Genomic DNA, 68,605 nt, shown 5'->3' with positions numbered 1-68,605 from the left:
GGTCTGGTCTCGCTGTCCAAGGTCCAGTCACGTGTTTGTCTCAGCTCGCTTTACTCGGGTGTGGTGGATCCATGGTGCTACACCTGCAACTTTAACAGTGGTGGGGGTAACCGATATCACAATGTGGGGCCCCTCCATGTGGGTTCTAAGGGTTCCCGTTTCAATCTTTGACCCAGACTTGGTCTCCCGGTTGGTATGAGTGAACCGGGAGCCCTAGCCCAATTGCATTCCTTTCCTGAACGGTCTGGTGGATGGTAGCTAAGCTTTTCCCTAGAGCCTGAAGTTGCCTTGCTAGGTTTCAGTCTCCAGGCTGCCCTGTGTCCCAGTTAAGGCGCTTTATGATGGGAGGTGTCCTGCCATACAGTATCTCAAAGGGTGAATAACCATTAGGGCCGGCGCACACCTTACTGGCAACAGGGCTAGGCTCAACATGTCTGTCCAGGGTAGCTGTGTCTCTTGGCATAACTTCGGCAGAACATTCTTAAGGGTTCGGTCCATGCGGTCTACTTTCCCTGAACTTTGAGGTCTGTAGGCCGTGTGCGGCTTCCACTGAATGCCTAGCGTCTTGGAGAGGATCTGCGTGGCCTCTGCTGTGAAGCCCGGCCCATTGTGGCTTCCAGTAGAGAGGGGTAAGCCGTACCGAGGGATGACTTCTCTCGAGAGGAGCTTCACCACTTCCCTGGCCTTTTCTGTCCCGGTGGGAATAGCCTCTACCCACCGGGAGAAGGTGCAGGTTAGCACCCGTAGATATTTATATCCTTGGCTCGGTTTGACCTCTGTGAAGTCCACTTCCACATCCTCAAAAGGGGGTGTCCCGGTATGTTGAACTCCTGGGATAGGTCTTGGTCTAGCCACCGGGTTATTTTTAGCACAGGTCTGGCCTCGTAGGCAGAGCGTCGCTGCTACCGCAGGGAGCTTGGCTATGTGACAGTACCGGCTTAGCAGCTGAGTGACTGCAGCCTTTCCTAGGTGCGTCAACCCATGATATCGGGACACAGGCGGGTAAGCCAGTTTCTCTGGGACAAAGATGGCTTGGTTGGGCGGTTGCCACCGTCCTTCCTTAGTCCTGGTAGCTTGCTCCTGTTCCGCCTATCGGTCTTCCCCTTGTTTCTAGGGATTTCTGGCCACTCAGGAGCCAAGAGGACCTGCCTCTCAGCAGTGGGGCCTTCTGGCTGTCTGGTCTCAGCTGCCTCTCTCGCAGCTTGGTCTGCCAACCTGTTGCCAGGGGCGACCGAGTCCGTACCCTTTTGGTGTCCCCTGCCATGGATGACCGCCACCTCCTCTGGGGCCCATACTGCCTCCAGCAGCTGAAGGATCTCTTCCGTGTTTGTAATTTCTTTTCCTCCTGCAGTCAACAGTCCCCTTTGCTTATAGATTGCCCCGTGTACGTGCCCCGTAGCGAAGGCATATTTGGAGTCTGTGTACACACTGACCCTTTCATCTTGGGCATGCCTGCGGGCTGGAATGGGCGCCCATAGTTCTGCCCTCTGGGCTGACCACCCTTGCAGCAGGGGCCCCGACATGACGGCCTCGCTCCCTGTGGTGACTGTGCAGCCAGCGCTTGCCATTCTGGATGCAGCCGCTGCCGTCTGTGTAGAGCTCTAGGTCGGGCGCCGGCACGGTAGACCTCTTCCAGGCCTCAGCACAGTCATGGTCCGGGGGCCCTGGCTCAGTGGGAAGGAAGGTGGCAGGGTTTAAGGTCCGCAGTCTCAATGGTGACTCGTGGATTTTCGCACAGCAGCCCTTGGTGCTGCGCCAGCCGACTGCTAGACAGCCATCGGTGTCCCGACGTGTTCATCAATGCCACCCCGGCGTGCGGGACCTGCACACGGATGTTTTGCCCGAGAGTGAGCTTGTCCGCCTCCTTGATCAGCAAGACAGTTGCTGCCAGTGCTCGCGGGCGAGGCGGCCATCCTGACGCCACTGAGTCCCGCTGTTTGGACAGGTAAGCTACCGGCCTCTGCCAGGGCCACCGTCTGCGTCAGTACGCCCAAAGCCACCGCTGCTTTTCCTGCACGAACAAGTTGGAGCCTTTGGTGAGGGCCGGTGACCCCAACGCGGGGGCTTTCTTGAGCAACTCTTTTAATTCTTGAAAAGCCCTCCCCTGGCTTTCAGTCCATTCTAGTTCCCCACTGTCGGCCCCGCGATGCCTCATATAAGGGTTTGGCTTTTAGGGAGAAGCCTGGTAGCCACACGCGGCAGAATCCTGCTGCCCGGGGAACTCCCGCCGCCGTCTCCGCCGCGGGCCGTGGGATGGTGCGGACGGCGTGCCGCGATCCTGCCCCAGTGTGCGGCGCCGCGGGTGACGTGGGAGCTCGGTACTTGACCTGCTGTCCGCAGCTCTGTGCCCTCTCCCAGGAAACCTCGCATCCTTTATCTGTGAGCAGCTGTGAGACAGCGGGGTCCCTGCTCGCAGTCCTTTTTAGTCACTCCCGTCAGGAGGTCGGCGACGTATCTCAGCAGTGTGCTGCGAGTCTCCTCTCGTGGGAAGGAGTTTAGGTCTGTGGCCAAGGCCTCCCCGAACAGCGGTGAGGTTTTGAACCCCTGCGGCAGCCGCGTCCAGGTGAGCTGAGTTTCCCTTCCTGTCTGCGGTCTTCCCATTCAAAAGCAAACAACGCTGGCTCGCTGGTGCCAGTCGCAGGCAAAAGAATGCATGTTTTAAGTCCAGGCAGGAGAACCAGGCGGCGTCTGGTGGGATGAGTCCCAGGAGGGTGTACGGCTTCGAGACCACCGGGTGGAGGGTCGTCGTGGCCTCACTGACCAGTCGCAGGTCCGGGACAGGGCGGTAAGCCCCTCCGTTTGGCTTTCTCACGGGCAGGAGCGGCGTGTTCCAAGGGGACTGGCACTCCACCAAGATCCCTTCGCCTCAGCCCCTGGATGTCCCGTATCCCTCCTCGTGCTTCTCTGGAGGAGGGCACCCGGCTTTGCCTCGGCCACTAAAGGGGCTTGCTGGTGCGCAAGACGGGGGCGGGGTCGTCTTCTGCCCGGACCAGCGGGGAGTCTCGCCTGAACTCGATGGGATCCTGCTCCTCGGCGTCTCCCTCACGTGGCCTCCACTCTGCTCCTCGCGGCCCCGCGACCGCCGTGCGAGGGCTGCACCTGCCGCGCCGAGCCCCAGGCTCGTGGGCCCCTCTCGGTGGAAGGTTATGTGCTCAGGTGCCGCTCGCGAGGCCCGTTGTCGAACGTCCAAGACGTCCCGGTGCCCGGTCCGCAGCCAGCTCCTGGTGCCAGCCAGGATCGTGGGCGTTCCTCGTGCTGGCGGGTGTCGGCAGGAGTGGCCGGCATCTTCCCACGTCGGCCGGCGGGTCTGAAAGATGGACTCTGGGAGGTCGGTGAGGGCCTGTGGCCTCCCCGAATATGACGGAGTGTGGTGCTCCATTCAGCAGTGGCGTGGAGAAGGGTTGGTAGCACAGGCGTGCTGGCCCGGCTGGGGTGCCGTCGTCCCGGACCTGAGTGGGTCCTTGGCCTTCACGCGGGGCGTCTGAAGGGTAGGGCGGGCGGACCGCAGCCCGCGCGAGGGGGTCTCTTCTGCCTGGGGCGAACTCCCTGGGGCTCCTCCGGGGTGGGCTCACGCACGGAGGGCTCAGACTTCTGGAGAAGGTGCTGAGGGCGGCAGCGTGTCGGGGCGCTGGGGGCGCCCGGAGGGGCGGCAGTGGGAGTGTATGGCGGTGGGTCTTCCGTCGAGTCGCCCTGGTCGATGGGCTTCGTCTTGGGGGCGCGTGCCTTTCGAGCTACTAGCACCCTGCTCTGTCCCTTATCAATGCAGAACTGCGCCCAAGGGGGTGGCGTTTGGGCATCTCCAGCCCAGAATCTATGTAAGGGACTTGGTCTGGATGTCCGGGGTTCCCGTGACACTCGCCGCACGGCCTGGACTTTTGGCAGGTCGAGAGTGCCTTCGCAGGCCATCTTACTCCGGAGGGGGGCCACGCTATCCCGCACGGGGTGTAGCCTGCCCGCGTCACGCTCACTCCATAATCCCCTTGACATCCCTTCGAAGGTTCGTATCATGCACTTAGAACTGCAGGTTTTGACTCTGGCGCGGACCGCCGTGGCTTGACTGGGCGTCCCAAGCTCTCGCCCTCCCTGTCACACACGGTGCCCTCCCTCCCTCCCGCCCGCCTGTTCCTCGGCCCCTTCCCTCCCGTCAGGAACTATCGCAGGGCAGACAGGGGTGGGGGCTCCTCTCAGGTGTCCACCTGGCCGTGTCCCGGGGGAGCGTAGGCGCGTCCTGGCTAAGGCATGCCCATGTAAATCCCGGGCTTGGTCCCTCCCTGTCACGGGGAGTGAATCGCAGTTATGCTGCACACCGCCGCCACAGAACCGCAGGGCAGGACCCGCTCACGCCCTGGTGCGCGACTCCACAGTGCCGGGGAGACCCTGGTGCGCTTCTCCACCGTGCCCGGCGAGACCCTGGTGCGCTTCTTCACCGTGCCCGGCGAGACCCTGGTGCGCTTCTTCACCGTGCCCGGCGAGACCCTGGTGCGCGTGTCCACAGTGCCGGGGAGACCCTGGTGCGCGTGTCCACAGTGCCCGGGGAGACCCTGGTGCGCTTCTCCACCGTGCCCGGCGAGACCCTGGTGCGCGTGTCCACCGTGCCCGGGGAGACCCTGGTGCGCGTGTCCACCGTGCCCGGGGAGACCCTGGTGTGCGTGTCCACCGTGCCGGGGAGACCGCAGCCCAGCTGGCGGCAGGAGGTCCGGCAAATGGCGGTTCGGCGCTGTTCCCCTCTGTCGGGGAGGTCCCGCCGTCCACCATGCCGTCCTGCATGGGTGGCTCCACGGGCCAGGCGGTCAGGTTTCCCCTTCCGGCAGGTGTGAGCAGCTCTTGGCCGAAGAGAAACCCAAGTGGCACACGGAGAGTTGGCGAGCCCAGAGAGACATATCTGCCACCAAACCCTGAGTGCCCCTTTTTCATTTTCTTTTAGTTTTATACCTTTTTGGGGGTTATAGTTAGCCAATAGAAGTTTTCACAAAAGTCATCTCATTTACATAGTAGTCAGCCAATCAGAAGTATGTCCTAAAAGTCACCTCATTTACATAGTAGTCAGCCAATCAGAAGTATGACCCAAAAGTTACTTCATTTACATAGTAGTCAGCCAATCAGAAGTATGTCCCAAAAGTTACTTCATTTACATAGTAGTCAGCCAATCAGAAGTATGACCCCAAATCACCTCATCAGCTGTATTAGTGGCTGCTCAATTTAGGAGCGGGATAAGTTAAACAGGCAGGTTTTGGTTGACCGCCCTGACAGTCTGACAATAGTGTATCTTTTATTGCAAAGCTACTCAGCAGTGAGCTGACAGGCAAGGCAATGGGCCTTCCGTGCTGCCTACCACCATTCACAAGCAAACAGCTCCCTCAATAGTCAGCCAAAAAAGATTTCTTGCTCTTTCTCCTTTACCTCTTCCTGGCTCACACACCTTAGTAAGGCAATTTGGTCACTGAATGCTGCTATCTCCAAAATCAGGGGATAATGAGTGGAGTGAAATGAGTGAAATGTAATCAGGGTGAAATGAGTGGGGAGACCTATATTTAGCTCTGGTTTGGAAATCCCTGGACAGCATACTTCCTTCTTTCCCCAGTAGCAACCTCAGGCTGGCCTGGCCGGTATACCCTCCTGTTGGCAGCTCAACCAAAAATGGGGAAAGGACAGTCTTTTCAATAAATGGTATTGGGAAAACTGAATATCCACATACAGAAGAATGAAATGGGACCTTTATCTCACACTATATACAAAAATCAACTCAAAATGGGTTAAGAACTTAGATGTAAGGCTTGAAACTGTAAAACTACTAGAAGAAAGCACAGGGAAATAGCTTCTTGACATTGATCTGGGTGATGATTTTTTTGGCTATAAGCCCAAAAGCACATGCAACAAAAGCAAAAACATACAAATGAGATAGCATCAAACTAAAAGACTTCTGTACAGCCAAGGAAACAATCAACAGAATGAAGAGATAACCCACAGACATACTGGAGAAAATATTTGCAAACCATATATCTGATAGTAGATGAAGAAAACCAACAGAAGGACAATAACAATTCATGATATTATATGGTATTTTATGGCTATAAAGCACCTTAGCATTTTTATTTCATTTGAAAAATCATATAAAACTGTGTTTGGAATTGGGAGATTTGTTGTTTTTTTTTTTTTTCCAATAAAGCGCTGTCAGAAGATTTTTTTTTTTTGAGACAGAGTCTCACTTTGTTGCCCAGGCTAGAGTGAGTGCCCTGACGTCAGCCTAGCTCAGAGCAACCTCACACTCCTGGGCTCAAGTGATCCTTCTGCCTCAGCCTGCCGAGTAGCTGGGACCACAGACATGCACCACCATGCCCGGCTAATTTTTTCTACACATATTAGTTTGCCAATTAATTTCTTTCTATTCATGGTAGAGACGGGGTCTCGCTCTTGCTCAGGCTGGTTTCGAACTCCTGACCTCGAGCAATCTGCCCGCCTCGGCCTCCCAGAGTGCTAGGATTACAGGCGTGAGCCACCACACCCGGCCTGGGAGATTTGTTTTGAGTCCCAACTCTGCCACTTTGAATTCAATACTTTATCAAGGCTAAGTCTCAGAGTACTTAATGGCTAAGAACCTTGGACTTTTCTCCAGCAGAGGAGAAGGAACCACCACACAGTCCTTGGCCCTCTAGGTACTCCAGCAACCTGGTACTAAAAGGAGACTCTCTTTCCTTCTCTGGGAACTCTTTGTTCAGAATTTAATGAAACTTTATTGTGTTGCTAGCTGCCTTGGGGAGAGGGCGTGTGGGTGACCTTACCTAGAAAGCTTTCTAGCGCTGGAAAAGGGGGTAGAGAAACAAATCTTGAATTTATTGGAAGAATATTGAAATCAATTAGGATAAGTAAAAAAATATTTTAGGATCTCAACTGAAATATAAGAACAAAGACTGGCTATGATTGGGCATGGACAGGATGTAAAGAGGTAAAATGGTATGTTATCAGTGTTTTTGTATTTTAGTGCTGGCTAAAGGACACAGATATTTTTCCAGCAATTAACAAATGTCCTTCTTTCTTTCAATAAATATTTGAGTTTAATATGTGCCTGACTCCACGGAACAGGCTGACAAGTATGAAACCAAAATGGAATAGAAATTTAAAAGCTCCAGGATCAGGCCTGTCATGGGAACGTGCCACAACTTATGTCTTGGAGAAACTCTTGCACACAGGCACCAGAACATGTTTAAAAAAATGTTTACAGAAGTATCGTGTATAAAATAAAATAGGACAAAATCCAGAAATAACCCCGATGACATCAACAGTACAATACATACTTAAGTTGTGGCATATTCATGTCATGGAAATGAACTACAGGACCACACATCAACATGGATGAATCCAAAAATAAAAATGAGCTAAAGTAAGTCATATAAAGTAAGTTCAGTATAATTCCACTTACATAAACACTATAAACAAGCAACTATAAAAAATTGTATCACTTAGGGATATCTACACAATTGGTAAAATCTAAAAGCTAGATGTCAACTGCTATCCTGAATTTTGTATGAATGTCACTAAAAGCTAGACGACAATCATACAAAATTCAGGATAGCAGTTGCCTCTGGGAGCAGGGGACAGGGATATGAATGGGGAGTGCATACAGGGGCTCCTAAGTTTTAGTAACATTCCGTTTCTCAGCCTGAGCAATGGGCACTGGACATTTATTACTGTTCTTCCAACTGTATATATATATATAACATATTCAGTTGTATATTTCCAATTGAAAATAAAAAAGGAAATTGGACCAAAAAGACATTAAGTGTGACTCAAGATTTTGGCAAGAGTGCTTGGTAGTATCATTTACACCCAGTACAAGGAAATGAAAAGGTGAATATAATTTGTGAAACGGAGATGATGTGTTCAGGTTTATACAAACTCTTTAACCACAGATTTCTATTTTTAGCCATGTTAGGTGTGAAATTGCTCTAAGATCACTGGTTATTTTAGGCTAGATTTGGAGGAGAAAGAGGGCAGTTGAACTCAGCAATTTATGTGTCTAGCATTGAAAATCTTCATGGTAAATAATTATTAATTGGTTATATATTACATTTCTTTTCAGTCCCACTCAACTCAAAGGGTTTGATATTATTCTGTTGATTTGGATTTCTAAGTCTTCTTCCTCTTGCTTTGTGACGATCCATTTCTATGCAAGATATAGAATCTAAAGCTGGGACACAGTCATAGAAGACCAGAGAACAGAGGTTTGTATGAGGCAAGTAAGGTGGGTAGGAATGACATTTTGGTGCACATCCCGGCTAAATTCCAGAACTAGCAAAGAGAAGGCCATTTCCAAAACCCAATTTAAGCAAATTCAACCATCTCATTTCCACAAAGTTGTCTACATTGCCTTTTTAATCTCTTTAAGGCATTAGGGGGGCTCTGAAATATAAAGGAAACTAAACAGACACTAATGTAAGACAAGCAGTGATCTATCCTAGCAGCAACACTGTCAAAGACAGAAAGCTGACGGTAGGACTGGAATCTAGACATAGAGTCATAACAGGAGTTATGTTTATCCAGTGCTGCTTTGTATAATAGGGCAGACACATGCCACATGTGGCAATTTAAATTTAAATTAATTAAAATTAAATTAAATTTAAAATTCCATTCCTCAGCTTCACTAATCACATTTTTAATGCCTCAATAGCCACATGTAGCAAGTGGCTACTGTGTTGAAGAGCACAGATATAGAACATTTCTATCATAGCTGAAAGTTGTATTCAACAGCACTGACCTAGCAATATCCAGGGTAAAGGATGTTCTGCTAGTAAGAAGGTGGGCATCAGGATTGTCACAATTTAAGCATAATATTCCTTAGGATATCCAATTTCCACTTCTCTGCTTCTCTGCTCACCAACTCTGAATCTCTACTTTCCCACCTTTCTGGTATTTGGAAAGAAAATGAACTGACTGGAAAACAATAAATTTCATTTAGCTTGGCAATTAAAATTCTCATCAAATTCATAAATTTGATTTCTGATTTATAAATGAGTATTGGAGGCATGAATTTGAAAGAGGCTGAGTTTGATTACCCTGGTGGATCCAAACACTGAGAAGGGTCTTGCTTAAGTGTGTGAGAGAAAGTGGTGAAGAGAGCTGGAAGAAACAGGACATATTATTACTACATTTCTTCTCTGACCTCCTTCTTCCTCTGTTAGGGACCGACCTTCCACAGCCCCACCGGACAGAAAAGCAGAGACATCGAGGATGTAATTACACAAGAGGAGGTTTATTTTCTGGCTAGCCAGGGTCCAAGCCCCAGAGCACCAACGCAGTGGTCACTCTTGCAGGCAAGGACCCCGACTGGGGTTGCAGCATGCCTTTTATCCCTATGGTGCATACGCTATGCAGTGGCTGATCACGCGTGGATCATGCATTGACCTTTAACATGATTGGTTGGCTGGCAGCCCCACTATACAGGGGTCCGAACAATGCAAAGTTGGCGCAATCAAGCAAGCAACGGTTTCCATGGCAAGCAAGCAACAGTTTCCAGAAGCCGGATGTTAGTTCCGGCTTCACTGGGGTGTGGGCCTTGCAGGTGTGCAATGTCTCGACCCCGGCTTCACTGGGGTGTGGGCCTTGCAGGTATGCAATGTCTCGACCCCTCACATTCCCCCCTTTCTTTAGAAGCTGGTCGAGCACTCTTGCTCGTCTCTTGGGTCTTCTAAAGGTTTCAAGTCTGTGCTACCTGACTAGAGCTTTTGATACTGCGGCTGCAACACTAAAAGCTGTACTGTATTAACCCTTTCTTTTACAAAGGTTATTATCTTGTTTAATATGCAGGGTCCGAATGTAAAGACTAAGAGCAGAATTACTAGTGGTCCTAATAGCGTTGAGATAAGGGTAGTTAGCCAAGGGGAGCTGTTAAACCAAGATTTAAACTAACCTGCCTGCAGCTCGTTTTCTCGCTTGTGGCGGGCAAGCTCTTCTCTAACTTTAGCCATAGATTCCCTGACGACTCCTGTGTGGTCTGCATAGAAACAGCACTCTTCTATTCTTGCAATGTCTTTATTAATGGCTGCTCTCAAGGTGTATATGGTCTCTACTGTATGGTATATTATTTTAGGGAACACTAACACCATAACACAGTATTTTTAGATTCATTAAAAACTGATAGGCTAAGGCAAGGGGTTAAACTGGTTTTGGAGCAAATCCACCATCCACTTGGCCCGGGAATGACCCATTTTTTTTTCTTGATTGATTTATTACTGTTGCCCCCGCATAGAGCTGTGCATGGCTGGGTGGCACTGTTCCCAGGCAGGTCCCCTTGCCAAGAACTGACTGAAAAGTGAGACCAGGGCCTTTACGGTCCCATTGACATGACCTAGGGGAGGCTTCTGTGGAGAGGTTGAAATTGACGGCCATTCTCACTGCTTTGTATGCAGCTGTCAACATCTTCCACAGAGGATCTCTAAGTTCTACTTCAGGCACCGTGCTTATGGGGCTCCCTAGGGTGAGTGAGTTTGTCCCTAACTTTATCACTGGTTTGGGGTGCACCGTGGCCGGCCGTGGGTGCAGCACCTGGTTGGGCCCTACTGCCTGTGGTGACACAATCCCACTTGGCCGAGGGCCGGGCGCCCCTGGGGGCTCACTCACGCTGATGGGGCTTATTTCTTCTAGGTTAAACATAAGGTCTGGCCACCATCCGTTTACGGGGCCTACTCCCGAAGTCACATTCTAGACTTTATGAGTCTCTTGATTGGCAATCTCTCATGTGAGGTTATGAGGTTGGTGGGGATTGCTATTTATCATGGCTGCCACACTCCTGCCCACAAGCAAAGTAACCCCAAAGCACCCACATAAAAGATATAAAACAAGCCTAGCATGCATCTCTGCGACGGAGTCCAACCTCTAGGTGCTACAGTCCCAAGTCCGACTCCAACTAGTATGACCAGTACTCCAAAGAGGACTGGAGTCACTAAGTTCATCTATGCCGGTGTCACTCGGGTCAGCCTGGTCTTTAGGGGGTTCTCTGGATCCACCGTTGCCTTCCACTGGCTCTGGCACTGCTCTTGGTCGCTCTTGCTAGCCGACCTCATGTGGGAGTGGTGTATTCAGGTTGATATTCCATCCACCTTGAGGGCAGTGGGAGTAACAAGGATAACTTGAAAGGGGCCCTTCCATTTAGGCTCGAGGGTTTTGCTGTTATGTCTTTTTACCCACACCCAGTCCCCCGACTGGTGTGGGTGATAAGAATGTTCAGCACTACCCGCCCCCAGCCCTGTGGCCTGGTATATGGCGCGGAGGGCCGGCCACACTCGGCTGTGAACGCTCTGCAGAGCTTGTACGGCTTGCAACACGTGTTTGGGGTGTTTTGGGAGAGCCTCGGGGCTCACCCTGGGGACCACGGGCGGAGGAGTGCCATACATGATTTCAAAGGGGGTTAAACCTAAATGATAGGGGGTGTTCCGGGCTCGGAACAGGGCGAAGGGAAGGAGGGTCACCCAGTCCCCGCCAGTCTCTAGGGCCAATTTAGTCAGAGTCTCCTTTATTGTTCTGTTCATTCTCTCCACCTGCCCTGAGCTCTGGGGGTTATAGGCACAATGCAGTTTCCAATTGGTCCCCAGAGCCTGGGCCAGTCCCTGACTAACTTGGCTGACAAAAGCAGGTCCATTATCTGATCCTATTCCTTCTGGCAGTCCATACCTAGGAACTATTTTTTTTTCTAATATTTTCTTGGCTACCATTAGAGCAGTCTCTCTCTTAGTGGGGAAAGCCTCTACCCACCCGGAGAACGCATCCACCATAACTAGCAGATACCGGTCCCATATTTTCCAGGCTTTACTTCTGTAAAATCTACTTCCCAGAATAGCCCTGGCTGCCTCCCCCTTTCCCTCGTACCTGCGTGGGTCCCTTTGGCCCTCCCCGGCTGCATGACTTGACAGGCTTGGCAGTCCCGGACGATGTCGCTCGCCACTCGTCCCTGCGACATGAACCTAAGCTGGGCGGTGTTTAATAGTTGTAGCATTTTTCTCTTTCCTAAATGTGTGGTCTGGTGTAGGTGCGTTAACAGGTGACATCCCAAAGTCTCTGGCACTATCAGGCGGCGTTCTTCGTCTTTTTGCACATTTAGCTGTTTTGTAGCCCAGGCTTCATCTGCGCTGGAGTAGTCTGGCAGAGGAGGTATCTGTCCCATGCCTGGGGGTGGTAGGCTTATATGCAGAATGTGGGGTGGCGCAGCGCCTTTTGCTGCTCTTTTAGCCTCGGCATCTGCCCTTCGATTGCCCCGTGCCTCCAGTGAGTCTCCACCCTGATGTCTAGGGGTGTGGACTGCCGCCACTGCCTTTGGCAGCAAGACAGCTTCTAGCAAGTGGAGTATTTCGGGCTTGTGCTTAATCTCCTTCCCTTCTGCTGTGATGAACCCCCTTTCTCTGTAGAGGGCTCCATGTATGTGCACAGTACCAAAAGCATAGCGGCTGTCAGTATATACTGTCAGCCTCTTCCCTCGGGCCCGAGTAAGAGCTTCTGTCAATGCGATCAATTCTGCCTTTTGGGCAGATGTTCCCTGTGGAGGCATGCCGCCCAGACAAGTTTGCCTTGATCATAGACTATGGCCGCCCCCGCATACCTGTGTCCATCGCGGACGAAACTGCTCCCGTCCGTGAACCAAGTTAGGTCGCTGCTCGGAAGGGGGCGGTCCTGCAGGTCCTGCCGAGCCATCTGGGTCTCAACCAAGATCTCGAGGCAGTCGTGTTCAGGCGCGGCAGAATCGGGGTTTGGTAGAAGCGTTGCGGGGTTTAGGACAGTGGGGGTTCGGAACTCAACTCGGGGTGCGTCCAGCAGGAGCCCTTGGTAATGGGTCAGCCTTGCATTTGTGATCTATCGCCCCGGCGGCTTCTTTAGAACTCCTTCTATAGCGTGTGGTGTGGTGATTAACAGTCTCTGCCCCAAAGTAAGCTTGTCAGCGTCCTTGACCAACAGGGCTGTGGCTGCGATTATTCGCAGGGACGCAGGCCACTCCCGCCGCCACCGGATCTAATTTTTTTTTTTGACAAGTATGCCACTGGCCTTTTCCAGGGCCCTAGGGCCTGTGTGAGTACGCCCTTAGCTATTCCCCTCTTCTCCTCTATGAACAGGTGAGACTCTTTTGTCAGGGAGTGCTAGGGCCGGGGCTTCCAGCATGGCTGCCCTCAGGGCTTGAAAAGCGTCTTCCATTTGTACAGTCCACTCTCATGCTCGCCCCGCCTTACACCCTTTATACAGAGGTCGAGCCTTTTAGTCCTTACACCCCGGTTTCTTCACCGGCAACAGGGGGGTGTTCCAGGCCGACTGGCATTTCCGGAGAATCCCACTGTCCAGGAGTCTCTGAATGTGGGGCGTAATTCCCACTCTGGCTTCCTGGGACATGGGGTACTGTCTGACTCAGGCTGGCTCAGCTCCGGGTTTTAACTCAACGTAAAGAGGCGGCCGGTGTTTTGCCCATCCTGTGCCCCCTGTCTTGGCCCACACCATGGGAAATTTACAGAGCCATTGTTCCATGCCTTTTTCTCTGCTTTTTATGGGCTGGTACAGTCTATATTCATTTGCCTGTGTCAGGGTCAGGATCTGAGTGATCCGGGGCTGTTGATAGCCTTAAGCTTGGTAAGGATGTCTCTTCCCAGTAGCAGCGTGGGGCACTCAGGGATGACCATAAAGGCGTGACTCACTTGTCCTGAACCCAAATTTAATCTCCGCCGTGTGGTCCACCGATATAGTTTAGCTCCTGTATTTATGAGGAAGCTGACTGGGTTCCCCTCTACTTGCAAAGTTACCCTAGGTTCGGGGAGGGGGATTGAACCCCGTCTTTCCTATTCATCTGTCACCTGTCCTGCAACCATGACTTTTTCAAGACCTCTAAGTCTTTGCCCCCCCTTTCTTTTTGGGGCATTCTTGGGCCCAGTGCCCATGCTCCTTGCAATTAGCACATTGATCCTTGCCTACCCTCTCTCGCCGGGGCCTTCTCCTCTCCTCTGACCCTGTCTGCCCCCCTCTCGTGGCAGCTAGCAGGATTTTTGCCATTTCTTTGTTTGCTTTACGCGCCTCTCCAGCTTGGAATTTCCTATCTTCTATCCCGATCCTCTCTAACCTCTCTTTTGGCGTTTCTCTATTGTTATAGACCTTTTTTTTGCCACTTCTAACAGGTCCTGCAGAGTCTTCTTGCCTAATCTATCTATTCTCTGCACCTTGCGCCTGATGTCTGGGGCTGCCTGATTAACAAACGCCATCATAACAGTGGCTTGCTGCCTTCCATAGTGGGATCTATGGGGGTGTACTGCCGGAAGACCTCCATGATCCTCTCTAAGTATGCTGCCGGGCTCTCCTCCGGCCCCTGACGAACATCTCCTACCTTAGCCAAATTGGTCGGCTTTCGCGCCGCCATAAGGAGACCGGCCATCAGAGTCTGGCGGTAGACCTGGAGACGCTCCCTACCTTTAGCCTCATTGTAGTCCCAGGGTGGCCATTCAAGGGGGAAGGTCTGATCAATAGTCTGCGGATTCATGGCAGGTCTGCCATCTTCACCCGGGGCCAGCTTCCGTGTCTCCCCCTGAATTCTTTCTCTTTCTTCTGTGGTGAAAAGCACCTTGAGCAGCTGCTGGCAATCATCCCAAGTGGGCTGATGTGTAAAAAGAACAGAATCTAAAAGGTTAATGAGATCTCTGGGGTTCTCAGAGAAGTTTGAGTTTTGAGCCTTCCAATTATAAAGATCACTGGTAGAGGAGGGCCAATAATGGAATGTCTGTGCTCTGTCCTTCCCCAGGGGTCCCACTGCTCTCAGAGGGAGCGCCTTTAAGGGCTCCGGGTCTGGGGCTCGGCCAGTTTGCTGTCTGGTTTCATAGGCCGGCCATGCTGCCGGTGGTCCCGTGTCCTCCTGGGCCGGGGGAGCTGCAGAGGCTGCCCCAGGATTATAGGGTGGAGGCGTGTTTCATTTGAGACCTGTCAGGTCTGGGTAGAGATTGGAGTCCAGCAACACTGGTGTCCCAATGGACCTCGGACTCCGTGCCGCCCCCCCCCTTTCTGACTTCTTTAACTGCCAGAACTTCCGCCTTTTCCCTCGGGGCAGGTAGGGGGGCCTTCAGCCAGGATGGCGGGTCTCAAACCCAGTCTTGCCAGACCACAATATAGGGGATCTGATCAGGGTGTCCGTGGTGGCCAAATACCACCCCTTTTACCTTTTTGATCAAGGAGGCATCAAATGAGCCCTCCCTGGGCCTCCCCACTCCAAACGTGGGCCACTCGGCCTCACAAAGGGTAACAAACTTTCCCTTCTTGACCTCTAGGGACAGGTTGTGTGCCCTTGCCCTGACATCCTTAAAATGGCTCACCAGGTTGGACAACGGCGTTGTTAGAGCCTGTCCCATGGCTAGTCAATAATAGGCAGATGTGCAAACCAATATTCTGCAGTTGGGGCACTGGGGACAAGGATCTGAATCTCTAGCCTTTTACACTCCCTACGGAGGTAACGGCCGTGCCCCTCCCGCACTAGCCACTCCTGGCACGGGCGGCAGGAGATACACTGTGTGCTGCCAGCCCATGCAGGGGAATACTCACCTGGAGGTTCTAGTCACCTCTGCGGATCTTTTCGTGGGTCCCCTGATTCCACGGCCCCAGCCCGAAAACCCATGCAACCCTGATGGGTTCTCGGGCCGAAACCACAGAACCCAGAGACTCCAACAAGCCAACGAGAGATGTCACACTCACTCACACACACACAGAAAGCCGGCGACAAACAAAGCAGACAACAGACAAGTGGACAGTGAGGTAAACAGACAACCTAACCTGGTCCGGACCTACTCCCCGGTCTCCTCCTGACCGAGCCCTTGGCTACAAGGTCAGCTCCAGCTCCTCCTGACCGAGCCCTAGGCTACAAGGTCAGCTCCGGAGTCCCAACGGGGCCAGAGGACGTCTCCGCCTGGCTCCGACCGGCGACCCACCAGCGCGTCCGCCTAGGTCCTGTGCCGGCGTCCTGATCCGGGGTCCTGCAAGGGGATTCCACGTCCCTTGCCCAACACCACACCCGGCTAGTCCGGGGTGGATTTTCACACTCCTCCCTCAGCCCTGAATTCTATCCGGTAGTCTGTAGGGAAGGCAAATCCCGGACGAGTCCCCAAATGTTAGGGACCGACCTTCCACAGCCCCACCGGACAGAAAAGCAGAGACATCGAGGATGTAATTACACAAGAGGAGGTTTATTTTCTGGCTAGCCAGGGTCCAAGCCCCAGAGCACCAACGCAGTGGTCACTCTTGCAGGCAAGGACCCCGACTGGGGTTGCAGCATGCCTTTTATCCCTATGGTGCATACGCTATGCAGTGGCTGATCACGCGTGGATCATGCATTGACCTTTAACATGATTGGTTGGCTGGCAGCCCCACTATACAGGGGTCTGAACAATGCAAAGTTGGCGCAATCAAGCAAGCAAGCAACGGTTTCCATGGCAAGCAAGCAACAGTTTCCAGAAGCCGGATGTTAGTTCCGGCTTCACTGGGGTGTGGGCCTTGCAGGTGTGCAATGTCTCGACCCCGGCTTCACTGGGGTGTGGGCCTTGCAGGTATGCAATGTCTCGACCCCTCACACCTCCTTTTCACCCTGCTCACCTAGGCCAGGTTAGAGTCCTTCCTTTGTACAGCACCCTGTCCCCTCTATCATAACCTTTGCCACATTACCTGTTTATAGAGTGACCTCTGCCATCAGCTGTAAACTGCTCAAGGGCAGAGGTGTCTCTTTATTCACCCTCAGTGACTAACACGATGCCTAGCACAGGGGAACTTTCTCCTCCAAATAAATTGTATGGTGCAAATTCCACTTTTAGGGCCTGGTTAGTAGTTCTTTAATGAAGGCATGAACAGGAAATTAAAGGCCAGATATATACTGAACTATCGCAATCTCATCGAAATAACCTTGGCGGGTTGTGAGCAGGGAGAAATGAGAGGCAGATTAGTACAATTCCTTATTCATCATTGCCCAATCCAGGTCTTCTCAAGTGGAGAAACTAATATTTATGAAACAACTAATACACAATAATGCTTCACAAAAAATCATAATCCTTCCATGAATACTATGAATTTTTATTATTTCCACTTTACAGATGAGGAAAATGAACATCAGAGAGGATAAGCACCTTAAACAAACACAAGGCAACTAAAAACATAAAAGATAGTTTTCAAGTCCAAAACTATCATATACATCTGTATTTGATACAAATGGGAATATTCACTGAACCCTGGGGAATTATGAGAGCTAGCATTTTTAAAAGAAGGTTCACTTAAGAGATATGATTTGGGGCCAGGTGTGGTGGCTCACGCCTATAATCCTAGCACTCTGGGAGGACGGGGCAGGAGGATTGCTTGAGCTCAGGAGTTCAAGACCAGCCTGAGCATGAGTGAGACCCCGTCTCTACTATAAATAGAAAGAAATTAGCCAAACAACTAAAAATAGAAAAGTAAAATTATCCAGGCATGGTGGCACGTGCCTGTAGTCCCAGCTATCTGGGAGGCTGGGAGGCCTGTAGTTCCAGCTACCTATCGCCTGAGCTCAGGAGTTTGAGGTTGCTGTGAGCACTCTAGTCCAGGCATGAGAGTGAGACTCTGTCTCAAAAAAAAAAAAAAAAAAGATATGATTTTATCATAAAAGCACTGAAACTTTGCTAATCTTTTATTTTTCCTATTTGACTTCTCAAAAAGGGTGGCACAGCCAAGAATCTTCTCTGGTAAGGTTTTATAATTGCATTTGCTTCTTCTCCATTCTGAGACTTTTCCATAAGAATATTCACTTTAATCTGACTTCTACTGAGTGGTTGGAAAAGTGGATATGCAATAATTCTTTCAAACTCTTTTATCTCTTTTTTTACTCTTTCATGCTTCTCATGTGTAGGTAGCTGACTCTGGCTTTTTCTCAAGATTCTTTCTTTGAGTCTTTGCTCTGTAAGTTCTCTCCCTCGAATCATGCGTTCCTGATGATCTTTAATTTGCATCTGTTCCCTCTCATTTGCCTGTTTTCTTCTCTGTGCATTGTCGATACTGTGCTCTTCTGACATAATTTTTGGTAATGTTGTTTCACTGAGAGGTTGTAGTACTTGTTTAAATGTTTTGTTCGTAAATTCTCTGGCCTGTCCTGTTCTATGTATATGCCTCTCTATATGTTTCTTCTCTCTCTCATGTACCAAATAGCACCGTTTTAGTCCTTCTATGCTTTGGGTTGTTTTCCCCTCCATTTTCTTCTTGATTTCATTAGCTGTCTCTTTTTCTTTCATCATTTCCACTATTCTTTTATTATAATAAGACTCTGCTTTGGCAAGCCAATAGTCAAGAGAAAGGGCTTGCTCCCTACAGAGTGTTTCATACTCCTCTTGATATCTCTGAGTTATCAACTGTCTTGCTGCTGTTGTATGCACGCCACCTAGATTCTGTCAAAGTGAGGTTCAGAACTTTATAATGAGATCACCTTTTTCCTTTGAACACATTTAAACAGAAGCCTCCCCTCCCTATAGACACCAAGAAAAGCTATGTGTTCTTTTATTTACTTTACTATAATAATTGTGATTTTACTTCCATCACTCCCAGGTGAACCTGTGGCCTCTGAAAGTATGAAGTACTCACCACCACAAATCAACAACTAGTTTTAAAAATATGTAATGTTGGGAGTTTTCAAAATGATATTTTATTTTGTAACTATGGCTATAACTGGTAAACTTTTGCCAGTATAGACATATTATCTGAAGATGTCACTTACACAGAAGGATTTTTTTTTTTTTTTTGAGACAGAGTCTCACTTTGTTGCCCAGGCTAGAGTGAGGGCCGTGGCATCAGCCTAGCTCACAACAACCTCAAACTCCTGGGCTCAAGTGGTCCTCCTGCCTCAGCCTCCCGAGTAGCTGGGACTACAGCCATGCGCCACCATGCCTGGCTAATTTTTTCTATATATATTAGTTGGCCAATTAATTTCTTTCTCCTTATAGTAGAAATGGGGTCTCGCTCTTGCTCAGGCTGGTTTCGAGCTCCTGACCTTGAGCAATCCGCCTGCCTCGGCCTCCCAGAGTGCTAGGATTACAGGCGTGAGCCACCACGCCCAGCCACACAGAAGGATTTTAATCTAAGATTCTTTCTCCCAGTAGTTCCAAACTGTATGATATGAAGATAATTATTTACCAAGATCTTTTTCTCCAGTGGGGACTGCTGACCTGCAGCAATCCGAGGATCTTTAGATGATTTAGCCCAGGCCAATCTGTAAAATAAAACAGGAAAGGTAAATTAGAATGTAGGAGGTATCAGAACACATCTCCTCACATACTGTCTGAGTAAAAGAACACAATTGTTTTTGGCTAAGACCAAGGATATTTCCCTCACAAAGAAAAAAGTCTGCTAATGGGCAGGACTACAGCAGGGCCATTTCGCTCATGGGAAACCACTGCATTACTATGGTGGAGAATAATGAATGTTCTTTTAATAAAAAGAGAATCTCTCCTTTCATATGAACTACAAGCATACTTCTCCTGTGGACTCAGCATGAACCATTCTGAATCTTGTATCCAGGGTTGTGAGTAGGAAGAGACAGGCTCTTTGGTGAGGTGTTGCCCGAGTACATTTATGTCAGATCTCTCAGTCCTTGAGTCTTCTCTGCCTTCTGAGATAATTCTCATCTTCCGTTTTATCAGTTCATCCTCTTTCTGCAGTTGCTTGATCCGAGCCCTCTCTGCCTCTATTAGGACATACAGCATCTCTGCCTTCTAATCTTTTCTTTTGAAATTCTGTTCTCATTTGATTGCCCAACTCTCTGCTCGCCTGCCTTCTACTGCCAACCATCCTTCACCCTAAATACATTATGAGATTATTTCCTGCTGAACCCTTCAGGATGGGAACTTTTAGTTACTCTGGGTTTATTTATAGGGCAGGCTGATGGCAACACAAATGAAGACTACCAACTTTTATGTGTCGTCTCTGGTCTAATCTGAGTTTACTGTGAGGTCATATTTAAGCCACTGAGCATGCCTGGCATTTCATCTCTGTGCCTTTTATAACATTTATGGTTAGAAACATGGGCATTGGAACCTGCCAGAACCAGATTTGAATCCTAATTCTGCCACTTTCTAGGTGTGTGACTCAGGGCAAGTAACTTAACTTCTCCTTATGTCAGTTTCCTCACCTATAAAATGGAGATATAAGACAAAAATCTGCCTTTCAGGGTTAAAAAGAACAAGTATGAAATTAAATGTAAAGAACTTGGTAAATTCTCAATAAAAATGGTAGCTATCTATCCTTCACAAGTCAAGACCCTGTCTATGAAGTCTTTCTGGTCTACTACATCAAAGTGATTTTGCCTTCAACACTTTACATTTTTTAATTCTACAACTCATTTGAAAATTAATCATGGTTTACATTGTGATATCTGTATTCATGTATCACTTTTAACATTTAATACTGAAACAGGCTCATAAATGGTAGGAACTGTAATTTACATCTAAATTGTAATGATGTCTCTATATTACAGAAAGGACCTGATATCAAATATTCTGTATTTGACCTCTTAGGTATACTCTTATTTGCCTTATATACCTATTTTGAGATTTTAAAATTATGATCATCTTACTTTTATTTCTCTGTACATAGCATCTAGCACAGTACTTAGAGTCTGTGATCCTAAGTTCTCTAAATTAATAATTTTTTGATTGATGATCCTTACCACTTAATATCTGAGCATCTTTTTCTTATATTTGCCATAGAATTGTATCATTTTATTAAAGCATTTACCAGTCTTCCTTAAAGTTTACAGATATGTTTGTTTCCTATGCATATCCTTGGCTCTCACATTTTGTTACCTACTAGTGTACTTTTATTGTATTCTAATTATTCATTTGTATTCCTTGAGGTTAGGGAACACAGATCTCAACTTTGCCCCAGTCTCAGCTTGCATATGTATTATATAAATACTTTATTGAACAGATTGTAGGCCGGGCGAGGTGGCTCACGCCTGTAATCCTACTACTCTGGGAGGACAAGGCGGGCGGATTGCTTGAGGTCAGGAGTTCAAAACCAGCCTGAGCAAGAGCGAGACCCTGGCCAGGGGAAGTGGCTTACGCCTGTAATCCTAGCACTCTGGGAGGCTGAGGCGGGTGGATTGCTCAAGGTCAGGAGTTCGAAACCAGCCTGAGCAAGAGTGAGACCCCATCTCTACAATAAATAGAAAGAAATTAATTGGCCAACTAATTTATATAGAAAAAATTAGCAAGGCATGGTGGCACATGCCTGTAGTCCCAGCTACTCGGGAGGCTGAGGCAGCAGGATTGCTTGAGCCCAGGAGTTTGAGGCTGTTGTGAGCTAGGCTGACGCCACGGCACTCACTCTAGCCTGGGCAACAAAGTGAGACTCTGTCTCAAAAAAAAAAAAAAAAAAAAAAAGAGCGAGACCCTGTCTCTACTATAAATAGAAAGAAATTAATTGGCCAACTAATATATATATACATATGTATATATATATATATATGTATATATATATATTAGCCAGACATGGTGGTGCATGCCTGTAGTCCCAGCTACTTGGGAGGCTGAGGCAAAAGGATTGCTTAAGCCCAGGAGTTTGAGGTTGCTGTGAGCTAGGCTGATGCCATGGCACTCACTCTAGCCTGGGCAACAAAGTGAAACTCTGTCTCAAAAAAACAAAAACAAAAAACACAGATTGTGAACTTGTGTTGGGGAAGATCCAAGCCTTATAATGCTTTGTTCCTTTACTGCATAGTTATTCAACTCATGATGGATGTTCGCTAAATGTGTGTCAAAACTAGGGAGGGTGGAGGGCTAATTTCAATTTCTGTTTTCAAAGGAGAAAGACAAAAATAAGAATAAAAACTGCCTACTGGGCCGGGCACAGTGGCTCATGCCTGTAACCCTAGCACTCTGGGAGGCCAAGGAAGCCGGATCGTTTGAGGTCAGGAGTTTGAAACCAGCCTGAGCAAGACCCTGTCTCTACTAAAAATAGAAAAAAATTAATTTGCCAACTAAAATATATATATACAAAAAATTAGCTGGGCATGGTGGCGCATGCCTGTAGTCCCAGCTACTCGGGATAGCTTGAGCCCAGGAGTTTGAGGGTGCTGTGAGCTAGGCTGACACCATGGCACTCACTCTAGCCTGGGGAACCAAGTGAGACTCTGTCTCAAACAAACAAACAAAAAACACAACTGCCTACTATTATCAGCAACGGATCTCCTTTTGTAAGACAGTCAAAATAGCACACAATTTCACAGTTATGCAAAATAATGGAGTTTGTCACTCTTCCACAGCTTGCTGAGAGTTTTTACCCCTTCACTATGGTGATCTCTCCATTGCTGTAGACAAAGGCAGATGGGAGCCTCTCCCAAGGAAAGACCACAGCTTGTGTCCTTCAGAGAAGAAAATAATGATGGCTCTCAGGGTTAAGGTGCTGGGAAGCTGGGAGAAAACTCAACTAGAAGCTCCCCCTTCAGAACAAGTTTCTACTTAGATTGTAGGTGACAGATGAATGAAAACAGCAAGATTTTCTAAAGATACTTATCTTCATGTTTTATAAAAGATTAGGGAAATGTCAACTGCTCAGTTAATGGATGACCACATGATTTAGAGTTGGACAGACAGGAGGTGGAAAAGAGGTAGTAGGCAGTATGCAACTGAAATTCAAACGACCTAAGTCTTATGAAGTCCTACCTAAGAAGTTCCCTTGACTACTGTGAGCATCCCACTTATGGCAGGAGCTGAAGGAGTGGGGAGCCCCAAGCTCCTCTGTTCCACTACCTCCAAAGTCCTGCGCCCTTTCCCAAGTGTCATCCCTGCTTCCTCTCCTGTGGGACAAAGCATTCCTCCGGACTTCCCACTTCCTGTCACTTAAGAAGCCCACTCAGAGGGCCGGACGCGGTGCTCAGACCTGTAATCCTAGCACTCTGGGAAGCCGAGACAGGAGGATCCCTTGCGCTCAGGTGTTCAAGACCAGCCTGAGCAAGAGCGAAACGCCGTCTCTACCAAAAAAACAGAAAAAATTAGCCAGGCGTGATGACGCGCGCCTGTAGCCCTAGCTACTCGGGAGGCTAAGGCAGGAAGATCGCTTGAGCCCAGGACGCCACAGCACTCTAGTCTGAGCAACTAAGACTGTCTCAAAAAAAAAAAAAACAGAAGAAGAAGAAGCGGCGGCAGCCCACTCACTCCTTCCAAGTGCCCCGAACTGTCCCAAAGCACAAAAGGCAGGTGGGGCGCTGCAGAGCTCACGCTCGACCAGCGGACCCTAACGGTCACTAGAACTCTAAACCCCAGATAGCTTTTGTTTTTAACCACCACACAGCCGTAAAAGAGAAAAACTGGCTCAGGAACGGCGGGAGTTGTAGTTCTCTAATCCAAAGAAATCAGTATTCGGTATAGTACAGTTTTCAGGAGGACCCCCGCTTCCCTGGGCCTTTGTAGGATGTGAGACAAAGAAAATAAATATCCAAAGATTGGGCGCTGGTAGGAAAATTAGCCAGAAGCGCAGCACTGGTTACGGGTTTTCTTACTAGACGTCACAGGGCCAAGGTAGAACCGCAATCTCCCTTTGGAGGCTTGGCTCCACCTCACAGGCTCTTGAGATGAGGCTCGCAATTAATTATGACGTCATAACCACGCGTGAGCCCGAATGCGTCGACACTCTAGCCCGCCACGCTCTCGCTGCGCCGCCGCCTGCGCAGAGCGGGCGCTCCGGCCCGCGGAGTTGGCTCTCCCTGCTCCCCGCCCCCGGGTTCCCAGTCGGTTAGTACGCTGGCCATTCCGGACGCTTCGGCTCCTTGGTCGCAGAGGCAGGCGGCGTGCGTGGGAGGAGGGCTCGGGTTATTTACGCCTAGGTCCTGGGGCAGAGTGTAGCCCCCTAATGGGGAGGCGGGGCTCCTCTCTCTTTTGGTGATGAACTTCTCATTCCCTTTCCAGCTCTCCGCTGCATGTCGGTCATGGACCTCGCCAGCACCTGCTCCAGCTTTCAGTCCGACTTGGATTTCTGTCCAGATTGCGGCGCGGTCCTGCCTCTGCCCGGGGCTCAGGATGCGGTCACCTGTACTCGCTGCGGCTTCGCCATCAGCGTTCGGGGTGAGGGGCTTGTACGCCGTGCGCTGGCGGCGGGCCCAGGGTCGGAGGCCGGGAGACCTCACATGGGTTGGACTGGGGGACGGGCCGTGGGACAGGCGGTCGGCACTCGTGTATCTGGTCTAGGGACGAAACCCGAAGGGAAGGAGGTAGAGCCTCCTGGCCTGATCGGGCGGGAGAGGGGGATTTCGGGCGTCGGCTACCCTACGCTTGTCTCCAAGCAGTTCTTACTTGCCTGCACAGACTTCGAGGGGAAGGTTGTGAAGACTTCAGCTGTGTTCCACAAACTGGGGACAGCCATGCCTGTGTCGGTGGAGGAAGGGCCTGAGTTCCAGGGACCTGTGGTACGTTAATGAGATCAAGGACTGGCTCCATAAGGTGAATGGAAAGAAATGGAGGAGTGATTGCGGAGATCTGCAGAGGTTTTTTTCCCCATTCCAAGAAGGAAGAGAAGTGTGAAGCATCAATATCTGAGGAAGCATGATAGGCTGATTGCTGTGAGAAGTAGGGGGACATGACAAGGCCTCCCTGACCCACCGGCTTCTCCCCAGGTTGACAGGCGCTGCTCTCGATGTGGTCATGAGGGAATGGCATACCACACCAGGCAGATGCGTTCAGCCGATGAAGGGCAGACCGTCTTCTACACCTGTACCAACTGCAAGTGGGTATCCTTTCCCCTCCCTCTGCCCTGTCTCAGTCGTTTTGCTAACTGAGCAAATCCAGTGACTTATTTTTCATACTAAACAGTTGTTTCCTTTCATTCTATTCTCATTTCAGTGCAGTTTTGGTAATAGGGAGAGTTTTGTGGTTGTTATTTTTAAAAATGACACCTTTTTTTTAGCCCTTATAGCCAGTGAAGTAAACCTTTTAAGATATATAAAAGGAAATTAAAAAACAGAGAAGGCAGGTATTGCTTAGTGGTCATCATTTTATGCTAGAAATTTGTGGTCAAGGCAGGTATTGCTTAGTGGTCATCATTTTATGCATCAAACTGCAGTCAAAGTAGCTTTACTATGGTGAGAATTAGTCATGCATGATTTAGAGACCATGGGCACACTGAATGGTTTTAAGACCACCTCTTTTGTGTGTGGTGTTGTGCACTTCCACTACAGTATATCAAAATGTGGCTTCCTTTTACTTATTCTGTTTGGGATTTGTTGGACTTTCTGAAAGTGATAATAGACCTTTTTTTCGATCAACCCTGGAAAATTCATCAGCCACTATCTCATTTAACATTGCCTTTCCTCCATGGTCTCATTTCCCATATTCTGGAGCTCTAATTAGTTATTAGACCTTTTCTTCTATCATCTAGTTCTCTCACCCTGTCTTCCATATTTTCCATTTCTTTTCTCTTTTGCTGCCTTTCGGGTAATTTATTCAGGTCTGTCTTCCAGATCACTAAATCTGTCTTCAGTTTCAATTATTATTATATATCATTATTTTGAGTTCTACCTAATTATTTTTTAAATTTCAATCATTTTTTTTATAATTCTCAGTTCTTCAATTTAAAGGAAAAGTATTCCTTTTATTCTTTAAATGAATATTAAAAATATTAAACATGGCTATTCTATGCCTGATAATTCTGATATCCACAGATCTTATATGTCTGATGTTGCTGTCATTTTTTTTTTAATTTTTTTTTTTTACCCGGAGCCACAACCAAGAAACCTTAAGTAAGTGGACTCCCTGCTGTCTTTATTTCTGCTGATTCTCTCATGGTGCTTTTTCTCTTTGTATTGTGATTTTTGACTGTAAGTGAGGGTTTTTTAAAACTCTGAACTATGGGAATTCTTTGAGGCCTGGAGTGCATGCTGTATTCCTGGCATTTGTGTTTTTTCTTTTTCCCCAGATGCCTTGAGGCACTATCAAGCTGGAATTACTTTAAAGTCTTCAGGTTTTCTTGGAGCAGACACATAGTATGAATTTCAGCTGCAAATCCTTATAAGAGCCAGGTTATGGTTAAAAATTCTTAGGGGAGGTTTTTCTCTCCCTTTATCTATTGAGACAAATTCCCCTTCTACAGAGTTGACTTTTTTGTTGTTATTCTCTTTTAACCCTTTAGGGGTCCCAAATTTATGCAGATCTCCAATCAGACATTATAGGTTTTTTCTCTGGTTTCTTATGCTGCTTATGGCTTTCAAAAAAACAATATTAAGGGCAATCATCCTAGCAGGGTCTTCAGTTTTAACTGTCTAGATTTCTGGTTTTACATCACTTTTAATCAGTGTGAAGGTTGCCTTTACTTTCTTGCCATCTCATCAATGGATTAAAAATATTCATACTCAAATATATATTTCTTTTTTATTTGAGACAGAGTCTCAGTCTGTCACCAGGGCTAGAGTGCCTTGGCATCAGCCTAGCTCATAGCAACCTCAAACTCCTGGGCTCAAGCAATCCTTCTGCCTCAGCCTCCTGAGTACCTGGGACTACAGGCATGCACCACCATGCCCGGCTAGTTTTTTTCTATATTTTTAGTTGTCCAGCTAATTTTTTTCTATTTTTTAGTAGAGACGGGGTCTCACTCTTCCTCAGGCTAGTTTCAAACTGCTGACCTCGAGAGATCCTCCCTCCTCGGCCTCCCAGAGTGCTAGGATTACAGGTGTGAACCACCACACCCAGCCTAGATATGTTTTTAATCCCAACATTTTTAGTTGTCTTAAATTTGAGTTGGAGAGTTGTTTAGGGGAGCTAGTCCTCCACAATCTCATAAATAAAAATCTCTCCTTGATTATTTGAGTATCTTATCTTGTACTGCTAGAAACTCTTCTTTTGGTTTACTATAACAAGTCCCTTCTTTCCTCATAGGTTCCAAGAGAAGGAAGATTCTTGATCTTTTTCCTGGGCAGCTCCACAGTCTGTCCCTCCTCTTCCTTGGAAGGTGAAGAATACTGAGTTCTTGGACAAGGGATGCCTTGTCCATCCCTTCTGGTTGCAATGTTTTGCTCCCAGAGGAGAATCAAATCATCATATGAGGATTACTATTGTCCCTGGAGTAAGATACCTCTAGTTGAGTTTCCTTATTAAAATTGTATTTTTCTATAAGACCCTGACATATGTGTTACATATAATCTGTCTTTTTCCAAAGGAATTTAAATGAGCTTACAAATATATTTGTATGAAAAAGAAAACTGGAGGGGGAAAAAAAAGAACAAAAAAATGGAGCCAGAAATAAGGCTAATATAAAAAGCATTTATAAGTATTCCCACACTATCTAAATCTGTTTGGTTTCTCACTTTAGGGAAATGAAAAGTAGGAATGCAGATAGTGAGAGATTCAACAGAAATTTTAACCAGATCTATTTGGCCTATAAATTTGGACAAAAAACCTGATACTAAGGGGTATCAGTGTATACTTACCATAGGGGTACTTATGACTCTTGAGATAAATATTATTATACAGATTATCCTTGAACAACACGGATTTGAACTGCTCAGGTCCCACTTGGATTTTCTTCTACCTCTGCCACCCATAAGATAACAAGACCAACCCTTCCTCTTCCTTCTCCTCTTGAGCCTACTCAACTTGAAAACAGAGAATAAAGACCTTTATGATGATCTACTTCCACTTAATGAAGAGTAAATATATTTTTTCTTTATGATTTTCTTAATAACATTGTTTTTTCTCTAGCTCACTTTATTGTAAGAATACAGTATATGATGCATAATATGCAAAATACATGTTAATTAGTTATGTTATTGATAAGGCTTCTGGTCAGCAGTAGGCTATTAATAGTTAAGTTTTGGTAGAGTCCAAACTATATATAGATTTTTGATTGTGCTGGGGTCAGTACCCCAACCCCTGCGTCACTCAAGGGTTCATTGTAATGATTGTAATAGTTTCTCATATAGAAAGGTAGAAATAAAAAAGTAAAAGTCACAAGGAATACCATTCTGCTGAGACAACCAAATTATACTATATATTTGTGCTTGTGTATGTATGTATGGCTATATGTTTGTGCATGTATAAATATTTTGATTGAGTTTTTTTTTTTGGAGACAGAGTCTCACTGTGTTGCCCAGGCTAGACTGAGTGCTGTGGTGTCAGCCTAGCTCACAGCTCAAACTCCTGGGCTCAAGCAATCCTACTGCCTCAGCCTCCTGAGTAGCTGGGACTACAGGCATGCGCCACCATGCCCAGCTAATTTTTTCTATATATATTAGTTGGCCAATTAATTTCTTTCTATTTATAGTAGAGACGGGGTCTCACTCTTGCTCAGGCTGGTTTTGAACACCTGACCTTGAGCAATCCGCCCGCCTCGGCCTCCCAGAGTGCTAGGATTACAGGCGTGAGCCACCGCACCCAGCCTTTGATTGAGTTTTGTTTGAGACAGGGTCTCGCTCTCACCTGGGCTGTAGTGCAGTGGTGTCATCATAGCTCACTGCAACCTCAACTCAAACTCCTGGGCTCAAGGGATCCTCCTGTCCCAGCCTCCCAAGTAGCTGGGATTATAGGCGAGTGCCACCACATGCATCTAATTTTTAAAAAATTTTTTAGAAGCAGGGTCTTGCTATATTGCCCAGGCCAGTCTCAAACTTCTGGCCTCAAGCAATCCTCCCACTTCAACCTTCCAAAATTCTGTGATTACAGGCATAAGCTATAGTCCTGGCCTATATTTGGTTTTTTAAATGAACTATGATGTACCTGCTGAATTGTATCTTGCTTTTTTCAGTTTGAACCAAAAACTTTCAAGGGAAACAAATACATAGTCCAGGCACAATATCAAATACTCAAATTTTGATTCTGGAAATTAGTATTCCTGCATTCCTTGGCTTAAATGGTGGCCAGGGGGTTAGAGTGAAAATGATCATCTTGTAATTGTGTGGTCCTTTGTATACTCGGGGCTCTCAAGCTTACATTATCTTCTTTGACCTTAACAGCAACTTGAAGAATGAGCAGAGCTGTCTTCCCCACTTTACATTTAAACTGTTCTAGCAGTTGACTTTCCTGACCCACTCCTGAAATCTGAAACAAATCTGTTCATGTTTCTGTCCTCTTTAACCGTTTCTCTGGCCCCTAACACTGACTGGATCAATCCAAAGTTCTTAGCAAAGCATCCTAGGCCTTTTCATGTAACTACCGCCTACCTGCCAAGCCTCCTCTGGCACTCCCTTTAGATCCTAGCAGTACAAAACTCCATTTCTTTCAGTGCACACACCTATGACTGTAAGCTGTTCTCTACCTTAAAAAAAAATCTGCCTTTCTGGTTCTTGCTTTCCCACTTTTTTTACCCTCTAAGAAACGTGCACATACTTTCACATAATGGCCTATTTTGTAATTTATGACCATATCTCTGCTTAGTCCTACTCATCACCCTAGAGAGAGTATGTTGGTAGTGTAACTAAATTCAAATTTCACAGATCAAACTTAGTTCCATGTTTACGCCCAGTGTCTTAATATTTTTGTTAGTTCTGAGCATGCCCGTCTTTCCCATTAGACTGGGAGCTAAACTGCAGGTTCTGAGTGCCTTACCTGCCTCTATGTTCAAGGCCTCCACAGTGACTGGAAAAACCCAAGCTGAAAGTACACTAAGTGCTCAAACACCTACAAGCATGGGGCGAGGACCAGAGCCCAGATCGCTTGCATCTTAATCTTATTTCCAACTGCTCCCAGGTCCCGCTTCTCTCCAGGGAAACCAGACCAAACGATAAAGAAATGAAAACAGCCCAGATAGGGTCATTACTATTGCCCTTTAGGTTTCCCGCGTCCTCCCACCCGCCCATAGAGGGGAGACGGACTCAGCTATAGGACTTCTCAACTCGACGCACCCAGTACGCAGCGCCGCCGGTGATACTCCAGCGGCGTCTCCGCCGGGCGCCCGCCCTCTGCCCCGCACCCGCAGGGGCGCCTCTTCCACTAAATTTGACTCTTCCTTGCAGCGCCTGCGCACTGTCGTATTAGGGCGGAACTAATCCGGCGACGCCTGCGCTTTGACGCATTTGGTGCCGGGAGACGGGAAAGGGGGGACTGCAGAATGCGTCACACCCGGAAGCGGAGAGCCGGAAGTGGGGTTGGACAGGTTGTGCCCAGGGGTGGGGAAGCGAAGGCCCTGGAGGAGGGGGAAAAAGAAGGCAGAGGATCCTGGCTACCACTCTGAAACCTATACCGCTTCTGTTAGACCTCAGAGACACAACAAAAGGGAAGGAGGTCTCATCCTCTTCCTCCCCTCCTCCCTCTCAGCCTTAGCCATGGCCGAGGCAGGGACCGGGCTGAGTGAGACCGTCACTGAGACAACGGTTACCGTGACAACCGAGCCCGTGAGAAAGGCGGGGGTGGGGGGGGCGGTGCTGCTTAGGGGTCTGGGAGATGCCGAGAGGGAGGGGACTGGGCTTAGGAGAGTTGCTGGCGCGGCTGGGCCTGGAAATATGGGAAGTGTGGTGTTGAATCTCGGGCTGGGAGAATCTCAAGGTATTGGAGCAATTCAGAGTGGCAGTGATGGTGCAGGAGACTAGCCAAGGGACATGTAATAGGGAGTTACAGTTAGGATATAGGTATTGCTACTTGGCAAGGTGGTGCGTATATGTAAGGAACGAATGGGAAATTGGGGGTTAAGAAGCGAGAAAAATGTTGAGGAAATGCTAGGCCATGTAAGAAAGTATGGTTGGAGGCTAGCTGGTCAATAAATATTAATACATACCAATAAATATTTGTTGAAAGGATGAATGTAAAACGAAGTGGAGGGAATGAGGAAACAAAAAAAGGATATGAAAATAATATTTTGAAAAATCAGAGAGGAGAGATGTCAGAGAGGGGAGATGTAATGGAGAAACAAGTAGCATTTTGCAAAAACAGGTTAAGTTGCTTTCAAAGGCAAAAGATTGCATTGGGCTTAATAACCTGGATTAAGGGAGGTTAGTAATTAGTAGTTTAGCAATAGTTGTTACTAGAGATCTCAGGATGCTAGAGAATGGATGGCTAACAGGTAGGGAAGACCTAGACTTGAAAATGAGAGAGAGAAGAATGGATGTCTTTTTTTAATGGGAAAAAGAACAGGGACCTGGAAAAAGAAAAGGAAATCAAAGATTAGGCACTGGAGACTGAAAAAATAATTTTCTTGTGTTAATACTACCAAGGATGATTTGGAGAGGAAGATGGAAAAACAGCGAGGATTATATTTTCCTTTGAAGATTTACTGGTGGGGCTTTCCATAGGTTAGGAATTGTGTCTCCTCTGTGTACTGGTGGTTATCAAGAACAAGAAATAATACTTACTCCTCAAGGGATTTCTTGAGGTCAAAGACCTGTTCTGTTTTAGCTTTTCTCAGTACTCAGCTCTTCTGGTGCTATGTACTGATTGAGGTGGGGAAGAGAAGAGAGAAGGTCCCCCAGGGAGGGAGTGGGAAAGGTCAGTAGGATGGGACTAAGACAGGCATGCCCATCCCTCTTACCCTTCTAGGAGAACCGCAGCCTAACCATCAAACTTCGGAAACGGAAGCCCGAGAAAAAGGTGGAATGGACGAGTGACACTGTGGACAATGAACACATGGGGCGCCGCTCATCAAAATGTGAGTCATTGTTGCCCCACAGCAACCCTGCCATTCTGGCTCCCTTCTGTGCATCTTCTGCCTTCTCACAGCCTCTGGCCTCCAAGAAGCCCCAGAATGCTCATATTTTTGTCACTTTCTTGGTGGTTCTATGGCATCGAGGGAAGGAGGTTAAGGTTAGAGGGAAAGAGGTGAGGAGGGGCTAGAACTGTGGTGTGCCAGGGCCTGATGGTAAGAGGTGTCAGAATGGAAGAAGTGGGGCTTTGGATTCTTGGCTCTCTAAATGAACAAGGGAATTGGGTGCCTGAGTCCCAGGGCATGGGCCTGGGGAAGCTGGATCCTGGAAGGTAGAAGGAGACAATGGTGAAAGTAGAAATTTTCACTGAGATTGAGGGGGAATGGAACTGACTATTCATCTTACTCTTCCTCCTTTTTAACTGAGCTCCTCCTTCCAAATCCAGGCTGCTGTATTTATGAGAAACCTCGGGCCTTTGGTGAGAGCTCCACGGAGAGTGATGAGGAGGAAGAGGAGGGCTGTGGTCATACACACTGTGTACGCGGCCACCGCAAAGGACGGCGTCGTGCAACCCTTGGACCAACCCCTACCACCCCTCCTCAGCCTCCTGACCCCTCCCAGCCCCCTCCAGGGCCAATGCAGCACTAAATTCCTCTCTCCCCCAACTTTCCTGTGTCTGGCCCTGAATGTATCCATGTGGCTACTTGAGGACTAAACCTATGGTTTGATCCCTTCACCCACCCCCTCCTTCCCTCACCTCTGCCTCATAGAGGGAAGAAAAAGAGGAGTGTGGACCGAGATCCTGGAATTCTGACTTGCTGCTATTCTAGAACCCAGGCTCCTGGGTTCCCCCAGTCCTCATTTCTCCTGCCAATACCCACCCTCCCCTCTCTGGGATCCACGAATCTTGGTCCCAGTCTCTTCCTTTGTTCTCACTGCCAAACTGCCTGTCCTGGGATCTGTTATCTTGGCCCCTTGCACTCTCAACTTAAGTAGCAAACACTTAAATTGGGTTTTCAATAGTCCCAGCTGTCACTGCCGGGGTCCCAATCAAATTCCAGGCAATCTCGCCCCAGCTATGCTTGTTAATCCTGGTTTAAAGCTCTTCCACTGAGGTATTTATGTAATCCTAGTTCCTAGTCCTTGCCTGTGGGCTATGAGTTCTTATGGGAGACCCAGAGTTCCCAGTTCTTCCCTTCCTGCCTGCCCCCTTCATGCCTTCAAGAGGAGTTAGGAGAGAGGGCTCTTTATCATTCTCACCTCTAATGGAAAATGGAACAAGAAAGTTCCATTGTCCTCTCTCCCTATCTTTCTCATGTTATCTAGCATTTATGACAAAACTGGCTTGAGACAGGTCACTTAGAGCCAACTATCTCCTCAAATTTGGTCTTTCAGCTTCACAGACAGATCCAACATAGTTCCAGGGGCCTGGGTACCTAAGAGAGAAAAGAGGGAGGGAGCAAAGGGATAGGGGTGTCCCCTGCACTGCACTCTCACCCCTTCCTTCCTACCCTTTGATGTCTCTGCCAGCCGAGGTGTTCAGCTCTTTCAGCCCTCCCCACCCCTTCCTGGGATCTGATGGTTGTTTTCCAGTCCTCTTCCCATGCACAGTTGGAGAGATCAGTCAAATCCATATGGCCACTGAGATCTCATTTATTGCCACAGATGCACAAAATAAATAACCCAACATCACAAAATGTGTTAAATATGGGCCCATTTATACATATGGGGAAAGATATGAGACTATGTACAAAGATGAGTTTGGGGATGTCTAGGCCATTCCCAGGTGGAGGAGAGGAGAGGCAGCACCATTGGTTCCTTTCTGTGAGTACATGCAGGGGGCGGTTTTATGGAAAAATGCCATGAGCATAAAAAGTCACAGGAGGGTGGAGTGGAACTGGCTTGCCCCCCTGCCTCCCACAAAAAGGGGTATTAAGCTTCCTAGAGGGCCATAGGGCCCAGGCCAGAGTCAAGTCTCTTGTTTCTCTTGAGGAGAAACTTCAGAGTGGACAGACAGGGAAGCCCAAGTCTTAGAGCCATGGAGAAGGCCCTGAGCCCTCCTTTGGAGCTAGTACGGGCAAGAGTGGGAGGTAAATACTTGACTTGACTAGCAGGACCCCTGTGTAGTAAACGTGCAGTTTACTAGTACTGACAGGGCAGGGCCTGCTCCCCACTTCAGACCTGGAATAGTACAGAAGGGGAGAAAGTAGGTGGGAAGTACTGGGGTAGTAGTGAGAAAGAAGATTAGGGTGCAAGGGGGAGGAACGGATGTGGCTTTGGACATGGATATGGAAACCTGTAGCCAGCGGAGGCCTTATTATCTGGGGGGAAAATAATGAGACAGAGAAGAGATAATACGGTTTGGTGTGGGGTGCTTATTACTCCTGCAGTGGGCGTGCGGACATGATCCCTGCAATGAGTGGGGACTTCTGAGCCCCAAAGGAAGCAGCTTCGCGGCGGCTGCTGACTGGCGTGGAGGCTGGGGGGAGACCCTCAGCCTTCCGCTGACACAATGCGTAGCGGGGCGCGGGGGTCCCGGGTGCAGAACAGCGGGAAGACACGCTCCCCCAGGGGGCCGGGCGCCTGGAAGGCGAAGAGCAGGTCCAGCGAGTGGCCGTCGTAGAAGGCCACGCGGCCCCGCTCCCAGTCCAAGTCCACTCGAATGCGCCGCGGCGGGGGCCCAGCGCCGCCCAGCAGGGTGGGCTCGGGTGCCGTGAGGGCCCAGAGACGGCCGCCGCGGCCCTCCACGGCCCACACGGCTCCGGCGGGGCACAGCCTCACGCGACCCTTGCGCTGCACCGACTCCCCTGCCGCGCCCACGGCATAGCGGCGCTCCCCGTCATCCTCGTCCCCAGAAGAGTCTGTGCAGGAGGCGGCGCCCGCGGTCTCCACCTCCCAGCAGTGGCGGCCAGCTCCGAAGCCCTGTGCGCCCAGCACAGCCGGGAGCTGGTCAAAGCGTGTAGGGCCGTCAGGGGGCGCGGGAGTCCCTGGTGGGGCCACCTGGACGCTGCGACGGTCAGCAGAGATGAGCAGGTGGCGGTGTGCGGTACCAGGGTCCAGTGTCAGGTCAGCTGGAGAGGAGGAAACAGGGAGAGGACTGCGTGAGAGGGTTTCTGAATGAGAGGCAGGGTGGGGTGAAGAATGGGCACGCAAGAGACTAAGAGTGCTAGTGAGTGACCTCAAAAGGTGGCTGCAGGACCAGAAAGGAGGCAGACATAGGAAGAGCAGGCCTGGGCACTATCGAAACTGTGCACCAACGCACCACTTCTGTAGAATTAGACTTGAGAAGGACCATACTGGCTCAGGGCAGAGGGCACAGCACAGAGACCAATGCAAAGGTGGTCTGATTTGTAGGATTGGGGAGGAAATGTGAGGCTGATATGACTTCTAGGGAGGTGTGAGGACTGATACCTCAATCTGCAGCGTCTGGGGTGAGGGGTGAGGTGTGGGAGCTGGGTCGGCAGGATGGAGAAGGTGGATCTAAAGAGAAAGACTGACACCTGAAGTGACAGAGGGGAGGGGCAGAGGGAGGAATCCAAGGTATCCTGAGAAACCAGCCCACCCACCCACAGAAATTAGTGGGTGTGTCCAGGCCTGTTCCTATAGGTGGTGTAGGGAAGGGGAGAAAAAAGGACCATTGGCTCTATTTGCGTGGGGTGCTTTGAGGAAAGAGTTCTGGATTAGGAGTGCCAGAAGCAATCTGGATTGGGTGGGATAGTGGGTGACCAAGAGGGCAGACCTTCTTCTCTAGGCATTTTAAAGAAGGGTAGAGGGCATCCTTCTTTGGGGGAGTGAGTAAGGAAGGAAGGGGCAGGGAGATGCTGAGGTCCCAGATCTCTTCTGGAGAGGAGTGATGACAGGTGATGGAAGCAGAGATTCCTGAGAGGCAGGTGACCTCCGGGAGTCTGCTGTTTGTGTGAAAAAGAAAAAGAGAAAATGGCTAGAATATGAGGAAGAGGACAGACATTAGAGGTTGAGTTGTATCCCCCCACAAAAATAATATGCTGAAGACCCCTAATACCTCAGAATGTGACCTTATTTGGAAACAGGATCTTTACAGAAGTAATCAAGTTAAAATGAGGTCATTAGTTTAGGCCCAGTCCAGTATGATTACTGACTTATAAAAGAGAAATTTGGACAGAGCCAAATGCATACAAAAGGAAGACAATATGCCACCATCTATAACCCAAGGAACATGTGAGACCCAGAAGCTAGGAGAGAGGCATGGAACAAATTCTCACATGGCCCCCAGGGGGAACCACATGGCCGACACTTTGTTATGCAGCAAACATTCTTAGGAAACTCATACAGACATCAAAAAGGACTTGATCATTTTTGAGAGCTAAAAGGGAGAAAGCCTAAGACAGACTCTGCTTCAGTTCCCTCCCTTCTGCCCGCCTTACCGGTCAGTCTGTGAAGCATGTTCTTGACCACTGGGTAATCTTCAGGGAGATCATCCTCTGAGTTAGATGACTTGGGTGTTGGGACATCAAATCTGGAAAGATGAGGGGAAGGGTCAGGAAATCAGTAGACAACCCTTTACCCTCTGATGCTAATGCCCCCACCCCTACCCCACTCACATCTCTGGAAGAGGAAAGGTTGAGGCCACGCCCCAGAAAACCTGCCTGTGATTGGGGACAAAGATGTGGCCTGTGGGAGAGTGATGGCTATGGCCTCTGGCAGTGAAAAGGAACAGTAAAAGTGGAACTCACCGTCTCCATGTCTTCCTTATATCCTGGTTGGGCAAAAAAAACATGGATATGAGCTCTGGGCTTCATAGTGTGGGGTGCCCTCCCCCATCTGCTTCCTCAGGTGAGCTCCCTTCCCCCTCTCAGAGTGATCTTACTTCCAAGTCCCCTGTGCTCCTATCTCTTCTCGTTCTGTCCCCTCGCCTTTCACAACCCATTCTTCCTCTCTCTCCACCACCACTTTTTCCTCATCCTCCTAACTTCACCCCCACTGTCCTCCCCCTCCATTCCCTAAGGGTTCTCAATTCCCCTTCCCCAGCCTCATCCATGCCTGTTTCTTGCCCCATTGCTTGCCTCCCTCTGCTGCCTTCTCAGCCCCATTCTCTGTGTCTTTCAATGGCCCCATCCTTATCACCTACCTGAGTGTATCCTAGACAAAAGTCTTCTGACCCAGATTCACACAGACCAAACACAGCCGGGGCCCTTGGGCTAAGAGTTGGCATATAAAAGCCTTACAATAAAGCTGCTTCCTCTCTTGCCATAAAAGCCCGGTGGCGTTTATTGGGCCTTTTGTTTTGTGTATCTACCCAGGCCAGGGAGGCAGCTGGTCTTGGATGTGTCCCAAGAGGCCCGGCAGACCCGCAGTGTGCCATGGGACCCAGGAGAGGGCGCTAGATGCTCCCCTTCCAGGTGTGGGATCCCTGACCCCTCCACTTCGCTGCCCAGTGCTGCCGTCTGGCACAGTGGTGAGTGAGAGAGAGGAAAGACAAACCCCAGTATGCCAATTACGCCTGGACTAATTAGGTCTGCGAACACTTCAAAGGGCGGAAGCAAGACCCGAGCCCGGCTTGGCTGCTGGGGAGAAGCAGGTGGGGCGTCCAAGACGCCCGGGGGGCGGGCAAGGGAATGGAGTTGGTTGGCGGCCAAGGAGTCGGGCCTGGCCGAGGCGCGGGGGGCGTGGGTGCTAGGCTGGGCTGCGGAGAGGAGCCCGAGGCCCCAAAGGCTGTGCTCCGGACCTTGCCTCCGTCTGTCGCCGCCCCTCCCTGGGGCCCTCTGGTGAACCGAGAATAACAATAACACACAGCTAGGCTACAGGCCGAGTCCAGGGACAGACCCCACGACACTACAGGGACTTTGGATCTGCTCCCCATTCCCTTCCTCCATCCTCCGCTCCGCCACGCCAGCCTTTTCTCCGCACCTGCCCCCCGCACCTCGCACCGCTCCCATTTTCCCCGCCAGTCCTCACCCCCGCACCGTCCTCCTCGGCCCCCTGCCCGCCCTCGCCCCAGCAGGCCCCTCCCGCCGGCTCCCTGCCCTCCGCCAGCTGTCCGGTTCCCGCGCGCCCGCGCTGCTGCCCCAACTCCCGCAGTCCCCGCGCTCTTCGCGGTGCTCCAGGCTCTCGCGTTCTGTCTAGTACGCCACCCCTTCTCTGCCTCCCAACTCTTCTCTCCAGCTCCTCTCTCTAGACTCAGGCACCCGATCGGCCTCCTCCCCTCTGGACCAAGTGTCAACTCCTCATCGTCCTTCAGGACACCTCTCACCGTGAGGACCCGGGGTCGCCCGCCCCTCATCCTTTGCTTTTCTCCCCCAACTCCCTTGCCTAAACTTCCGCAGGCCACCCCGGGACCCGCCAAGCTTCCCCTTGCACCAACAGCTGCGGACCCGCAACGCGCACCCCAGCTTCACCTCTGCGCGCGGGTCCAGGCAGCCCATGGTGGGGATGCGGCCCCCTCGGCGTCTCCCCGCGCGGGCCGCAGGCTCGGCCAGCTTCTCCCGAAGCCCGCGGCTGATCCGCACCTCCACGGCCAGCCGCACGTTCGACCTCAGGCAGCGGCGGGGGCACGGCAGGCCGCAGCAGGGGCAGGCGGTGGGGGGAGCCTCGGTGCCGGCCGCCGGCGGGGCCCCCCAGCAGCCAGCCAGACACGCGCGGCAGAAGCTGTGCTCGCACGCCAGAAGCACCGGGTCCTCGAAGGGGCCCCCGCACAGCGGACACGTCGCCAGCTGCTCCAGACGCTCCACCAGCCCCGGGCCCAGCTCGGGCGCATCCATGGGGGCGCGGGGTCTGCACGCCGCCCCTTCCGCGACCTCCGCGACCGCCTCGGAGCGCGCAGATGGCGGGCGAGTCCTGCTGCTGGCGGAGTCGGTGCCCCTCTCTGCGTCTCCCGCATTAAGTTTTGCCGCTTTTCTGCCCCTCCTGGGCCTGCCTGTCTTCAGCCAGAGTCTCGGCCAGTGCGCGAATCTCCCCGGCACGGCGGGCTTTATAGGGAGGGCGGAGGCTCCTGCAGGAGGTAAACATCAGGCCTTGCGTAACTCCTCGTCTGGTTCTCCCGCCTCCCGAGTGAGGTTTGGGGGAGGAGGTGGGGAGAAGAGGACACCTGGGTCCTGGAGCCCAGGAGGTGGTCACTAGGGGCGCTCTGAGGGCAAGGTAGCCCTGCGTGGGAGGGTAGCCCCTGTACCCCCTCGAGAGCCCGAGTTTTACCTTCCGCTCGGCCTGTGGTGTGCAGGCGGGCAGAGTGCCCAGGCTCGCTCTTGGCGTGTGTGCCCGCATCGCTGGGGCGTGAGTCACTCCAGGTGGCTGGCGCACCCACATCTGAGGGCCGGGCTGGAAGCACGGGTCTTGCTTGGTTTGTGCGGCTTTGGCAAGCCTCGAGTGTTGGTGTGTGGCTGTCATTCCCCCGCGCTTCTCGCCCTTCCATCTTCCCTCCTTACCTATTAAGGGCTTAAGCATACTCTGAAGCTCTGGGGTGAGGGGCGGGGAGCAGGTGCCTAGGGAGGGGCTCTCAGCTCGCCCTCCGGCTAGCTCTTTCCCTCTCTTTTCCCCGTGTGTTTTTTATTTCCATTTTTCTCTTTCCCTCCTCCTTCTTGGGATTGTACCCAAGAAGTGTCTATTTCAGCTGTCATTGTTCACTGAGGCCCAGAGAGCTGGAATTGCCAAGGTCGCATAGCTAGGGAATGGCCAGAAGTGGAGCCATACCTAGGTCTTCTGACTTGTCCCCTTGCTGTGACCCAACCCTGCCTCTTTTTTAAATTGCAGATCCCTGGAACTCCCTCCTGCTTTCTGATTTTTTTTTTCTGATGTTCCCTTCTTCCCTTGCCTCCAACTCTCTGTTTTGCTCTTCCTCCCCTCCTCTTCCCTACTCTCCTCCCTCCCTTCTCTTCCCCACTCTCCTCCCTTCCTCCCTTCTCTTCCTAGCTCCTGCCCCATGCCAGGCCTTGCTATCTGGGTATCCATGGGGGGTTGTGAGTGAGTAAGCATCTACAGCTGTGATCACCCACATTGTTAAATACGTGGGTGCACCATCAATGTCCAAATGCCCCAGTGTGCACAAACTTACACACAGACACACTCGTGTAATGCAAGCATCACAGATACAGCTTAGTAGTCTCATATGCATTAAATATCACTGAGAGAGACATCCAGTATTATTTAAGAACAGATGGACATGCTCAAAGAAAACATACAAAGAGACATTGTGTCATTAGTTTTATAGTTAGTAAGAACAACAACACAGCAGCAGCCAGGCTTTGATGGAGCAGCAGGACTTTATTAGACACCTGTCTTCCCTTCCCCCATACTTATCAGGGAGACACTCAAAAATGACACCCTGATAAACAAACCTATTGGAACAAACACAAGTATATTCATCTTGGAACTACCCTCCCTGGTCACTGCTCATAAAACACACAGATACCCAAGCAAAAGACTAAATATATTACTAAAATCTGTTTTGTAAAAAATGTACATCTATGCTACAGTAGATAGAATAATGGTCCCCCAAAAATGGCCATGCCCTAATTCCTGGACCCTGTGAACATGTCAACTTACTTGGCAAAAGGGAATTAAACTTGCAGGTGGAATTAAGGTTGGTAATCAGTTGAATCTAGGGAGATTATTCCAGGTTGTCTACATGGGTGCAATGTGATCACAAGGGTCCCTAAAAGTGGAGGCCAAAGCAAAAGAGAACCAGAGAGAGTGGCATGAGAAGTGTGCAGCCTGACATTGCTGGCTTTGAAAGCTGAGGAAGGGAGCCTCAAGCTGAGGGAGTCTGTGGCCTCTAGAAGCTGCAAAGGCAAGGGAGTGGGTCCCCACTGGAGCAGCAGAAAGAACCAGGCCCCGCTGACACCTTGATTTTAACCCAGCAACACCCATTTCAGGCTTCTGAACTACAAGGTAATAAATGTGTATTGTTTCAAGCTGCCAAGTCTGTGTTACCTTGTTACAGCACCAATGGGAAGCTAGTACATATGGTTCCCTTTCTCCCTCAGTCTCTGGCTCTCTGATTCCGTCTGCACTGGTCTGTTTTTGTGCCTTCTGATTTGTCACATTTTCTGGAATTCTCTGCCTGTCCTGGCCTTCTCGTCAGTCCCCTTTTGTCTCTTTTCTTCTGGATTACTTCATTTTCCCAGCTCCATCCCCACCTCCAAGGCCTCTCAGACAATAAGTTCTGTCTTGTATTGTCACTAATCCAAGTACCCTGTGTGGTCTCCAAGGTCTTGTCAGTGCCTCACAGTCTTGGCTGCACATTGGAGTCATCTGGGAAACTTTTAAACTCCTGACGCCCAGGCAACACCTCAGACCCATTAAACAGAATCTCTGGAGAGGGGTCCCAGGTGTCAGCAATGCCCACCTGCTGCAGGAGGTCCCAGTGTGCAGCCAAAGGGGGACCCTGGCCTTGCAGCTGGCGCTGTGCCTCCATTTCCTCCCGGTGCTCTAGCCGCAGGGCCTATGTTCTCTGTCCCTTGCACACGCCAAGCCTTATGAGGCCATACAGCTTTTGCACTCAGTGTTCCTTCTGCTGGGGCCCTCTCCCTCTAGAGCTTCACATGGCTGTCCCCGTCTTCAAAGGTACCATAGTCAGGGAGGACTCCTTTTGCCACTTGTATCTCAAGTAGTTTCCTCAAAGGCATTCACTGTCTGTTACCCAGATTTCCTGTCTTCACGGCATGTATTACTGTCTGCGATGATGTATGTTCCTGCTTGTGATCTGTTTCTATCCAATAGAAGCTAAGTGACACTGGAAGAGGAACCCAACCTTGATGATTGCTGCTGCGTCCCTGCGCCTGACGCAGCGCCTGGCATGCGGTCTGGTGACCTGTGCCCGGGCTGTTGGGTTGCTCCTCACAGATCCAGCACAGGGACGGGGGCCTCTGGCTGACTCTGCTGAGACCTTCTTGTCCTTCTCAGTCAATAGTTACTCCTTGCTGGTAGGCTCCAGGCACCGTGCTGGAGATGCTCATGTCATGGGACACGGTGCTCAGTCTGGCTGGAGAAGCTCATGGCTAGTTGTTAGTTTCCCTCCATAACTAGACAAGGATTCCTGCTAGCAAAGCTTCCGCTTGGCCTTCACACCCTGGTTACCGTGAGTTCACATCTGATGGTTCTAGGACACCAGTAAGGGAAAAGGCATTTGGAGGCAGACTCTGCCAGGAAATATCTTACTCCTCAAGACCTTTTCCCTGTCTCTGGAATCCCTAATAACTCTACACTTGATCCTTTAATCCTCCCTTGGGTTCATTGTATCTCTGGAGAGCCAGAAGGGCAGATGTGAGTCTGTGCGTGCTGGCTTGGCTCGGCTTGCTGCAGTTCACCGCGGCTGCATTCTGCTTCTGGTGTAGCACTCAGTCTTCTCGCGACTTCACACGGGGCCACCCATGTAACTGTCCCTAACCCTTCCCAATTCCTTCCAGGACGTCTGCTTGTGGTGTTGCAGAATGTTACAGCTCAATACCCATGCATGGCACCAGGGATGTTAGGGGCAGGAGAGGCCTTAGCCCATCCCTTCCTTTCTTTCCCTTCTCTTCCTTTTGTCCTTCTCTCCTTTTATCTATCCTCCAGTCTCTCTCCTCTGTGTCAGTAACATCCTCAGACTTTTAAAAAGTCCACAAGTCTTTAGGAGCTTCCAGGGGAGAGAGGTAGGAATGAAGAGGTGTTTGGGAGACCAATGACAGGACAGTCATGGTCCTGCCCTTGGGAAGTGTGATGAGGCAGGTAAAGTATATGCCCCATCAGGCAAATCTGCCATTCCTGTGTGAAGGAGTGTAACGAGGCAGATACAGTGTATCCACTGTCAGCCTACACCTGCCATCCCGGACACTGAGGGGACAAGCGGGTGAGGCTCCTGCTGCCAGAGACCAGAGACAGGACGAGTGGGGATGATCTCAGGAGGGACTTGTGAAGGGAGGGGAGGTTGTGTTGAGAGGGAGGGAGAGAAAAGGGCGAACAGAGAATGTAAAGCACCTCTAGGGAGAACACCGGACTTGGGAAATCATGGCCCAGGAAGTAAGCAGGACGAATGAAGGAAACCACAAGTGTTTCTCAATGTCCGCTCACTATGCCTTCCAGAAAATATTTCCTTCCATGCTGGTTGCTTCTATAATGACTAATTTTTTAAAAGACTCTGCAGTTTACAGTGTATTTTAACATAACTGGACTCTACCAGAGCAAGGCAGTTCTCCTATGCAAAGGCTTCAAGGACTCCAGGCAAACATGCCCCGAGGGAGGGCAGGGTTAGGAGGGAGGGACTCAAGGTGGAGACAAAGGAAGAAGACCCCACCAGATTAATCCAATCAGTCCTGATCTCAGTGGCATGACCTGTGTTACCGGATTGTCACCCCCATAGTCCACTCTCTCATTTAACCCCATAACAGCTGTGAGCCCAGTCCGGCCGTTGCACGGTGGCCTCACCAGGACTCTGGCGGGGCAAAGGGTTTGATCAGGCTCGAACAGAGGCAAAGCCAGGACCAAATGCAAACTTACTGGCTCTAAATTCCCTTAAAAATTTATTTCTTTCTTCTGAGACTTTATTTACTTTCTCATTTCTGTCACTCCTAGAAGCCTCCTTCTTCCCTCTCCCTTTCAATCTTGCTTAGGGCTCACAGTTCCTCTGAGATGCTGTCCCTCCTTCAAGCTCATCCTGAATGCTAATTTGTTTCCTTTCCTTCTGACACCCCCCTTGTCCATGTCACTACTATTGTTTTATCTATCCTTTTTTTTTTTTTATTAGTACTGCCTCTATGGAATATCTATCCTTTTAATTCCCCCTTAAACATTCACTGTTCATCCTTCACAATGTTCCCAAGGCCTTCCTGTTCCTCAACCCCTTAGCAGTGTCCCTTTAAAAATTGTACATTTATTTATCCATTCACTTAATTATTCAACAGCTATTAATATTTACTAAACCCCTATTATTTGCTGAGCACTGTTCTGGGAGTTAGGGATACCGTGGAGAACAAGCCAGACATGATCTTGTCCTCTGGCAATTTAGATCCTATTGGGAGAGACCAACAATAAGCAAGTAACAAATGAACCAGCAAGATTATAGATTGTGACAAGTGCTTTGAAGAGTATGAAGTGGGTAATATACGAGGAATTAACTGGAGGAGGTGTGACTACTGTTAATAGTGTGTTAGAAAAATCCCTAGAATAGTGTGTTAGAAAAATCCCCTCTAAGGAGGTGACATTTGAGAGGAGTCCGGGCTGCTGAGAGGAGGCCAGGCAGGAGAGCTGGAGGGAGCCCGTGGGCAGGGCAACAGCAGGTGCAAAGGTCCTGCGGTGGGAAAGGCCTTGAAAGAGTGTGAAGCTTGGCGAGAATGGTTTGAGGTGATATTGGAGAAATGCTGAGCCAAGCTGTGCAGGATCTTAGGGCCCAGGATAAAGAGTTGGGTTTTGTTCTAAGAGTGGTGATATGTCACTGTAGACCTTAAAGTGGCAGATTTACATGGTCTCATTTATGTATTTAGAAGCTCATTTTGTCCAGTAGTCTTTTCTTTCCATTTCCTTTTCTAACCCCCATTCAAGGTAATCACCCCATTTCCATGTCCACTTCCCATTACAGAGAGTAGGTCTTCCAAACAAATTATTTATTAACTTATATAGGGATCTCCAGTAAGGGCACCAAATACAGCTAATTTCATTCTGGTGCCCACCTCTACTAAGTTCAAAGAATCCTAGATTTATAGAATATTAAGGTTGAAAGGCATATTTACAATGTGTAGTCTAACCCTTACAATATAGATAAGAAAATTCATGCCCAGAGATGATCTAGCTGATGTGGAGGAATCTTTCTGACCCTCATCCCTCAGGAGTGCAGGAGCAGCTTCCTTCCTGTCTCGTTGGCACCTGTTTCAATGTAAAGATATTAACTGAACACTCACAACACATTCAGAGTCAAAGCCCAACTTCACAAAAAGAGAATGAGTAAACCAGAGGTGCATGCACTGCAAAACTGGGATATGATGAGGAGCTTAGGAGACACTGCCCTGAGGCAGCTTAGAGTCTGTGTGCAAGAGAGACCCTAAACAACCACACAACATATACAGCCCGTGTGCTATGGGGGAAAGTACTAGGTAATGAGAATTGTACCAGGAAGGCCCCAGGGCAGGAAGCAGAAACTACTCTAGGTTTTTTAAGTAGGAGGGGATTTAATTCAGGCAACTAGATGATAAGAAAATCATTGAAAAGGCTGGAGGATTAGAAGTCAGGAGGTCCTAACTGGACTCTTGGCTTCAAAGTCAATCACCATAGGTCAGAAATGCTGCAGCTACTCCCAGTGTAGTGACCACAGCCCCAATTGTCCTACCCCCACAGACCTCTCCAGTCCACTGGGCCTTTTTCATCCTCTCTCCTGACAGAAAATGATCTCCATCTCATTCTGCTTTTTAAATCGCATAAAAACACATCTAATTGGAAGGACTTAATTCAAATCCAGAGCCTTAGCTGCAAATTATGAAAAATGGAGTTTTTTACTTTCCAGTCTCTCCGATAGAAGGGGAATAAAGTCAATCCACACATCTAGAGTTGGCAGATAAAATATAGGATATCCAATTACATTTAAATTTCAGATAAGCAATAACTTTTTAAAATATAAGTATTTCCCAAATATTGTATGGGGCATACTTATACTAAATAAGTGTTCATTGTTTATCTGAAATTCAGATTTAAATGGGTGTCCTACATTTTATTTGTGGAATCTGACAACCCTATAAATATCCAGCACAGAGACTGAGAATGAAGGTCCTTTTTGTTCTTTTTTTCTTTTTGTTGCCCAGGCTACAGTGAGTGCCTTGGCGTCAGCCTAGCTCACAGCAACCTCAAACTCCTGGGCTCAAGCAATCCTCCTGCCTCAGCCTCCCGAGTAGCTGGGACTACAGGCATGTGCCACAATGCCCGGCTAATTTTTTCTATTTATATTAGTTGGCCAATTAATTTCTTTCTATTTATAGTAGAGACGGGGTCTTGCTCTTGCTCAGGCTGGTTTTGAACTCCTGACCTCAAGCAATACACCCACCTCCAACTCCTGAGTGCTAGAATTACAGGCATGAGCCACTGCGCCCATCCAAGGTCCTTAATTTATATGGGGATTGAGGAAGGTCTCTCTGAGGGGGTGACAATTAAGGGAGACCTGAATGATGAATTTATGGAACACAGAGAGGAGGGAAGGGCATTCCGGGGGAGAGAACAGGTTTGCAAAGACTCAGAAACAAAAACAATTTGGGCTAATTTAAGCAAAGCTGACATATGATGAGCTGCAGGTAAAGATGGCACAAGATAATAGTAAAGACTCGGGGACTAGAGCAAGCGAATTTCTCCATGTTAAGGGGTAAAATAAGCCAAGAATGCAATGGGGGAGACCAGGGCCAGCACATGCTAATGGCATCCTGCATAGTTGCACAAGGTGGTCACTTAAAGATGGAAAACTATTCCAGGTGGGAGAGAATGACATCTTGAGTCAGCAGGATCCAGTGGAGCTGGAAATGAGTGGGCCAATTTAAAGTGTGTTTTCTGGATAGAATTGATGGCAGTGTTGACGTGGTCTTGGGGGGGGGTGAGGGAGAGGAAAGTCAAGGATGAATTCCTAATTTCTAGAATGGATAATTGTGCCAATGTGGTGCTATAAATGAAATAGGGAGCCCTCTTAAGGAGCTTTGAGTGTTGAGATGGGATCTCGAGAGGCAGCAAGGACAGAGTGATAAGATGTCTGGTTTCCCTCGGAAAACAGTGCACTCAACTGCCTCTCCCCTCTACAGACTGTTCCTCAACATGCACTCACCGCCCCTTCCCCCCTTCTCCTCCCTGCCTTCTCCTCCATCAGTCTCTCTTCCTTATTCTCTCTCCTTTCCTTTTGCTTTGTAGACATCTTATTTCCTCAACAGAATCAGAGGTTCAGCCAGCAAGACGGAGAGAGTGTAGGAAGCTAGAAACGGAAAGGTTTCTGGTGGTTCTGTGAGTGCCGGTTTCCCGGTGGACCTAGTAACCCTTTAAGCTCTCTTGCCCAGACCCAGGAAGGGACGAGGCCTCGACTGAAGCAGCTCAGGAGGCACAGGAGGAAGGAGCCAGCCATCCTCTAGCAGATGGAAAATCCATTAGTGCACCTCCTCACTTGAAAGTTGAGAAAGTTGAAACCTCTGCTCATTCTGACCAAACTAGGTTTAAGACATTGCATATTGTGAAGGAACATTGATACCACTTGGAAACGATAGGGTTTCAAGATGTGACTGAACTCTTGTTAGTTTTGTGACTGTAAAATGGAAAAAATTATACTTTTATCAAAGAATTGTTTTAAAGATCAAAGAAAATAGTTGATATTCATCAATTCAACAAGTATTGCTGAGTGTCTGCTGTGTGCCAGATACAGGAGGGAAGATGGGGACTCCCCAGAGCAAAGCGACAGGATCCTGTCCTCAGGGCAATCACACTCAGATGGGAACCAGATCAGTGACAAATAAATAGCGATGTCTTTGGGTCCCAGGAAGTGAAGCAAAGCAAGGCTGGCATGAGAGATGGGGAGTGCTGGGTAGGGTAGGCAGGGTGACAATGTCAGTAGAGTGTATTTGAGCAAAACTTTAAAGAAGGCAGGAGAATTAGCCAAGTCTTGTCTAGGGAGGGTGGTCCAGATGGAGGGAAGGCAGAGACAAAGGTCCTGAGGCTGCCGCCCTCCAGCGCGTTCGCGATTTAGCACGAAGGCCCCGAGGCTGGAGCGGAGGGGCGGCGGGAGAGGAGTAGGAAGTCATGGCGGTGACTAGTGGGCTGTGGGGGCCTCAGGGTTGTCGGGACTTTCTTTCGTGCTGGTGGAGGCCAGGCTGGTGGGAGACGGAGGAGGCGGGAAGAGGCTGACTCCGGGCATAAGCCGCTGGAGAGCTGACAGGGTTCGCTGCGGGATTGGACGTGGGGTGTGACAGAGGAAGGGGATGGGGAGCTCTGCGGAATTTGGCCCCAGCGCTGGGAGCACAGAGCTGCCGGGGACCGAGGTGGGGAGACCGTGAGGGCTGCCCTGGGGGGAGGTGAGCAGCTACAGGCAGCCCCACGCGCGCGCAGCGTTGGCTGTGGCGGCAGAACCAAGAAGAATGGGTACAGTTCATATGACCATAGCAACTTACAAGTTTTAAATCCTTTAACAATTTCCCCGCTGGTTCGGCGAGCGTGTACACTGGCGGGAGGAAACCCGGCCCAAAGCCGGGTCTGCACCGGCAGAGCCAGGGCTGGGCCCAGCGCCTCCTCCCCCAACACGGCGTTCAAGCCCTGATTCCCAGGGACGCGGACACAGAGTGTCGGGATGTGGACTAGGAGTCAAAGAAGCCAAGTTGGAGACGCGAAGACAGCACGAGGCAGAGCAGTGGGGCCTGGTGAGCGAGGCAGCCACACAGAGAATGACCTAGAACACCCGAGGAGCTGAGAGCGAGCTGGCAGCACGCCCCAGCTGCCTCTGGGTCCTGGCCCCACGACAGACTCTCCCTCCCTCCCTTCCTTCCTCCTCTCAGTGACCGGTCGCCTAAACATCGCTGGCACGCGGCTGGCACCCAGCCTGCCAATTAGCTCAGGAGCCTCTCCCTCTGACTCCCTCCTGGGCCCCAGAACCCCCAACACACCCCCGCGGCCAGGCCTGCCCCGCCCCGCATCTCTGGAGGAAAACCGGCCGGGGACCCGCGGACTCCTGGCTGCTCGACAGGCCCCGCCCGCCCCGCGAGGCCCCACGCTTTCATCCGCCCTCTCGCAGCGCCTTTGGGAGCGTCCGTGAAACCCGCGGAAGAGCTACCCACACCCATACCTGGCGCTCCTGCCCCAGGGGTGGCGACTGTGCCGGGAAGAGCAGGAAGGAGCTCCAAGGAAGTGGAGGGACAGGAAGCCGCAGCACCTTGGGGACGGCTCCGAGGAAGCTGTGAAGATACGCGCATGCGGGGGGAGAAAGGCGAAGGCGGGAAGGACACTGAGGACGGACTCGGGAGAGCAGGGCCCGCCAGGCTAGGGGTAGGAGGTGGGGTGAAACAACAGCACCAGAAAGGAAGGACGGACAGAGATGGGGAAGAAAGATGAGCTTGCAAAAGTGGCGGGACCTGGGGAGAGGATTTTGTGAGACTCTGTAAAGTTTGAAATGAGGTTAGAGAAGGGATAATAATAATGCTTTTTGCATTTTCAGAGAATCTTCATATCTTTTATTTCATCATTCATTCATCATAGACATTAATACTTCCACTTTACAGATTAAGAAACTGAGACTGAAAGAGGTGGAGTTGCCCCAAATCAAGCAGCTAGTAAGAATGTAAACGTCTGCTTTCTCCTTTATAACACAGCTGCTTCTGTGTGTGGCGTGTTAAATAGAAAACAGATTAAACTTTTAGGAAGTTGAGTGTTTTCATCCAACAAGCATTTATGGGGCACTTTTTATGTGCCAGGAGATATGCTAAGTGCTGAAGATGCCAGGACGGTCCGAGCTCTGGTTGAGGAGGACAGGAGTGGCACAAACCAGACAGGGGCCCCCAAGGACCGAGGGCTCCTCCGGGGAGGGCGCCTTAGGGACGCCTTTACAGGGGACATCTGAGAAGAAGGAAAACATTCCCCCAGGAGTTGGCAGGAGGGAGGTGGCAGAGGGCCTTTGCGGAGAGAGCGCGGGAGCACAGAGTACGGGAGAGCGCTGGAGAGGTGGGTGTGTTAAAGGAGAACGAAAGGACTGGATGGACACGCTAAGGGCAGTGGAGAGCGCGACGGAGAATCCAGGATCTGCGCGGTGCCCTGCGTGGCTGTAGCAGGGTTGGGAGGGCTCTTACAACCAGGGATGGCGGGTAACAAGGGCGTTTGTCTCTCCACCATGTTGGGGGATAGGGACTTAAGTGAAATGAGCACCCACGGAGCATCCCTATGTGCCAGATGGCGGCGCAAAGTGCTTTCGCATACATTATGTAACTTCACGTAGCAGTTTAAAAGAACAAGGAAGACCAATTTGGGTTGACATGAGAAGATCCCTAAGACCCGAGGTTAAAAGAAGGGAGTGCAGAACAGCATGTACTGAGTTATGATCCACGCTAAAGAAACGCACACGAAAGGAACACGGGGTGCACTGCCCGGCGCCCTAGAGGCCGCGGCGCGCCGCAGGGGCGGCTCCGGAGCTGGGGTGGCGGAGTGGGGTGGCGGGGTGGGGTGGCGGGGTGGGGTGGCGGAGTGACGGAGAGGGAAGGGAGATTGCCTGCCCCTGCCGAGGGCAGACTAAGCCATGTCATCCTAGGCCAGTCTCAGAGAGTTTTTTAAGTGGGGAAGAAACACACTCTGATGACACTCGTAGTCGAGATTGTTCTGGCTGCAGGTGGATTGGACACGAGAGGGAGACCAGTTAGGGGGAGACAGAGGGCTGAGCAAGGCCGCCCGTGGGAATGGGGCCCTGCGAGAAGCTGGTCTGAGGGGGGAGAGGCTGGCCTGAGGGGGGAGAGGCTGGCCTGAGGGGGGTGAGGCTGGCCTGAGGGGGGAGAGGCTGGCCTGAGGGGGGCGAAGCTGGTCTGAGGGGGGAGAGGCTGGCCTGAGGGGGGAGAGGCTGGCCTGAGGGGGGTGAGGCTGGTCTGAGGGGGGAGAGGCTGGCCTGAGGGGGGAGAGGCTGGCCTGAGGGGGGAGAGGCTGGTCTGAGGGGGGAGAGGCTAGTCTGAGGGGGGCGAGGCTGGTCTGAGGGGGGCGAAGCTGGTCTGAGGGGGGAGAGACTGGCCTGAGGGGGGCGAGGCTGGTCTGAGGGGGGAGAGGCTGGTCTGAGGGGGGAGAGGCTGGTCTGAGGGGGGCGAGGCTGGGCTGAGGGGGGAGAGGCTGGCCTGAGGGGGGAGAGGCTGGCCTGAGCGGGGAGAGGCTGGCCTGAGGGGGGAGAGGCTGGTCTGGGGGGGGAGAGGCTGGCCTGAGTGGGGAGAGGCTGGTCTGAGGGGGGAGAGGCTGGTCTGAGGGGGGAGAGGCTGGTCTGAGGGGGGAGAGGCTGGTCTGAGGGGGGAGAAGCTGGTCTGAGGGGGGAGAGGCTGGTCTGAGGGGGGGATCTGGCCTGAAGGGGAAGCGGGCGCAGGCCTTGATGTGGCTGGGAAGAACAAAAAGGAACACAACACAATTAGATAATCTCCAGGATTTTAACCACAGTTATACATGCAAATGAAAATTCAAATAATTAGATGAGTTAACCAGAAACATTTCTAGCAGCCCTCCCCCCATCTCCATTCCTTTTAACTCTTTCAGTTGATTTGCGTGCACATCTGTAAACACCAGGGTTATGCCATTGCTATATGCTCTTTCAACTTTAGGCATTATCTACTGATTTGCTTTCATGAAAAATACAGCTTTTTTTTAACCACCTACCTCACTTGGTCCACAAATAAATATCCTCACCATCTCCACTATGCTCACTATATAGCTATTTCAAAAATACAAACACACCATACATATTTATTTCTATGTTTACATAAATACGTATGTAAATACAAAGAAAAATGTCCTGAAGGACCAAATCACAGCAGGATTCAGGGAGGTAGTAAGAGACTTTCATTCTACCTGTCTTGTTTAAATTCTTTACAGCTGAATGTATACATTAATTACTTGTGTAGTTAAAAAAACAAACTAATTTGCACAATACTAAAAGGTAATTATCATTGCCTAAAGTTTACAGGTGCAAGAACTGAAGCCCAGAGAATTAAGTAATTTGTTCAAGGTTTGACAGCAAGTAGACACTTCATCTGGCAAGAAGCAGGCTGGAAGAGAAGGAAGAGAAAAGCCAGACAAGAAGATATGAAAACGATGGTGGGGGCCGGTGTGGGGGGGGCGATGGAGAGTGAGGGCAAAGGTCAGGGTGAGGAAGCTTTTAGAACAGAAGCCATTGGATTCGCTGGGCAGGAAGGGATAATGAGGGCAGAAGACAGCCACCTCAGAGCCATCTGATTTGAAGGACATGTTAAGGCTCTATCAGGGAAGGGGAATAACTGACAGAAGAGCTGAACTGAAGGATGAAAGGTCATGCCTCACATCCTAAGAGAGTGTCCCCAGAGAACTCAGGTGCCAGGCATCTGTCACGCTGTTGATTTATTCTGCAGTGAGTCACTGGATCCCTGAAACTGAGGCAAGAGTGAGGTCATCACTCCAAAAGCAGGGAGCAGAGACAATAAAGCCCTTGGGGTCCTGGGAGTTGAACCCGTCTGGTCAGAGGCCACTGTCACAAAACCCACAAAGAATTCATATCTAATAGGTTTTCCTCAGGGCTCACATGAGTAGGTATGGGAGTCACTGGGAGGCTGTGACACCAGGGAGAATGACAAACAAAAACAGCCAGCCAAGAAAACAAGCTGTGGAGTCTCGCCCTGGGAGAACCAGGATGTCCAGGTAGAAGCCCAAGAGAGGCCCCAGACACGGCCACCAGGGTAGCTGGCTCCTCCCTACCTATGACTCAGCTGCACCAGGGCCCAGGGTCACCTGTCTCTTTCCATGGCCAGGGGGTCAGTAACTGCAGGGGCTGAATGTGTCAGCCTGTGTCCTAGGATTATATGGCTAGATTGGGGGTTGGATGTCTTGGAGATAAACTTGAGACTTGCTCTACGTGACAAGTTTCTTGCATTGAACTGGATTCTACACACATATATACACACATGCTCCAACCCCACTAATTCATCTTTTTCCCAGTTCCCACATGAACACTGAGAAAGAAAAAAGAACAGCCTCTGACACTCAGAAGATGGCCTAACACAGTTAAACCATGTTATCTCCTATTAGGCATAAACTATCTTACAGAATACCAGCCCCAGACACGTTTACTCTGAGACCTTGATAAAATTAGACAAAGCAAGACCAGTTCATAATTTTGCCTGAGCACAGACAAAAACAAGGTGATCATGCACCCATAAAATACCAAACACCCCTTCTCTTTGCTAAACGAAATGATTGCTACTACTCCACCAATCATAGCTTTCTCTCCTCATTCTAGCCTCCCCTCCCTATATAAAAGATTTATGTAGACATTCAGTAATGGAATCTGCTCTGCTTTCTGGTAGTATTAATCTACAGCAAACCCCTTCCTTAGAGCCTCCCCCAAACCACCTAACCAAACCCCCAATGCTGTAATCCTCCATGTCTTTCTGACCCACTCTTACTGAGGCGTCCACATGCCCTGTGGGGTGCATTCTCTCTCTGCAAGGAGGAATAAACTCCACTTGTTCCATGACTGGTGTGTCTGTTCCATGACTAGGGGTCTTTGGCTAAAGGACATTGATAACACCAGTGTCCTTTTATTCCTTTTATTACTTTCTGGGAGGCACGATGAAAAACCGGACCCATGCTGTGTGGGAGACAACGGTAAAAGGCAGGAGGTATTGTCAGAAAGGGCAGAGCCAGCCATGCATTCATTCAAAAAATATTTCTGGAACACCCACACATGCCACAGACTGTTTTGGTGCCTAGAACAATAGACAAATACATCAGGAACCATGAATTTCAGGAAGCTCTCAGTTGGAGTGAAGATGAGAAAGACACATAAGCAGATCTTCAGGCCTTGTGGGGTGAAGCGGTGACGAAGCCATGAGCTGTGCCCTGGGGGCCGCTGCGTGCTTGCAGAGGGGCGGCATAAACTAGTGTGGGACAGGAGGGGGCGCCAGAGGCCCTGGAGGCTGAGGACAATCGCTGGAGACCAACAACAAGAGCAGGCAAACAGTGTAGGGGGGGTGTCTTCAGGGCATTTGGCCTTACAGAGTATAAAACAGGAAGCAGATGGGGTTAGGGGTGAGGCTAGAGGCACTTACCGATCATAATGTGGAGTGCAGGCTTTATCCTTTAGAGAAAGAGGGCGTTGCCGGAAGTCTAGCAATCAGATTATATTTCAAAAAATCATATGAATGTATGCAACTTACTTTAAAATGCATAAAACTATAAGATGGATGGATGGATGAAGGGATGGATAGATGGAAACATATTTGACAAACCAAGTATAGTAAAATCCTTATTTAAATCTAAGTGGTAGGTATTTAGGTGGTCACTGTAAAATTTTTTCAAGTCTTCTGTCTGTTGGAAGGTTTTCATAATAAAATTTTGGGAAAAAATAACCTTGTGGGGATCATGGAGGTTGGATTGGGCAAGATAAGTGTGGAGGCAGGGATGAGGGCTGATGGCCTGATCTAGGCAGTGGCAGTAAGGAGGGAGGAAAGTGGTGGAGGCCTGGGGTGAGAGGTAACATGGACAGGGGCTTGAAGGTCAGTGAGGGTGAGGAAAGAGGAGGACTTGAGGACAACACCCAGCTGGGGTTGTCTTGGGTGTGGCAAGAATGAGTAGAGAACAGGGCAGCAGGAACTGATTTGGCAGGAAGGACAAGATGACTTGATCTCAAAGTGTCTGTGAGAACATGCTCTGAGAGCTCGCACATGCCTGGCTCTTCACAGAGGACACTCTGGTAGGGGAAGGGGCACAGCACTGCGGGCCTCCTTCTCTTAACACTGCCCCCAGTTTTCAGTGGACTTCCTCAAGAGTAGAGTGACTCTTGCACTCTTTCCCTTGCTAAGGAGGAGCTTTTCTGCTATCCTAGTGCCCTCTCAACTCCCATTACCCATTTCCTCTTTTACCTTTTTTTGTTTGTTTGTTTTTGTTTTTGAGACAGTCTGACTTTGTTGCCCAGGCTAGAGGCCAGTGGTGTCAGCCTCGCTCACAGCAACCTCAAACTCCTGGGCTCAAGCAATCCTCCTGCCTCAGCCTCCCAAGTAGCTGGGACTACAGGCATGCGCCACCATGCCTGGCTAATTTTTTCTGTTTTTAGTAGAGACAGGGGTCTCACTCTTGCTCAGGCTGGTCTCAAACTCCTGACCTCAAGTGATTCTCCCACCTGAGCCTCCCAGAGTGCTAGGATTACAGGCTCAAGCAGCTGTGCCTAGCCCTCTACTATCTTTTTTTTTTTTTTTTTTTTTTGAGACATAGAGTCTCCTTCTGTTGCCCGGGCTAGAGTGCTGTGGTATCAGCCTAGCTCACAGCAACCTCAAATTCCTGGGCTCAAGCAATCCTCCTGCTTCAGCCTCCCAAATAGCTGGGACTACAGGTATGCACCACCATGCCCAACTAATTTTTTCTCTATATATTTTTAGTTGTCCAGCTAATTTCTTTCTATTATTTATTTATTTTTAGTAGAGATGGGGGTCTCACTCTTGCTCAGGCTGGTCTCCAGCTCCTGAGCTCAAACGATCCTCCCACCTGGGCCTCCCAGAGTGCTAGGATTACAGATATAAGCCTCCCTCTTCTATCTTTTGAAGACCCTCTTTCTCCTTTCTTTGGTCTCCCAGCCCAGATACTCAAACTTGGCTCTTCCTGGAGAATACCTGCTCCATCCCCTCTGTCCTGTCTCCCTTTCTCCTCATCTTAGCTTCTCTCAAGTCTTGTCCTAGGTTCTTTTCCAGTACCATTATTTCTCACTTTTTTATACTCTCGCTTTCCAGTGGGTGATAGATTATGGAGTTGTGGATTGAATTGTGTCTGCCCAAAAGATATGCTGAAGTCCTAGCCCCAGGTACCTATGTATGTGTCCTTATTTGGAAATAGAGTCTTTTCATCAAGTTTAAATGAGGTTGTGCTGGACTACAGTGAGCCCTACTCCAATCTGACCAATGTCCTTGTAAGAAGAGGGAAATTTGGACACAGAGACACAGGGGGGACATGTGAAAATGGAGACAGAGACTGGATTGATGCACTGACAGGCAGAGGAACACCAACGATTGCCAGCGAACACCAGAAGCTAAAAGAGGCAAGGAAGCATTTTTGTCTAGATCCTATGGAGAGAGGATGACTCTACTGACATCTTGATTTCAGAGCTCTAACTTCCAGAACTGCGAGAGAGTGTTTCTGTTGTTGGAAGCCATAATATGTTATAGCAGCCCCAGGAAACTAATGTAGGAGTTAAGGGTGTAGGGGGACAGGGAGTACCATAGAATGGTTATTATTTGTTGTAACCATTCTATCATATATTTTTTTGGATTTTATCTTTTCAAGATGGCTTTTATTAGCATATGTGCTTTGGGTTGAAAGATGAGTTTGAACATCTGTGTCATATTTGGGACATGGAAATATAATAAGACCTAATTCTAGAGATTTGAGGAGCAAATGGAACAATCTTCCTGAAGCCATTTAGTGAACTGTGACGTTCTGTAAACACGTTGGTAACACTATTATAATAATGGTGTGGGAAGAGCAGAAAACACCTTGGACTAGCGCTAGGCCACGCCCCCCTCGGAGCTGAGTGCCAAGTGTCACAAGGCGTAGTAGTTTTGCGGGTGTAGAGAACAGCTCCCCACTGGTGGGGGGGCATTTCAACACCCAAAGATGAGACCATCCCCTCCTTCCCGGTGTCCCGTGGTCCGTAATTTCCCACAGCCAAAACAGACTTGGGGCTAGTGTAAGAGATGTCGGGGATCAGGCTCTGTGAGCGCGAGTCATTCTCCAAAGCGGCGCCCCTCAAACACAGGACGGGGGAGGCGCCGGAGACACGAGCAGGAGCAGCCGAACCGCCTCGCACACGCTTGGCGAGGATGGGACGCGGAGTCTGGTGCACCAGCGCCGGAGGGGCCCTCCCACCCCGCAAGGCGCAGGGACGGGGACCCCATTCTACTTCCCGACTTGTTGCCTTTTCTGCGGTATCCACCTTCCCTCGCTGGATGACAGGGGTCGGGAGAGACGGCGGAACAGCGAGCGGTCCGGGTCGGGCGGTGGCTGGGCGGACCGCGGTCCGGACTGCGGTTCGGGTTCGCGTTGCCCACGGCAAGGCGGGGAGGTGGGAGGGCGCGGTCGGGACCCCTCTCTCCATCAGGGGCCGCAGCCCCCGCGGCGCGCAGCCCGGGAGCCCGGAGGCCCGGCCTGTCCTTCCTCCCTCCTTTTGCTCGAGAACCGTCCGTCCGCTGTCCAAGGCCGCACCCCCGCCCCGTCCGCAGACTGCAGCGCCCCGCGCCCCGCCCACCCACCCAGCCGGCGGCTCGCAGCCACTCGCCAGCGCCGCCCCGCCCCGCGCCCCGCCCCGCCCCGCACCCCGCCCACCCACCCAGCCGGCGGCTCGCAGCCACTCGCCAGCGCCGCCCCGCCCCGCGCCCCGCCCCGCCCCGCCCCGCGCCCCGCCCCGCCCACCCAGCCGGCGGCTTGCAGCCACTCGCCAGCGCCGCCCCGCCCCGCGCCCCGCCCCGCGCCCCGCCCCGCCTCGCGCCCCGCCCCGCCCAACCAGCCGGCGGCTCGCAGCCACTCGCCAGCGCCGCCCCGCCCCGCGCCCCGCCCCGCCTCGCGCCCCGCCCCGCCCAACCAGCCGGCGGCTCGCAGCCACTCGCCAGCGCCGCCCCGCCCCGCGCCCCGCCCCGCCTCGCGCCCCGCCCCGCCCACCCAGCCGGCGGCTCGCAGCCACTCGCCAGCGCCGCCCCGCCCCGCCTCGCGCCCCGCCCCGCCCACCCAGCCGGCGGCTCGCAGCCACTCGCCAGCGCCGCCCCGCCCCGCGCCCCGCCCCGCCTCGCGCCCCGCCCCGCCCACCCAGCCGGCGGCTCGCAGCCACTCGCCAGCGCCGCCCCGCCCCGCGCCCCGCGCCCCGCCCCGCCTCGCGCCCCGCCCCGCCCAACCAGCCGGCGGCTCGCAGCCACTCGCCAGCGCCGCCCCGCCCCCCCGCCCCGCCCCCCCGCCCCGCGCCCCGCCCCGCACCCCGCCCACCCACCCAGCCGGCGGCTCGCAGCCACTCGCCAGCGCCGCCCCGCCCCGCGCCCCGCCCGCCCACCCAGCCGGCGGCTCGCAGCCACTCGCCAGCGCCGCCCCGCCCGCCCACCCAGCCGGGAGCAGCGGCGCGTCGGAGGCCCGAGAGGGGCGGGGGATGGGTCGAGGGCGGGGATTTGCTGCCGCGTCCTCGCTCCGCCGCCCTGGAGGCGAGGAACGCAGAGAGGCCAGCGGGAGCGAGCCCCGGTCTCTCATCCTTCGTGGCCACGCGGCGCCGCCGATCGCTGGACGAGGCGGGAGGGGCGCAGGTTGGCCTCCAGAAGGCACACGCGGACAAGTCAGGGGCCTGTCGTTCCCGGGCAGGTGTGATCTGGGGAGGAGGTGCCTGCCCCTCCCATCCACACCTGCCGGCGACAGCTCTGGCAGCGGTCCCCAACCTTTTGGCACCAGGGACGGGTTTTGTGGAAGACAGTTTTCCACAGACGCGGGGTGGGGACGCGGGGCGGGGACGCGGGGCGGGGAGACGCGGAGCGCAGGCGCGGTGCGAGGGGACGACGGACGACGGCGTTACAGAGGCTCCGCTCGCCTGGCTGGCGGCCGCGCGTCCCGCGGCGTGGCTGGGCTCCTAGGTTTCGTGGAACAGTTTTTCCATGGCGGGACGGGGGTGGGGCGGAGGAGGGATGGGGTCGCCAGGTTCCTAACAGGCCACAGGCCAGTACTGGCCCCTACCCAGGGGTTGGGGACCGCAGATCTCTGGCACCTGAAGTCTGCAAGAACAATAGATTGAGGCCGGGCGCGGTGGCTCACGCCTGTAATCCTAGCACTCTGGGAGGCCTAGGCGGGCGGATTGCTTGAGGTCAGGAGTTCAAAACCAGCCTGAGCAAGAGCGAGACCCCGTCTCTACTATAAATAGAAAGAAATTAATTGACCAACTAACATATATAGAAAAAATTAGCCGGGCATGGTGGCACGTGCCTGTAGTCCCAGCTACTCGGGAGGCTGAGGCAGGAGGATTGCTTGAGCCCAGGAGATTGAGGTTGCTGTGAGCTAGGCTGATGCCACGGCACTCACTCTAGCCTGGGCAACAAAGTGAGACTCTGTCTCAAAAAAAAAAAAGAATAGATTGCATAGTCCCCTACCTCCATACCCTCTTACAGTCTCTCTAAACCCCTTCTCCCTTGCTTATTCCCTTCCATCTAGAGCAACCATTCTTTCCCACCTAACTCTGGTCAGGGAGGGTGGCTTGCCTGTTGGGAAGCTCTTGCTGCAGTCTAGTCTGCACCTCGCTCTGCCTGTCACTTCAGTGCGTTCCCGTCGGTGCTTTGGGCAGATAGAGCACTTTGACCACCTGGAGGTAGACCTGGACGTTGCCCCTTCAGTGTTTAGAGACAGGACTCCTACCTGGAGAGGGTGACTCAGGCTCTGGGGTTTTCTTCGTTTTAGGATTGTTATTCTGTAACCAGCACCTGGCAATTGGGAGACAAAAAGACAAAACCAATTTCCATATTGAGAACCAGAAACTATAAATTAAAAACAAAAACAAGCACCCTGCCACATCAGTAAGAAGAGAGTGGTCCTCCGTGGGGACCATCTGCACTCACCGGGAAGTGGGCAAACCTTTAAGATTGTCTCAGTGACAGCAAGAGGGGGACTCTCTGCTGGCCGGCAGTGCTTCCTGGGGCCTGAGCTGTTGAACACCCAACAGAGCACAAGTCACGGAGCACAGCAGAGGCTCAGCCTGAGCTGCTGAACACCCAACAGAGCACAAGTCACGGAGCACAGCAGAGGCTCAGCCTGAGCTGCTGAACACCCAACAGAGCACAAGTCACAGAGCACAGCAGAGGCTCAGCCTGAGCTGTTGAACACCCAACAGAGCACAAGTCACGGAGCACAGCAGAGGCTCAGCCTGAGCTGCTGAACACCCAACAGAGCACAAGTCACGGAGCACAGCAGAGGCTCAGCCTGAGCTGCTGAACACCCAACAGGGCACAAGTCACGGAGCACAGCAGAGGCTCAGCCTGAGCTGCTGAACACCCAACAGAGCACAAGTCACGGAGCACAGCAGAGGCTCAGCCTCTCAAATGCCAGTGGCTACTTCTGTGCAGAAGCACCGGTGGAAGAGAGTCCCTAAATCCTGCTCTCTGGCTTTGGAATGCAGTATGTAGTTTCTGGCTTTGGAGAAATGAGTTCTATTCTGTCTCCTTCACTTAATAGTACATGACCTAGGTAACTTACCTTACCTCCCTGGAGTTACATGGGTCTCATTGCAAATTGCAGATAATAACACTTACCTTGGAGGATAGTTGTAGGGTTTTGAAATGTTGGATAGTGGTCCTTTAAGAAATGGTACTTCTAGTGTTACCATTTCAGGTGGCAGAACCATCTCTGATGACTTCAGCACAGGCTGTCATTACAGTGGGTCTCCATCCCCTGAGCTGTCCTGACCTCTCACCCAGAGGACCATTGCCTGGTATGTGCAGGTAGGGCAGCTAACACTGCAGAGATTGAGCTGCCTCCTCCTTGTCCCACTTTTTCCTTCCTGTCTTTAGAAATAAAGAAATAAATTTATAATTTCCTATTACGTCTGAATATTTTAAAAATTGGGATTAGTCACTGTTTTGTGAGTTACCTGAGTTTAAAATAATAAAATATATCCATATGCCTGTTCTCAATTGGCCAAGGAATGGGCATCCACACATATCTGGCCTTCACGTAAGCACAGAGACAGATTTTTTTCCCCTTTGATCTTCTCACTTTCCCCAAATGGCAGGAGCAACTTCCCACTTACAGGTCTTCATAGTTTTCATTCATGCCTGTGAAGAATCTGTTTTCATTTTCCTTCCTATCAGCCTGTAGATTGTCTGGGGGTAGAGAACGTGATGAATTGGTGAGAGTCCAGAGAGGTTGAACAAAGAACCCAGCATCACACAGCAAGTCACTGATTTGGAATGCGTGGGAGAAACGGGAGCTGGATTTGTCTTTCATATTTTTAAGGTACCAAGAAGGTATAAAACACTTGAGAGATTCCCTCTCTGCTTCCCTGTGGTGGCTACCCACTGTTTAGTACAAATATAATCTGAGCCACAAATGTGAGCCACTTAAATAACTTTAAATTTTCTAGTAGTCACATTAAAAAAGTAAAAAGAAACTAGTAAAGTTAATGTTAGTTATATATTTATTTACCTCAATATTTTCAAAATATTATCATTTCGATAAAAACTATAAAAATTATTATATTTTACATTCTGTTTTCATACTAAATCTTGTGAAATAGATGATTCTTCATTTATAGCACGTTTCTATTTGGAACAGCTGCTTTTTTCCCCTGCCCCCACCCCTCCCCTGGAATAGCTACTTCTGAAGTACCTAATGGCACATGTGGCTAGTGGCTACCAAATTGGGCAGTGCAGAGCTAGCCCCTTCCTCACTACCTGACAAAGGTGGGTGCTGGGGACAAAAGGTGCTTTGAGGCCTCACTCATTAGCTTTAGAGGAAGGGCTGTTGTGGGGCCAGCCACCCGGGAGCCCGGTATGGTAGGAAGGGGCCCCTCTACCCCAAAACCTGTAATGGCAACACTGCCCAGAAATAGGGCTTGAGAGGAGACAGGAGACAGAGTTCCTGAAGTAAGAGGCTGAGTGCCCCTTGTCTCCCAGTGCACCCCTACTGGAAATAGGGGCAGGGCTCAGAAACCCCTTTGTGTGGTAGAGGAGCCCAGAAGCTGGGAACAATAGCCCCTTCCTGGCCTGGATTTCCTGTAGGGGTGCTGGACTGAGCGAAGAGCTGCAGGGTGTAGCCCATAGAGGAGGGGCTTCCAAAAGCCCCAGCAGCCCTGGGAGTAGGCAGAGGGAGAAGCATGGGCAGTTCCCTTGACAATTGCTGGCACAGCCATGTAGAATGCTCAGGGGAGACTCCGTGAGCCCCTTAGGAGGGATCTGCAAACCTAGAGCCAGAGCAGAGGAAATACTGCCTGGGAGCACTTTGCCTGCAGGGTCCTACAGGCATTTCAGGGTCCAGCCACGACTCCTCCATCCCTAGGTTTCCAGGCGCAGTCATCCTCCAACCGCGAGCAATGACTTTCAAGATAGGAACTGTGGAGACTGGACCAGTGGTGTGAGTAGACTCCCACTCCCCCTCCATTTCCTGGGCTTTAACAGGACCAGGAAGGAGTTAGGGGCTGTATGTGTGTGTGTGTGTGTGTGTGTGTGTGTGTGAGAGAGAGAGAGAGAGAGAGAGAGAGAGAGAGAGAGAGAGAGAGAGAGAGAGAGAGAGAGAACAGGCTGTGCCTGTGTTTTCCACTCCCAAACCTGCCCAAGTGGAAAACTATGGGCAATTCTAAACTAGAACCAAAGTATTTTCGACCTCAAGTGACTAACATTGCTGATCAGCTGAGATTACACCTGGTGGGATGGGAGAGTTGGACAAAGCAAAGCAGTTGCCAGAGGAGAGAAAAGCTCAAACAAAATTAACAACAAAACCAAAACACAGTTCCCTGTTTATGTCTGCTGAGTAGAGATTCCTGGCTGAATGGGTGGGGTTCTTGGGGCATTGCTCTGGTCCTGCTTTTCCATAGGTGCACGGGTGTGTGTGTGTGTGTGTGTGTGTGTGTGTGTGGCAGTGGGGGTGGGGAGGTGGGGTGTGGGGCTCTGGTGATATTTCTAGACAGTAGACTCCAACCAGCTCTTTATTCCTGGCTTAGACAAGGACAGCCTTCACAATGAAGGGAGTACTTACAAATACCAACCCTTCGTCCTAGTTGCAAACCTGGACAAGTGTTTGAAACATATCTGACCAAACATCTAAAGCCCGAGTCATACACTTCTGTCTGTTCTGGCCAATTTCTGTTTCCTTGCAAGACTGGAAGAGGGATTTCCCCAAAATGTCATTGACTTTGAATCTATTTTCTCTTCTTCTATGGTTAGGAAGAGACACCAGTGTGCACCAGAGAAGTAAAAGCCGAGATCACACAGTCCCTGCCTGGGCCTTGTCTTTGGTCTGCCAGATAACTCAGCACCAACCTGCTCACAGCCACCATGATAGCCAGGGCACTGCTTGGGCATAAGTCCTGTCCCCTCTGTGGCTCTCACAGGAGTCAGGTGGCAGGCAAGTAGGATATGATGAAGACAGGGTATAGGAAATGTGTGAAAGGAAGCGCAGTGACGCATGAAAAGTGCTCATCAGAGAGCCTGGCATTTGAAGGACCCAGTGGTCACAGTTCAGTTTCAGTGGGGTAATGGGGACAGAAGCCCCTTGAAGTAGGTGAATGGAGAAGGTGACATCCTCTTCCTTACCTTTGAGTTTTTTCAGGCTCCCTGTGATGGAGTCATGTCTTGATTTTGCTTCACTAAGTTTTTTCTCGAGGTCCAGATGAATAGGGATTGGGCTGAGAAATTGAAACTCTTCACTCCTAGAGAGACATGGCTGAACTGAGTGGTGAGATCAGGGGATGGACTGTCAGGGAGGGAGGATCTGAGACATGGAGTTAAGGGATGAGGGCACAAGACCCAGGTAGGGGTAGAGGTCAGGGGATAGTGAGCCGGGAGTTGGGAGGCCAGGGCTAGGGATTCGGGGCAAGAGGGGAGGTAAGGCATAGCAGATATGGAAATGAAGATTGCAGATGGAGACAGAGGCAAGGAGAGAAGGGAAAGGAGCAGGGAGATGGAGTGGGGGACCCATCAGCCATTCTGCTGGGCAAGGGGAATGCAAGAAATCAGAGAATCTGTGCTGGAGAATCAGGAAGCCCAAGGAAACAGCTGGTCTCTTTAACAACCAACCCACTTGCTAATACGCTCAGCTTAGGCCTCCCCTGTGCCTCAATGCGTGACTGCGAAGTTAGAGTATGTGGGTATGTGCCAGGGAGGAATGTTGAGTGCGTTTGAACACATGTTGAGTGCTGTACATATGAATGCAAAATGCATTTGGCGTGGCCATCCACACCTGCACAAGACAACTTTGATGCCCTAGAAGAGGAAGAGGAACAGCACAACCTTAGCACTTGGCCTATTTGCAGGCGCTAAGGCAGGTGCAGACCCTGCTGGGTGTGGAGCAGAGCAGGAAAAGTGCGAACACCTCTAAGTCTCTTTCTCCCTCTCATTCTCTCTCTTACCCTGCACCCCTGCCCTGCCCACCTGCCACGAAGGGCTCTTCCCAGAAGCACCTGCTCTTCCAGTAGGCAGGAAAATGGCTATACCTCAACAACTGAGTGTAGAACAGAAGAGTGAGATTTGAAAAATGAATTTTGTCTCTGAGACTGAACTGGAGGAAGCCTGCTAGCCAGGACAGAAGAAAGGCTAGAATAGCTTCGTGTGATCCTTCTTGAAAGAAAAATATGGATTCTTGAAGGAGATGAATTCAGGAGGGATCATCTCAGGTTATTCTGAGCACCAGCTAGACAGACCTGCACTGTTCAGTTCAGAAGCTACAGCTATATATGGCTACGGGACACTTGAAATGTAGCTAGTATGTCAAGAAACCAGATTTTTTATTTAATTTTCACTAATTCAAATTTAAATTTAAAAACTGAAGCAAAGCTAGGTGCAATGGCTCAAGCTTGCTCAGGAGGCGAAGGTGGGATGGGATGGTCGCCGCGGGCCGGAGTCAGAAGCTGCGGTGAGCTGTGGTCACGCCACAGCACTCCAGCCTGGGCAACAGAGCAACTCCCTGTCTCTAAAATTTTTTTAAAATAATAAAAAAAAATTAACCCCCCCTGCAGCAGTATAAAATACTTTTCCATTAAATACCTCTTTATTGATTTGGTAGGACTATGTTTTACTTCAACAATTAACAATTTAGCATTTGAATTAAGATGTGTTTAAGTGAAAAATATATATCCTTCAAAGACTCTGTATTAAAAAAAAAACCAGAATGTGAAATATCTCATGAATACTTTAAAAATATTCATTACAGGCCGAAAGGATAATATTTTGAATATATTGACTTAAATAAAATATCTTATTAAGATAAATTTCACTTTTATCTTTTTAACGTGGCTACTAGAAAAATTTTAAATTACATATGTGGCTCACATAATTCTAAATTATACACGTGGCTCATATTTCTATTGGAGACACTGGGCTAGAGGTAGGATGATTGGGCAATCTCAGGTATTGTGCTAGGGGGTCAGTGCTGTCACCTGAGACTAGGATGGGCTGCTACCTCTGCGATTCAGACGGACCCCAAGGGACTCACCTCTAGCAGCTGTCAGGACCGCATTTGCCCTTGGCCTTCAGGGAACCGATGAGCTTCTTCAGAGGGTCAGCTGTGCCAGGTGGAAGTGACACGGAGTTTCCCGCCTGGGCTCCCTCGTGGTCCAGCCAGCTCCTCCCTTACAGGAGGAGACTCCTCTAGGACCTGAAGCAAGTGCTTGAATTCCCTGAGGATCCTTTGCCTCTCGCGCTCCGCCTGGGCCTGGGGGAGGAAAAGGGACAAGCAGAAAATCAGAGGGTGGCCTCAAAGTCCTTCTAGCCCATTTTGTTCACGTTTTCATCGTATTCAGTCTATACTGAGTGCCAGTGCAAGGCCACGTGCTGTGGCAGACCCAGAGGAGAGGAGGGGAGAGGAACGCGCACCACACACTCGGCTTTAGGCTAAATTGTTAATTTATGTTTTATCATTTTTGCCTTCAAGGATCTGAGTGTCTAATACCTTTCCAGAAGTTTTCCATGTGCTTTCACACGGATTTTTCCTCTCTCTCTCTCATACACACACACAACACACACACACACACACACACACACACACACGCACGCGCGCACGCGCTCCCCAGGTAAAGGAGGGGACTGCGTTACCACCTCTTCATTTTCTTCCTGGGGGATGGTCCCCAGGCAGTGGCGGGCGAGGCAGGGCTGGGCGCCAGCACCCGCACTTCCCGCGCTCGGGCGGCCCCGCCCCCCGCTGCGTCGCGCCGGCCGCGCAGGTGCCGGGCCGCGCAGGTGCGCGCGTCCTGCCCTCTAGTCCCGCGGCTCCCGCCCGCTCTGCGCCGCTGGCTCTGCTGCCGAGCCTGTCTCTGCGGGTCAGTGTGATGAGGGACCCTACGAGCTTCGACGGAGATGCTGCTGCTTCCGAGACCCGTGGCAGGCAGCGTTTTCTTACCGCGGAGACAACGACGCTCTTGGCCCGGCGCCTGCGCTTGCCCCGCCGCCGCGAGGCGGGTCTGCGCTGAGTCCGCCTCCGTGGGCACGGGCCAGTGGGCGGGCGGCGCCCGGGATTTCTGGGCCTTTCAGGAGAGCGGGTGCGACTTTCCAGGGGAGTCCGGGTTAATTATTAATACCCCCCACGCTGGCGGGGAGGGGCTTCTGGGAAGGGAGGAATCTGGAGCCTGTGACCTGAAAGAGGAGGATGTGGCTATTTTTGGCGGCCTACCACGACTGTTACGTGGTGCTCTGCCGTTATCAAAGAACTCCTACAGCCTTCCCTCACCTTCCTAGCAACAGCTTTAAGAGATGTCTTATCGGCGCCATTTGAAAGGTGAGGCACCTGAGGCCCAGAGAGGTAAAGCGCTTCCTGGAAGACGGCACAGTAAACTCAGGGTCTGGACCTGAGCCCACACCTCCCGAGTCAAAATTCCACACCCTTTCCATTCTCCACTGTGCCTCGATCCCAGCACGCAGCAGCCCCCAGACTCAGAGCTTTGCTCCTTCGGTGCCTGACGGCCAACTCCCCGCTCGCTGGAGCGCAAGGGGTGGGGCAGCGCGGCACAAGCCCACAGTCTCCCGGCCCTTGAACTCCTGGGCTGATGGGCACAGGGAAGGAAGCCCGAAAGCCTACCTGATAATGCTGGGCGGCTGCTTCTATCCAGCTGGCGTTATGGGATCTGTGGTCCTTGGACGGGACCTGCCCAGTGCCTCGCAGGACAGCTCTTCCCTATTGGGCCGCATCTCAGAGGGAGCCAGAGGTTGGATTTTCTCCATGAGATTCACCAGCAGCCAGTTGGGCCTGCATGTGTCCTTCCTCACGGAACTGTTGCACAGGGACATTTGAAAAAGTTGTCTCATGCTCCCCCTCTCCGGGTGTGCATCTGACCCAGAAATTATGCCCACAGTTGATGGTGACAGGGTCCTCAGAATGTCCAAGCGGACAGGGCAAGTCACTTCCTCCTGCAGTTTGCTGGCAAACTGGACTGGCCATGGCAGAGCAGCGGCTGTGTCAGCCTGCAGGAGTCTGGAGGTTGCTGGGGACGCTGCTTCCAAGACAGGAGGAGGCAGAGGGGGGTCAAGGGTTCTACCAACTAGTTGGGGGAGGGAGGGAGAGGGGAGGATAAAAGAAAGAAAAAAGTTACAGGAATGATAGACAAGAGTAAAAATCAGAATGTAGGGTAAAGAGGAAAACAGATGGACAGTCCTACCTGAATGTATATGTGCTGCTTTTAAAGTGAGGTAAGTTGCCTTGAACCTTGAGCTAAATACGTGTTTGTGAGGCAGTTCCCTGCGACCAGATGGCCACTCATAGAAGACTGCCCATCAGCCTCAGGTGGGGGCCGAGGCCGAGGCCTGCTGCGGGGCAGCCAGTGCACCAGCAACGGGAGCGTGTGGAAAGGAGGAAAAGGCAATTCCCACCCTCAGGCACTTCTGCTCCTCAAAGAATTCTGCAGAAATGTGGAAGATGCAGTCACCTGTGTTGGGGAATTCCCAGCCACAGGGAGAACCGGGCGCCCCTAGTGCAGTGGGAGAAGCAGGGGACTTCCTGAGAGGCTGTCCTCTGTTTCTGTACATGGTTCTTGACCCTGGTGGGTCCTCTGACTCCACACAATGCCTGTGGCAGTCTGTCCTCTCTTGGGGTTCTCCCTGCACGTCCTCAGCACTCTGGTGTCTGTGTGCCCATTCTTGGCTTTGCCTAGTCTTTATCTGTGTTCCTTCCACCTCCTTGGTGCATCTCTGATCCCCGACTTCACTTCCCCTGTGGCTTTTGTTCTGACCAGGAAAATATCAGCCAGTGTCACCTACACTCCCTTCAGTAGCTCAACACATTCACGTCTTGACCTTTCCTCCTCCTTCTTGTATTAAGGCAAAAGGTGATTCCTACCCGTCCCTTCCTCTGGGTCCCGGCTTCTTGTTTCTCTCCAGTATCAGCCGGCAGTCTGTCCCTACCAAGAAGCACACCATTAATTTTTACCTGATCTTAATCTTAAATGGGAATTGTGGGTGATTTTATGATTATAGCCAGAGTGATCATACATTCTGCTTTGCCTGGAGCAGTCCTGGGTTTCACTTTGTCCTGTTGTGATATTAATAGTTCCTCCTTTCATCATCAGAAGTGTCCAGTCTGGATGATAAATTATATGGTTACCCTAATTATAGCAACTGTTGTAAGCCAAAGACTTTCAGAAATGTTATACCTCTAGGCCTTTCTCTTGGTTTGCTTAAGGTCAAATGAAAGCAGCCTAACATTTATAGTGTTTTACAGTTTTAAGTCCTCCTAAGCTGCTAGCCCCTGGAGGCAAATTTAACTTTTAATGGGTTTTATTTGACTGACATAATGATTTTTAAAATAATGATTATTTGGATGTCTTTAGAGAGGGTGGCTATTTTTTCCACCACTCCCTATGAAGTCGTGTCCCTCTACCCCTGAAAGCATTTGTCCTTATGACCCTGAGTTACAAATTTATTTTGTTTATATTACTTCATTTAAGTTTCACCTGCAAGAAATTATCTTTATCCATCCTCAAACAAGGAAACAGAGTATGCTTCAGAATCCCTTGGAAAACCTGTTAAAACACAGATTTGCTGATCCCCAGCAGAGACTTTCTGTTTCAGTAGGTCTAGGGTGGGGCCTGATAATTTACATCTTAAACAAATTCTCTGGGATGCCAGGGCTGCTGAAGCAGCCCACACATTGAGAACCACTGGTTTGGAGACACCACAAAGTGCACCAGCTCATCCAGCTCATAAATGACAGAGCTGAGATTCAGTCCCAGGTTTTCCATTCCATATTAGTGCTCACTCTTCTTTTCTGTTATACTATGGACAAAACAAATGGTAATCCTCAAAATGATAAACAAATCATTTTTTAGACACTGTTCATGCAAGCAAATATTTTTTTAAACGAACATTGATATTTCAACGAGGCTGGGCAAGCCAGCAGAAAGGACGAGAATACTTACGCGGACACCACTGGAGAGCTCCAAACAACTATCACTGAACAGGTACTGGCGGCTTCACGTGGGGGGAGATTTAGACATAAAATAGGAGAAAGTACGGTATTGCAAAGGTGTTTTACTCTCCTAGAATTATTATTGTTATCCTTGAGTTATCCATCCACAGGACTGAATGGCTATTTTAAACTCTTAGCAGGCTCAGTAGTCTGAAAAACCAAGTTCCTCCAATTTGCAAGTGCTGGGGTCTTGAGAGAGATGGATTGTACTAGTTTTAGAACATCCAAGCCAACTGGGGCATAGAACTTATAAATTGTAGCCATAAAAGAGGCAGTGACAGAGCGCTA

The 68,605-nt window shown here is 50.4% G+C and overlaps 3 protein-coding genes, 1 long non-coding RNA gene and 1 other non-coding gene across 16 annotated transcripts; 2 read left to right on the top strand and 3 right to left on the bottom strand.

The window, feature by feature from the left end:
• Positions 1-17,634: 17,634 nt before the first annotated feature.
• Positions 17,635-23,626, bottom strand: LOC105855370 (uncharacterized). 2 transcript variants are annotated; one of them, XR_001146577.3, is made up of 3 exons: positions 23,504-23,626; positions 19,141-19,216; positions 17,635-18,398 (listed from the first exon to the last, which is right to left on the bottom strand). It is a non-coding gene; the product is annotated as an uncharacterized LOC105855370 (long non-coding RNA). The 2 variants fall into 2 exon arrangements; XR_012919375.1 differs by lacking the exon at positions 23,504-23,626 and adding an exon at positions 19,480-19,839.
• Positions 23,627-23,630: 4 nt separating this feature from the next.
• On the top strand, positions 23,631-27,631 carry POLR1H (RNA polymerase I subunit H). Of its 3 annotated transcripts, none has more exons than XM_012736295.3 (5): positions 23,631-23,735; positions 23,910-24,065; positions 24,306-24,406; positions 24,614-24,723; positions 26,868-27,631. In XM_012736295.3, the coding sequence occupies exons 2-5, from the start codon at positions 23,921-23,923 to the stop codon at positions 26,890-26,892; spliced, it is 381 nt and encodes a 126-aa protein (XP_012591749.1). In that variant the 5' UTR covers positions 23,631-23,735; positions 23,910-23,920; the 3' UTR covers positions 26,893-27,631. The 3 variants fall into 3 exon arrangements, with proteins under 3 accessions (XP_012591749.1, XP_012591750.1, XP_012591748.1); XM_012736296.2 differs by having other exon boundaries at positions 23,729-23,782; XM_012736294.3 differs by having other exon boundaries at positions 23,730-23,791.
• A 2,341-nt stretch (positions 27,632-29,972) lies between these two features.
• PPP1R11 (protein phosphatase 1 regulatory inhibitor subunit 11) lies at positions 29,973-33,255 on the top strand. Of its 2 annotated transcripts, none has more exons than XM_012736312.2 (3): positions 29,973-30,078; positions 31,455-31,563; positions 32,004-33,255. In XM_012736312.2, exons 1-3 carry the CDS (start codon positions 30,034-30,036, stop codon positions 32,204-32,206), a joined length of 357 nt encoding a protein of 118 aa, XP_012591766.1. In that variant the 5' UTR covers positions 29,973-30,033; the 3' UTR covers positions 32,207-33,255. The 2 variants fall into 2 exon arrangements, with proteins under 2 accessions (XP_012591766.1, XP_012591765.1); XM_012736311.2 differs by having other exon boundaries at positions 30,021-30,316.
• Positions 33,192-38,810, bottom strand: RNF39 (ring finger protein 39). 2 transcript variants are annotated; one of them, XM_076003558.1, is made up of 5 exons: positions 38,726-38,810; positions 38,044-38,525; positions 36,271-36,293; positions 35,962-36,053; positions 33,192-34,629 (listed from the first exon to the last, which is right to left on the bottom strand). In XM_076003558.1, exons 2-5 carry the CDS (start codon positions 38,293-38,295, stop codon positions 34,052-34,054), a joined length of 945 nt encoding a protein of 314 aa, XP_075859673.1. In that variant the 5' UTR covers positions 38,296-38,525; positions 38,726-38,810; the 3' UTR covers positions 33,192-34,051. The 2 variants fall into 2 exon arrangements, with proteins under 2 accessions (XP_075859673.1, XP_012591752.2); XM_012736298.2 differs by having other exon boundaries at positions 37,933-38,525; positions 38,726-38,809.
• A 618-nt stretch (positions 38,811-39,428) lies between these two features.
• Positions 39,429-65,329, bottom strand: LOC105855372 (uncharacterized). 7 transcript variants are annotated; one of them, XR_012919371.1, is made up of 5 exons: positions 65,261-65,329; positions 64,358-64,576; positions 59,464-60,033; positions 58,574-58,638; positions 39,429-44,365 (listed from the first exon to the last, which is right to left on the bottom strand). It is a non-coding gene; the product is annotated as an uncharacterized LOC105855372 (transcript). The 7 variants fall into 7 exon arrangements; XR_012919369.1 differs by having other exon boundaries at positions 58,574-60,033; XR_012919373.1 differs by lacking the exon at positions 39,429-44,365 and adding an exon at positions 62,461-62,576 and having other exon boundaries at positions 57,741-60,033.
• Between the last annotated feature and the right edge of the window lie 3,276 nt (positions 65,330-68,605).

This window comes from Microcebus murinus, chromosome 5 (genome assembly GCF_040939455.1).
Source record: "Microcebus murinus isolate Inina chromosome 5, M.murinus_Inina_mat1.0, whole genome shotgun sequence".
NCBI classification, from domain to species: Eukaryota; Metazoa; Chordata; class Mammalia; order Primates; family Cheirogaleidae; genus Microcebus; species Microcebus murinus.
The sequence above is the reverse complement of the archived record's forward strand: the minus strand, read 5'-3'. Positions and strand labels throughout refer to the sequence as shown.

Excerpts from the sequence above, each read along its gene's own strand:
- POLR1H (XM_012736295.3), top strand. The coding sequence starts at position 23,921 with ATGTCGGTCATGGACCTCGCCAGCACCTGCTCCAGCTTTCAGTCCGAC. Across the intron at positions 24,066-24,305 it reads CTTCGCCATCAGCGTTCGGG|ACTTCGAGGGGAAGGTTGTG; the intron begins GTGAGGGGCTTG and ends TTGCCTGCACAG. Across the intron at positions 24,724-26,867 it reads TACACCTGTACCAACTGCAA|GTTCCAAGAGAAGGAAGATT; the intron begins GTGGGTATCCTT and ends CTTTCCTCATAG.
- PPP1R11 (XM_012736311.2), top strand. The coding sequence starts at position 30,248 with ATGGCCGAGGCAGGGACCGGGCTGAGTGAGACCGTCACTGAGACAACG. Across the intron at positions 30,317-31,454 it reads TTACCGTGACAACCGAGCCC|GAGAACCGCAGCCTAACCAT; the intron begins GTGAGAAAGGCG and ends TTACCCTTCTAG. Across the intron at positions 31,564-32,003 it reads GGGGCGCCGCTCATCAAAAT|GCTGCTGTATTTATGAGAAA; the intron begins GTGAGTCATTGT and ends TTCCAAATCCAG.
- RNF39 (XM_012736298.2), bottom strand. The coding sequence starts at position 38,295 with ATGGATGCGCCCGAGCTGGGCCCGGGGCTGGTGGAGCGTCTGGAGCAG. Across the intron at positions 36,054-36,270 it reads ATAAGGAAGACATGGAGACG|ATTTGATGTCCCAACACCCA; the intron begins GTGAGTTCCACT and ends TCATCTTTCCAG. Across the intron at positions 34,630-35,961 it reads CATGCTTCACAGACTGACCG|CTGACCTGACACTGGACCCT; the intron begins GTAAGGCGGGCA and ends CCTCCTCTCCAG.